Here is a 72,089-nt window from a genome sequence, read left to right as displayed (position 1 = left end):
TCGTGACGTCTTTTAAATCTGATAATGTGGTAATTAAAGCGGCGAGAGCCGTCATCACTGCAGCCATGACTGGCATTCCCACAGTGCACTGAAAAACAGCTAAAGTTTGTGCACCTTCTAACAACACCGTCTAACAACAAACTGTATTAACAGAGTCTTATAGATGCTTTACACTTTAATAGTCAGATTTTTAACCTCCTGTTAACTAATATTTAAATATAAATACAGTATAAATGTATACTTTATGAGGTACACACATCTGGTATACTGTATACATTTGTTTATTTTTATATAAGTTACACCTAAGGTGGCCTGGTGGCTCGGTGGGTAGCACTGTCACCTCACAGCAAGAAGGTCCTGGGTTTGATTCCCAGGTGGAGCAGTCTGGGTCCTTTCTGTGTGGAGTTTGCATGTTCTCCCGGTGTCTGTGTGGGTTTCCTCCTACAGTACAAAGACATGCAGTCAGGTTAACTGACCAGCTGTGCCATCGTACAGCCCCGGACAATGTTCGAAACTTGAAATCTTTTGTGTGTTGGGTGCAATAGCCGTGCCTCTCTCCTGCTCTCTTTCTCTTTCAACCACACCATGATTTATTACCTGAAAAGAACAGAGAACTAATTAGTGGAGTAATTAATTATATAAATTTGCATATTTGCATTTGCAATTAGCGCAGTGGACTGATTAGTCTGAAACGTAGAGTTGGACTCATCACATGCTGGTGTGTAGCCGACCAGAACGTGCGGGATGCCAGCTGAGGCATTTTGGAGGGGGGCAGTGGTAAATGTGCGTGGGAGTTTGAGGTGTGTGTATGCATGCGTGAGTGTATTATGTGTTGCCCTTTGGCATTAGAGTGGAATAGAATAGAATTTTTGCCAGTGAAACTGGGGACAGAGCACAGGGTCAGCCTTTGTATGGCAATCCTGGAGCAGACAGGGTTAAGGGCCTTGTTCAAGGGCCCAACAGTGGCTGCTTTGCAGAGCCTGGATTTAAACCGACAAGCTAGCCCAAAGCTCTACCCACACTGTCTCCAATTTACTACAGTAAGATGATTTTGGCTTTCCCTTCTTGAGGCGGGACTTTTAAAGGTTTTATGTGTGACATGGTGTTAAGAGCTCCTCCTGAGCTGCTGTTCTCTGTGGCCGCTCCTCTGGTGGTTTTGGTGACATCTAGCGGTGGCTGAAGGTACTTCTCCTCCCATTCCAGCCAATAGATCTCTCCCCTGCCTAATTTGACTCACCTGGCCCTAATTACCTTCTCATCAGCCTCCTGGTTATAAGCCCATGCCTTCCTCTCAGTCAGGACCAGATTGTCAGTTGTGGTTTGCTATGCACACTGTCTGGTTTCCCTTGCGCCTGCTATCTGTTCCTGTGTTCCTGACTTCTCTGCCTGGTTCCTGGATCCCTCGCCGGCTCTCTGTTCCTGTGTTCCTGCCTTCTCTGCCTGGTACCTGGATCCCTCGCCGGCTCTCTGTTCCTGTGTTCCTGCCTTCTCTGCCTGGTACCTGGATCCCTCGCCGGCTCTCTGTTCCTGTGTTCCTGACTTCTCTGCCTAGGTACCTGGATCCCTCGCCGACTCTCAGTTCCTGTGTTCCTGCCTTCTCTGCCTGGTTCCTGGATCCCTCACCGGCTCTCTGTTCCTGTGTTCCTGCCTTCCCTGCCTGGTCCCTGGATCTCTCATCCACCTGCCACCTGCGGTTCCTGTCAGCCTCCTACCCCCAAGCATAGCCACTCGTACCCTCGCCTTCACCCTCGTTCCCTGGTTCTCTTTCTGGACTATTATTCTTAATAAATCACTTAAACCCTGCTCCTGTCTCTGTGGTTGTGTTCGCATCGTGGTTCCAATTCCAAACCCCTCTTAACAGTACAATCTGGTCATCACTATGGAACCCGCGAACCCTTCCACAGATGGACAGGGAACCCTGGAGTCCCTGCTGAGCCACCAGGCCACTCAGCTGGTTCAGCACGACCAATTGCTCAGGTCTCTCATTGAGAGCAACCGCCAGCTTGTGCAGCAATTAGGGCAGGTCTCCCGGCAGGTTGAAGCCCTTACCTCCGCCCAACCTATCTCGTCCCTGAACCCCAGCACCGCGCCACACGTACCTGTTTCCGAGTTTGGTTCCCCAGCCCCGTCCCTGGCTGAGGGTCTCACCACCCATCCGGAGCCTTACCATGGTGAGTTGGATAAATGCCGGGGTTTCCTGTACCAGTGCGGCCTGGTCTTTAGCCAGCGACCCACCACCTTCTCCAACGACGCTAGCAAGATAGCCTATGTGATTGGACTCCTCAGGGGAAGAGCCCTAACTTGGGCCGAGGCCGCCCAGTCATCTGTGGGTCCACATGTGGGTTCTTATGAAGATTTCCTCTGTCGGTTTCAGGCGGTGTTCGATCACCCGAATCATGCCGGAGATGCGGCCAGTCGTCTTTTGGGGCTACACCAGGGCTCCCGGTCTGTTGCTGATTATGCCGTTGAGTTCTGGACGCTTGCGGCTGATGCCGGCTGGAATGACGCCGCCCTCCGGGGAGCTTTCCGCCGTGGCCTAGAAGAGCGTCTTAAAGATGAGTTGGCAGCCCGGGATGAGCCTTCTAGTCTTCAGGGTCTCATTGACCTGGCTATTCGTCTGGACGGCCGGCTCCGGGAGCGCCGCCGGGAGCGGTCGTCACGTCCTGCTCTGACCCCGAGGCCAGTTCTTCCTAGATCCTCCCTTCATGAAACGCCTGTTCCTTTTCCAGCTTCCCCCACTGCTGAGGGGGACGAACCCATGCAGCTTGGACGAGCCCGGCTCGCCCCAGAGGAACGTCTAAAAAGATTGCGTTCGGGCGAATGCCTCTATTGTGGCCAAACCGGGCACCTTCTCGCTTCGTGCCCCATACGCCCAAAAGGGGGAGCTCGCCAGTAGGAGTGGGGATTCTGACGAGCTCAAGAACCACAACCCCACCTCTTCGTCCTCGCCTCCAGGTCCCTGCTACCCTATGCTTCCCCGGGAATCCAGTGTCCCTCCTTGCACTCGTCGACTCCGGATCGGAGGACAATCTTATCGATGAAAGTCTTGTTACCCAGAAAGGGTGCGTCTTGGAGGTTCTCGACACCCCTGTAACCGCTTTTGCTCTGGATGGGCGCATGCTCGCTCGTATTACTCACCGTACGGCCCCGGTAACCCTAGTCCTTTCGGGCAATCATCGCGAGTCCATCCGTTTCTCGGTAGTCAAGACTCCCAAGTCCCCTCTGGTTTTGGGATTCCCATGGCTCTCAACACATAATCCTCAACTTGATTGGCAGCAGGGTAAGATCACTGCTTGGAGCGATCTCTGCCACTCCCGGTGTTTACAGTCAGCAGTCCATCCTTCTAGCCCTCGTACCGACCCCCCTCCTTTCATCGATGATGTTGACCTCTCCCAGGTCCCCTCCAAGTATCATGATCTTCGGGAAGTATTTAGTAAGGACCGAGCTCGATCTCTTCCTCCCCACCGGCCCTACGACTGCGCTATCGATCTCCTCTCCGGAGCCACACTTCCCACCAGTCGTCTTTACCACCTGTCTCATCCGGAGCGTGAAGCCATGGAGAATTACATCTCTGAGTGTCTCGAAACTGGTCTCATCCGTCCTTCCTCCTCTCCCCTCGGTGCAGGGTTCTTCTTTGTGGAGAAGAAGGATAAGTCATTGAGGCCTTGCATAGACTATCGGGCGCTGAACCAGATCACGGTCAGGAACAAGTATCCCCTTCCACTTTCATCCTCTGTTTTCGAATCTCTGCAGGGTGCTGTCATTTTTAGTAAACTTGACCTCCGGAACGCCTACCACCTGGTGCGTATTCGGGAAGGTGATGAGTGGAAGACGGCCTTTAACACCCCCCTCGGCCATTTCGAATACTTGGTGATGCCCTTTGGACTGACCAACGCCCCCGCGGTTTTCCAGGCCCTGGTAAATGACGTCCTACGCGATTTCCTGTACCGGTTCGTGTTTGTTTATTTGGACGACATATTGATTTTTTCCCGGTCCCCTGAGGAGCACATCATTCACGTCCGGCGGGTCCTGTCTCGCCTGTTGGAGAACAGGTTATTCATCAAGGCTGAGAAATGCGAGTTCCACACGAATTCCATCGCCTTCCTCGGCTTTGTCATCCAGCCAGGACGAATTAGGGCTGACCCCGAAAAGATCCGTGCCGTTACTGAGTGGCCTGTTCCTTCCTGCCGTAAGGCCTTGCAACGCTTCCTAGGATTCGCAAACTTTTTTAGGAGGTTCATCCGCGACTACAGCAGGGTAGCGGCCCCCCTAACTCGCTTGACCTCCACCAAAGTCCCCTTCTCCTGGCCCCTGGAAGCTCAGGCCGCCTTTGACCGTCTCAAGGTTCTGTTCACCTCTGCTCCCGTTCTTTCTCAACCAGATCCCTCGAAGCAATTCCTTGTGGAGGTTGACGCATCTTCTTGTGGAGTTGGAGCGGTCCTTTCCCAACGCTCTAGCCCGGACAACAAGTTTCATCCCTGTGCATTCTTCTCCAAACGGCTCACCCCCTCGGAGGTCAATTACGATGTGGGTAATCGCGAGCTCCTGGCAGTCAAACTCGCCCTGGAAGAGTGGAGGCACTTGCTGGAGGGAGCAAGACAGCCTTTTGTGGTCTGCACGGATCATAAGAATCTTTCTTATGTCCAGACAGCAAAACGGCTGAACTCCCGCCAAGCCAGATGGGCTCTATTCTTTAGTCGTTTCGACTTTACCCTGACTTACCGCCCAGGCTCCCGCAACACCAAACCTGACGCGCTCTCGCGCCAGTTCATTTCCGAGGACACTCCACCCTCCGACGACTCCATCTTGCCTCCCAATTGCGTCCTAGCCGGTGTCACCTGGGATATCCAGGAAGCTATTAAAGAGGCCCTAGAACAGGAACCCGACCCTGGAGATGGGCCTTCCAACCGCCTGTTTGTCCCGACTGCTGTACGACCGGCTGTCCTCAGATGGGGCCACTGCTCCAATTTCGCCAGCCATCCTGGAGCTAATCGCACTGAGTCCCTCCTTAAGTGCCATTTCTGGTGGCCTTCCCTGGAAGCAGACACCAGGCAGTTTGTGGCTGCCTGCGCCACCTGCGCCCGCAGTAAGTCCTCCCACACACCCCCTGCGGGTCTGCTCCAGCCTCTTTCTGTCCCTGGACGTCCCTGGTCTCACATCGCCCTGGATTTCGTCACTGGCCTTCCGGAGTCTCAGGGAATGACGACCATTTTGACGGTAGTGGACCGTTTCTCCAAGGCGGTTCGGCTGGTAGCCTTACCCAAGCTCCCTTCAGCCCTTGAAATGGCTCAGCTCTTATTTGACCAAGTCTTCAAGATCCACGGTATTCCCCTGGACATTGTATCCGACCGGGGTCCCCAATTCGTGTCCCAGGTCTGGCGTGCTTTTTGTAAAGCCCTGGGAGCCACAGTCAGCCTCTCGTCCGGTTTCCACCCCCAATCCAACGGGCAAGCGGAAAGAGCTAACCAGGAGGTGGAAGCCGCCCTGCGTTGTATGTCGGCCAACAGCCCCTCTCTCTGGAGCACCCACCTCGCCTGGGCCGAATATGCCCATAATACCCTCATCTGCTCTGCCACCGGCCGATCCCCGTTTGAGGCCTCCCTTGGCTACCAGCCACCACTATTCTCTGAACAAGAGGCAGAGGTGGCAGTTCCCTCAGTTGAGCACCACTTACGGCGCTGCAGGAAGATCTGGAGGTCCGTACGAGCTACCCTGCTTAAGTCCCAGACCGTCACCCAGCGTTCGGCCAACCGCCACAGAAGACCCAGTCCGCAGTATCTCCCGGGCCAGTCTGTTTGGTTGTCCTCCAGAAACATACCCCTACACTCTGAGTCCAGGAAGCTGGCGCCTCGTTTTATTGGACCTTATACCATCCAAAGGATCATTAACCCCACTGCTGTCCGGCTCACGTTGCCCAAACATATGCGGATTCATCCTACTTTCCACGTCTCGCAGTTGAAACCGGTCAAACAGTCCAATCTGTGCCCTCCGTCCAAACCCCCTCCACCCGCCCGACTTATTGATGGGCACCCGGCCTACACAGTCCGCCGCCTCCTGGATTCCAGACGCCGCGGCCGGGGCCTCCAATATCTGGTGGACTGGGAAGGCTATGGTCCAGAGGAACGCTCCTGGATTCCCCGCTCTGCCATTTTGGACCCTCACCTTATTCGGGAATTTCACCGGGACAACCCCGACAAGCCTGGTAGGTCGCCTAGAGGCGCCGTTAAAGGGGAGGGTACTGTTAAGAGCTCCTCCTGAGCTGCTGTTCTCTGTGGCCGCTCCTCTGGTGGTTTTGGTGACATCTAGCGGTGGCTGAAGGTACTTCTCCTCCCATTCCAGCCAATAGATCTCTCCCCTGCCTAATTTGACTCACCTGGCCCTAATTACCTTCTCATCAGCCTCCTGGTTATAAGCCCATGCCTTCCTCTCAGTCAGGACCAGATTGTCAGTTGTGGTTTGCTATGCACACTGTCTGGTTTCCCTTGCGCCTGCTATCTGTTCCTGTGTTCCTGACTTCTCTGCCTGGTTCCTGGATCCCTCGCCGGCTCTCTGTTCCTGTGTTCCTGCCTTCTCTGCCTGGTACCTGGATCCCTCGCCGGCTCTCTGTTCCTGTGTTCCTGCCTTCTCTGCCTGGTACCTGGATCCCTCGCCGGCTCTCTGTTCCTGTGTTCCTGACTTCTCTGCCTAGGTACCTGGATCCCTCGCCGACTCTCAGTTCCTGTGTTCCTGCCTTCTCTGCCTGGTTCCTGGATCCCTCACCGGCTCTCTGTTCCTGTGTTCCTGCCTTCCCTGCCTGGTCCCTGGATCTCTCATCCACCTGCCACCTGCGGTTCCTGTCAGCCTCCTACCCCCAAGCATAGCCACTCGTACCCTCGCCTTCACCCTCGTTCCCTGGTTCTCTTTCTGGACTATTATTCTTAATAAATCACTTAAACCCTGCTCCTGTCTCTGTGGTTGTGTTCGCATCGTGGTTCCAATTCCAAACCCCTCTTAACACATGGTGGCACTACATGTAGTGTTAGTGCAGCACAGCTCCAGGTTCCTGGGTTTAATCATAAGCTCTCCTTCCCGTCTGTGTGGAATTTGGCGTGGTATCCGTGTCTGCTGGCTTCCACCCATCTCTGAAAAACATGGCAGTCGGAGATGAATTAGCGTCTCTAAACTGTTCCTGGGTGTGAACGATGAGTGTTAATGAGTGAGTGTGTGATGCCCTGCGATGCTGTAAGGACCTATAGAACGTGTATTACTACCCTGTGCCCAGTGTGATGTGGTTACTGATGACTTATGAAACAATGAATCCTACCGTACGAGTGATTCTTGAAAAACTTGGCATGAAATGCTTGATATTGAAACTGGAAGCACTGGTCTGTGAATTCGAACGAGAAATTTAAACTGGGCTGGTTAATAAGGGTTCAAAGGCTACAAAGTCTTATCAGTAGGTCTATTGGATTGGCTGCCTTTGTAAGCTATGGTGGCACAGCAGGTAAATTGGTGATGGCTGTTGCTGGTTGGTACTCTCTGCTCTTCTGGGAAGGTTTTCCGCTAGATTTTGGAGGTTGCTGACGTGGCATGAGAAGTCCTGGTTTGCAAGTGATATTCCAACTCATCCCAATTGTGTTCAGTGGGTATCTGAGGCTACTGGAGTTCCTCTGTTTCTGTCTCATCAAACCACATGTTAATGGATGTTACGTTGTGCACATTCATGCTGGAAGGGCAAAGTTCCTTCACCAATCTGTTGGCATAATGTTTGAAGCCTATTACTTATTTTAAATAATTAATGGGGTGTGTTGAACACCTAAACTTAATAAATTTTACATTTTTGGCATTTAGCAGACGCTTTTATCCAAAGCGACTTACAGCTCTGTGACAGTATATTATCCAAGCAATTGAGGATTAAGGGCCTTGCTCAAGAGTCCAACAGTGGCAATCTGGCAGTGGTGGGGCTTGAACCAGCGACCCTTTGATTACTAGTCCAGTACCTTAACCACTAGGCTACAACTGTCCAGTTTAATAATTAGAAGTGTTGTTCACATACTTTTGACTGTATAGTGTTGTGACATCTCTGTGCCCATGTAAATGGTTCTGCTTTGGCTCTTTCTTGCCAAAGTTAAAAAATAAAAACAGACCAACCATGTCTGGATAGCTAGATGTGATCAATCAACCACCAATAAACAAGTCTATTATGAATACGAAAACACTGGAACTGAACACTGGAACAAACTCGCTTGATTGTGGACAGTATTGCTATATTTCGCCTTGTTTTTTTAATAGCAGACTTGATTTTCTGGTGGTTCTTGCATTTCATGTGACCGTCCAGACCAGATTCCTCTCAGCATTAGGAGATAGTTAGGGTTTTCTCCCTCACTTTTGCAAGAGACGACTGTTCCATGTACGTTTAATGAGTGCATTCAAACTAGGCCTATTTATATGAATCACCAGCTTGAGTTAATCACCAACAAAGAACTAGAAGACTAATAAACGTGGCCCACACGGCTGGGCTTTATACGATCAACCATCCGAGTCATGATGGACTTTTATATTCTCTATAAGAACCGCTCATCCCAAAAAGCTGGAATCAGCTCGCCGTGTTTACCCAGCATTCCACAGTCCTGTGGTCTCCTGAGACGTGAATCATTGCTTGTGACAACTGACGAGCGATAAAATTAGTAGCCCATTACTTCAGTCATGGTCATTCTGCGGCACAAAACAAAGGCAGGCACTGAGCAGATTCAGAGGGGTGCACTGAACCCCCTCGAGCACCCACTTCACCTTTTTTAACGCCTCCTCTGAAACCCAAGTTTCACCGAGTTTATGAGGATGTACGCGTGTCCTTCCTCCTGATTGTGCGAATGAGGTAAATGAAAGCCTCCCGGTGCCCATTAGCGGGCGAGCCAGATGATCGGTGCAGGATAGAAGTCCCTCGAGAGCACGCCACGTGACCGGCTCCGGCGCGAGACATCAGTGGCAGATGGCACGGGTACCCGCACTGGCAGTTGGCATGGGTGTCACTTTTCTCAGAGAGAGAGGAGGAGAGAAAGAGGGGCGGAGACTGAGAGAGTCAGAACCAGATTAAAGGAATTCATCCAGACTCAGTCAACACATGAAGGACTGTGGTGCTAAAATCAAGAGGGATTGTGGGACATGAGAAGTCAACTTTAGAAAACAGGGCAGGTAAGAAAATCACAGAAATCATTGGACATTAGTTTGGTGCATGAATAGAATTCATGATGTTGCATGTTTATAGAAAATAAATTCACAGCAAAGTGACGCATGAAAAAACTTTATCTGAAATTAGCAGGACTGGAGGAATATTTTATAATTCAGCATTTGTGATGCAACTGTGAGGTGAAACATGAATTATTTTAAATCTTTTATATATTTTACATGTATTTTAAAGTACTTTACACAACAAAGGTCAGTCAATACAACAAACATGCTTACAGTGGAATTCCAAACTGGAAATACAATAAAAGATATCATTTAAAAAAACACATACAAAAAACAGGAACATTTAGGATTAACATACAATTAAAAATAATTGCAGAATAAAACAGAAAATGCAGAAACAATAATGATAGATAAATATAAATAATAATTATGCATCAGTGCTTTTAAGTATAAAATTACAAATCTAAAGACACACAAAAAACAAGAAAGTGCAACAAAAAAGTAAAAAGTTGTACCTTATAAAATGTACTACTACAATAAAAAGATAAATGAATAAAAATAAATAAATAAAATAGTGAATTCATTTATTTGTGTTAAATCGGGGCGTGACCCAGGGTGTTTAAACTTTTTAACTTAGCCTGTATGTACTTCAAAGTAAATGTATTAAGTCTGTATTATTAAGAAAAACTTGAAGTTACAAAACACGTAACCATGATGGATCACAACAGTAATATTAATACTCCAGTACTGACTGTATCAGTACATTGGATGTTCCTTTAAACAATTGCAGACTAGTTAGACAAACACAACAGCAATTAAAAATAGAAAGTAATAGAAACATATATTTATGTTCAGCTGTAAGATACATTTCTTGCAACTGAGGAAAAATAAATAAAAAGCAAAAACAATAAGATAGAAATAATAATAATAATTCAGCAGTTATAAATTGTACTTTATTGGCAGTAAAATGGAAAGAAAATATAAATTAAATACAAAGTAAAACTCAGCGTATAGCCAAGAAATCTTGCCCATTTTTTCTTTTTTGTTAAGGTCCTGCTATGACATGATGTACCAAAAGGGTTCATTTACTTCACAGTCTGAAATCTAGATAGTTAAAGTTTTCATACTGCAACCGTCCACGTCAGATTAATATTAATTATTAAATTCAGATCAACACCAGTAATCCAACATTAAATAGACGTTCAGAACAAAATTCTGGCAGATTTTCTTTTATCATGGTGTTACTGATGCTTGGCTAAGTGTAATTTCAGAACCAAAATAAAGGACAGCATAACGGGCTGCCAGATCTGGGAGACGTTTGTGTACATAAGACTGCTAAATAGAAGTTAAAGCTGGGGAGGAGACTGTCGTAGCTGTAAAGCCTACAATTTATTTAGAATAAAGAGCTAATAAACAGATTCGTAGCCTGATGTTTGCCACAGCAGCCCCCAGAATGTTCAATAAAATGTTTATTTAATAAATTAAGGTTTTTCTGTGATTCATTGTGGTTTTAATTGAAAATAGGGTTGTTTACGAGACATCACTAGAAGAGATTTTGAGGGTTCTAGTAGTGAGAAAATCAAACAAACAAATATGTTTTGAGTCATATGTACTGGTTTTGTTCAAGTGTGTTTTGTCCTATAGGTGCTACAGGAAATTAAATATAATTTAAACTTAAGTAAATAGAATAATTTACACACCTATAAATGACCCAGACTTTGCTTGAGATGTTAATGTTTATCTGCCGTCATTAAACTAGAGTTTCTCAACCTGCAGCCCTTAGATTAGATGTGGCACATAAATCTGCCTACATATTTAGCGCTATACGTCTATTATTCACATATATTCTTGCATTTCTAAGGTCCACTAAGCTATATTTGGCCACTGTTGTTGTCCGATATAACCCAGCTAACAGAAAGATTAAGAATCACTTCTCTAGACTCCAATCCTCCTGCTGAACCAATGAACCCAATATTGAAGATTCTTCAGCTTTGTGTAGAAATCCGGTTTGCTATACGTTGGATTCACTGTGTCCATGTCCGTAGGGAAAATGCTGACAGTGCCGACAGACAAGCCAGAGGTGACCCGTGAGCCAGAGTTTGGTGCGAGCTTTCCACGTTCCAACATCCACCAGGCGAAGAGTCTCATGCAAGACCACAGGACACAAAGACTGGACAAACTGGACCTTCGGGATGAACTATCAGACAAGGATGAAGAGGAGCAAAGTGAAGATCAGGACGAAGAGCAGGACCCGAACAAACGGCGGACGCCACGCAGGCGCCAGTCGGCCGGCACGTCGGATCGGACGAGGGTGAGGCGCCAGGAGGCTAACACTCGAGAGCGCAGTCGTATGCACGGCCTGAACAGCGCGCTCGAGAGCCTGCGCAAGGTCGTACCGTGCTACTCAAGTGCACAGAAGCTATCCAAGATCGAGACGCTGCGTCTGGCCAAGAATTACATCCGGGCCCTGTCTGAGACACTTAGCTCGGGCACACGGCCAGATCTAGTGGCATTCGCGCGTACCCTGTGTAAAGGCCTGTCGCAGCCTACTACCAATTTAGTGGCAGGATGTTTGCAACTCAATGCAGGGCGTTTCCTGACTGACCCCGGGGATGTTACACCCCCCTGTGACACCCCGTACACATACGCCAGCGCGGACTCGAGCAGCCACATGGACGGCGCCAAACACTTCCGCCCGTACTACTCCAACATGTACGACCCCTATTACACCAGCGCCTCCCCGGACAACAGCAGCTCACGGTTCGACGCCCAGCTGAGCCCCTCCGTGAACTATAACGCTGTGTTCATGTTTCAGAAACCAGACGAGCAGGTCGATTGCGGTGCCAGCTGCCGCTATGGTGGAAGATGCTGTGGCACACCGGGACATCCCCCCCTCAGCCGGCCGTACACCATGTCCCCTGACAGTCACTTCCCGTTTGAGCTGCGCATGCGCAACCAGCCCTTCCAAAACCAGGAGGAACTGAACACAGGATACCATCATTAAAGAGCACATAAAAAACAGTAGCTGTTGGAAAAAGTTTGTGCCCCCGACAGGTTCATGCACTGAGCTACCCAACCTGGACATTGATTTTTTTCTGTTAAATCTTCTTGATCCTCTGATTATTCAGAATCCTCAAAATCATTTCCAGCTGAGCTTATTTTTTATTACCCCTGACTAAAACTGAGGCAGAAATAATTTACACTTAAAGATGAAGTAATATATTTATTTATTGCCCGATTTTAATGTATCATTTATTGTCTACTAAATTATCAAAATGTTTTGCCTAATGTATTGCACTGTAATAAATGTAACATGATTAAATGTGAAGAATTAATTTTTACTTTTTAGTATTTATTATTATTATTATTATTATTGACAGTATGTAGGTGCCACAAAACATTGGCCCCGAAGACCTGGGTTTATTCCCTGCCGGTTACTGTCTGTAAGGAGTTTTTCATGTTCTCCCCATGTCCACATGAGTTTCATCCCGTTACTTGTTTTTTTTTCACCCCTAAGAAAACACGTACAATGTAAAGTTGCTGCTCTGATTGGGTATAGATGTAAACGAACGCTTGTAAGTCTGAGTCTGTTGGCATGTGATAAACTGGAGCTCCGCACATGGACTGTTTGTGCCTCGCTGCCAGTGATTCCGGCTGGCATCGCGCCCACCGCGACCATGTACAAACAGTTAAACGGTTTAAATCAATACATTATTATTATTATTATTATTATTATTATTATTATTATTATTATTATTATTTGTTACATAATGGTTTATTTAAACCTGCATTATAATTCAGCCGGAAATTTTTTCACTGTCATTTTTGTCAAATATCATCAGCTGATAAACATTAAATTCCAGATCACATCAGCAATAAATAAAAGTAAATAGAAGTTAATAAAAGGAGGAACTATGCAACACAACTGATTTAAACTGAATTACCGGGTTTAATGTAATTTGTGTTATTTTCTGTGGTGACTCTTGTAGATCAGTAATTTAAGTCCCTGGAGCTAAAACTATACAATTAAATAAATGTTTATGAATATATTCTGATGCGTTTTATTATTATTATTATTATTATTATTATTATTATTATTTCTTGTTGTTTGTTTGTTTGTTTTTAATGTTCTGGGGTGAGAATCTAACAGAGAATGGCAGGCGCGTCCTGACCGAAAAAACCCGCAGCAGTGTTAAAATGTTTATAAAAGAAAATACTTTCAAACTGCATGAATAAATATGACATTAAATGATATAATACATTATTACATTCATACTTTATTCCTCTCCTGTTTAAAATCTAAATTTAAATAAAAAAACAATAATTACCAAGACGTAATTAGGCACAAATCTAATCATTTCCCCGAACTTTCTGATAGTTAGATAAATTCTGATTCTAATTATTTTATATTTATAATTGTATAGGCTACTACTTTACTTTCCCTGTATTTAGTTTTTTGTTCTGACATTATTTTAATAAAAGCTTAATTTAGTTTCCCTGTAAATTAAAAAACACTGCGTTTATTGAAAACGCAATTCAAGGCGTGAAGAACATTAAGCAAATATTGTTTAAATAAAGCCTCAAATCAGTGCACACCTTCCTTAATATGCTAAATACAATTATAATTATAATTCCATTTGTTTTAATGATGCTTTAATTGTGCTTAGAAATTGAAACACACAAAGAAAAGCTGCGATTTACTAAAAGAAACTGAAAGCAAACGATGTCGGGAAATTCAGCACTAACAGTGATGATCCGTTTATTCTAGATCAGAGTTTCACCACCACTGGAACCACTGGAGTGTTTTTACTGACCACAGGCTGGACCTGCAGTCGGGAGGAACTATTCGACATTACTGAGCCGGTCACATATAGGGTACTTTATTTAATATATAATAATAAGAATTAAAAATAGAAGAAATGTTTTCTTTCGGCTGCTCCGGTATTTAGATGCGCATCGTTCTGGTTTGTATAACTAATTTGGCACAGGTTCACATCAGACACCCCATCAAACTCGTTTTTTTTATTTCAAATATTGAGTGAACACAATGCATTTAATTTCATAAAATGCTCCTAAACACGAGCTTAATGGTTTGTCTCTGGAAGCTGGAAAGAAAATCTTCCAGTTTTTTGAGAGACGCAAATTTACAAATTCTACTAACCGAACTCAAGAACTTCATATAAAGATCAACTTATACTTAAATTCTAGTCCACACAGACAGAGACATTAAAAATGTTTTAATGTTTTGACTGGATTTTAGCACGTTTTCAAAAGAAAAAGAAAAAAACAATATTTTAATAATGTGCAGATATCTGAGCCATAATGTTCTGTTTTATCAGCCATATCTAAATGTTTTTAACCTTTACCTCTGTGCTGTGCACTACATTGGAATGAGAATATAAGCTTGTACTCATAATGTAGATTACTATGTAGTTAATATAAAGTCTACTAGGGATTCTACCATACCACTGGGCATCATTCAAATGATCCTATAGGCCACCCAGTGAGGATGGAGGTCCCATTGAGTCTGGTTCCTCTCAAAGTTGCTTTGAGATAATGTCTATTGTAAAAAACTGCTTTACAAACAGATTTGACTTGACATGACATTACTAACAAGTTCCTTTTTCCTCACAGCTTATGTCTGTAATAGTTTATACATATTTTGCATAGGTTGTGCATTAATATGAGCATTAATATGAACTAATGCCTGCTAAGACAGCTTGCTAAAATCAAAAACAGTCCATCCTGAGGAATTCAAAGCTAGTGCATTAACATTTTCTATGTTTAAAACATTGTTTCATCTCATCCTGACTAAAATTTAAGCAGATTCAATAAAACAAGGGGAGAAACAATGCAGGTTTTTGCATGTAGGCTTTTTATAAATATAAACTCATTTGACATTTGTAAGTGTGGATCAGCCGTGAATCTGGTCAATGGGAGGGTCAAGAAAAGCCTTAGACTATACATGCTCTCGCTGCTGGTTGCTGCTGGTTCTGTAATTTGTTGTTTATTAAAACAACCATGCAAATTAAAAAATTTAATTAATTGACAGCAGACGTTGTGGGTTGAAGGCATCCTTTGGTATCCTTTGGCTTTGTCAAACCATAAAAGTTGATCAGACTATCATTTTATCTGTTGCTCAGTGGTCCAGTTTGTTTACTCATTATACCAAGCTTGCACCTATTCTGTATTGTAAGTGCTGTGTATTACCCAGTGACCGCTGAGGATGTTCTCACATTCTCACTGTTTTGGGGGGTGAATGATTATTTAGCTTGCAAATGCTTATTTAAATGTTAAAAAAGTATATATTTATATATATGTTCAGATTTCTGCTGTGCATATCAATAGACTTCAAGGCAGCTACAACATACTATGTTTATTCTCACTCATTTTCCAATTATTTCTCATACAGGGCTTGTTAATGAGCTGATCCTCACATCAGAGCTGAAAAACACAACAAAAAAAGTCTGGCGCATGACTGGACCCACGTCCCACATGACACTGTTGATTCATAAGAACACTACAGCACCATATGCCAGGAGCTGAGCACGCTACAGGCTTAATTCTCAAGTCTGTAAGCTATAAAGGAGTTTGCTATTTGAATGTGTGGAAGTCAGTGAACCTGTGAAGGTTCAGCAGGTAGTCTACGACACCACACCAGGCATGGTGCCAGGCATTTAAACACAGGATACGACCGGGCGCTAGCTGTGCCCTGCCTGCTCAGTAAGTGTACGCATTACAGCAGGTGTGTCTTTGGAGTCCTGACTGAAGAGTGAAGAAGCTTGAGGCCATTCGCATCACACTTCCCCTTTCGCTCCCTTACATCCTCATCAGCACAGAGCTGGGGTGACAGCTACACCCCTAACAGGAGGTAGATATTGTGTGCGTAGAGACAGACATTGTGAGTCTCTGGGGACTCGAGGGCTTGGCATATTGTTTTCCTAATTCATCAGTTGGGCATGGATTTTTTCCAGCTCTTACTCACTTGTTATTCTTTATTTATACTTCTTTTGCAATCGCTTCATCATTCAGTCTGTTGGAACCATTTGACTCCTTCAAATCAAAAGTGAGAATTGAACAATGGTACATATTCCACCCATTGCACAAACACCCTGGACACCGTTTGATAGCAGAACATAACACTTGCATTCTGTCAGCCACCGTAATTTAGAAGAGTCAATAAACCTACTGGCATGTTTTGGTACAAAGACAAAACATGCCATCCAACATAAAAGGTAACTGAAGGACAGCATTGAACTCCAATTCATGGAGCCCAAATCTGTGGATTAACACCACTTGTTGTAGAGCATCACACTCTCATCACACACAGTCCATCACTAAGTCGATACACTAAGGTGCAATTTAGAGCCGTCAGTCCATCCACTGTGACGTTCTTCCAAAGTGGGAGGACACTGGAGAATCCTGGCATGGGCAAAATATTCTACCCAAGGTGGGGATCGAACCTGGGTCCCTAGAAACTTGTGCATCACCAACACCATCTGCTGCACCATCCTACTGCCCATTCGCTCATTAGATGAGGTAACAAAACATATGGTCCTCTTCAGTGTGTGAGAGAAAACCCCATCGTGGGTATATATATATATATAATATACTATAGGACGGAATATACTGGTCATGGCCAATACTCGATTCTGAGGATCATGTTCCATATAAACATCTATTCTTGAGTACAAGAGGGTAAAACTCTCAACAGGTGGTCATTCAGTCCAGGGCAACACACACATTTAATTCTGGTTTTTAATTATCATTTTAATACAAATTATTGTTTTAAATATCTGTAATTACGTAATTAAGGTTTCGTTCTTGTTGTTTTTCAGCTGCACTGCTGTAACACATATTTTCCTCTGGGATCAATAAAGTGACCGACTGACCTAAGACTGCTGTGTCTGATACACTCATACCAGCACAACACACACTAACACACCACCATGTCAGTGTCACTGAAGAACAGGGTGAAAGCAGGTTAAAAAAAAGTATGCAGAAAAACAGATGGACTACAGTCAGTAATTGTAGAACTACAAAGTGCTTCTGTATGGTAAGTGGAGCTGATAAAATGGAGAGTGAGTGTTGAAACAAGGAGGTGGTTTTATTGTTATGGTTGATCAGTGTATATCTAAACAAAAATAAAAACAATACTAGACCATTTTAAGTGGTTGTTTTGTATCAAACTCAATGTCTAGCAACTGGACAAGATAATGAATAAGTTTGACCCAGTGTTGGTTGATACTGTATTAGATGCCATGCGGGTTAAACGCCCCTCTGTGTGAAACAGGACCAGAATCCCTCAGAGGCTTCAGCTAAAATAAATAGGCTGTTAATATCAATCAGCGTGATTAAAAGTGAAAAATGCTCTGCCCACATAACAGTGATTTACTGCTTTAAATCTGCTTTGGCAGCATCAGTGAAGGATGGCATGGGAAAAATGGGCATTGTCACATCATCAGCGCTTCCCAAAATTTCCACAGGCCACAGATGGCATGAGCCGGGAAAATCTCCCCATTAAACTCCTAATAATGATTTCTCCTGTGGAATGGGGGTAAACGTGGGAGCAAGGCGGGGGGGGGGGGGGGGGGGGGGGGGGGGATTTGGTCTTTTAATTAGATGGCTTTAAGGAGCTGAGGAAGTGTGGGAGCGGCGCGTGGTAGGAGGGAAGCGTGCAGGTGACAGCCATGAGATGACACCACACTCGCAGCCAGAGAATCATTTGCATGGCACAGCGAGGTCAGGCTGGCATCGGGCCTAAGAGCCGCTGAGAGACCTCTAGAGTCGGCTCCAGGGTTTGCATGCCATATGGGATCTGGAAGTTTTAGACCTGAAACACACAGAACGTGCAAACGAGATGTTTTAGAAGTGTGAACTTAAAATCGAGATTAAACCAACGTGGTCTTGCAAGTCTTAGCATGAGCCAATTTGTAAGATGTGTTTGAAATGTTACCAATGAGCGCCAGCTAAACAAAATCTTTTATGGACGTCAGGACCTGGTAGATCTTGGCATGACTTCAATTTTAATCTGTTATTCATATAAACATCTTCAAGGAATCTTATACAGCCATAATAGTGACAGTTTACACTGGTAGGGGAGATGAATAGAAAGTCTTGGGATTTTAACATAAATATTAAAATACAACTCATTTTCAATAAATCAAAAATGTAAATATGTATTTTATATTTCATTTCTATTTATTTATGCATTTTCTTCCCATTCTCTCCCAATTTAGCGTAGTCAATCTGTCTTCCGCTGCTGTGGACCCCTGATTGCATTCGAGGAGGATATATTTTCTTCTCACGCCTCCTCCAACCCCTGCGCAGTCCTAGTGCGCAGTCCTACCCCTTCACTTCTATATGCCAACCAGGGTCCTTGCACACCCACCCACTTTGTCCATTCATCCCACCCAGCAGACACGGTGGCCAGTTATTGTTTGCTGCAGGCACTGCCATTTATGCCCGCTAGTTGGTGCCCAGCTGAGTTTAGAACCGAGGAGTTCAGATTCTCGCCACTGGTTATATTTAATTTCTATAATAATTTATATTTAATATCTTGGGTTTATTCTGGGTTTTCTAAACACCTGTACAAACCTATTGGGTCAGAACTATATATACAACACACATAATATTTGGTTACACTCACACTAGCTGGTAATTTTGATCAATCAACAGATTTTCCTCTGGGATCAATAAAGTGACCGACTGACCATTCGCACCAAGCTGTTCTTTGCTTTCTCCATTCTGATTTTCAGAGAAATAAGACCATTTAAGTGGTTATGTTGTTATGTAACTCAATGTTCAGGAATTGGACAAAATAATTAATAATTTTATTTATCAACAAGCTTCTGGCAAATTTGTCCAAGACTATAACACTTTATCCACCATATTTAACAGTTGGTACAGTGTTGTTGGGTTTAAATGCCTCACCTGTTTTCTGGTCACTTTCATCAAATAACTAACCACTTCTTTTAATTTTCATGTTTTTAATTTTTCTGTAGAAGATTTTTCTTTCTGTATGTGATCAGGAACAAACATAATTCAAGAAGTCCTAGATCCTAAAACTTGTAAAGTTTTCAGTTTCCTGATTGCATGTGAATCTGTCCTGTTTCTGTCTAATTTTAAGAAATTGTTCTATATTTGTTGTTCTCTCTCATAATTTAGCTCATTTTTAATGAACTGTCTTATGCTGCTCTCTTTGTTTATATCTTAATTATTCTTGATGTTCTATTTTGATTTTGTACTATGATTTGTATGGTGTATGTACGTATTTGTTTTGATTATTTGTCTTATGTAAAGCGTCTTTGAGTATCTTGAAAAGCGCTATATAAATAAAATGTATTATTATTATTATTATTAAGATTTAAGGTCACATTTTGGGTGCAGGGGTTTTTCCTTGCATGGCAACCTCTAACATGGTAGTGTAAAGCTTGCTCAACTGTGGACTCACTCACTCACTTTCTTAACCACTTATCCAGTTAAGGTTGTGGTTAGGGTTATCCAGCTTTTCAATGGGTGCAAGACACACAGTAACACCTTGGACAGGGCACCAGTCAATCGCAGGGCAGACACACATACATACACACACACACACACCCATTCACCTATAGGGCAATTCAGTGTCTTCAATATACTTGACTGCATATCTTTGTACTGTGGGAGGAAACCCACGCAGACATAGTGAGAACATGCAAACTCCACACAGAAAGGACCCGGACCACCTCCCTGGGGATCAAACCCAGGACCTCCTTGCTGTGAGGCGACAGTGCTACTCACCGACCCCCCGTGCCGCCCCATGACATTTTAATGCCTCTTTAATACAAACAAATAAATTTCCTCTAAGCATAATACCGTAATATGACAATTTGGGATTTCTGTTTAAAGTATTGTGTCATGTACTTTGTACTGATGGACACTTGTGTGTACAGATCATTTTGATCATAATTTATAATAATTAGTGAATTAAGTTTTGTAAACATTCATTCAGAGAAAAAGATGAGTTTTGTCCTCAAGTGTGGAAGTAACATTTAGGAATTTTAATTACTTCAGGCGCACACACACACACACACACACACACACAGTTTTCACTCTGAAGGTCAGACTGGAGATGCACTTCAGCGTACTTGACCTGAACCCGCTGGCAGATGGGAGTGTGTGTTTATTCTAATAGTTGCAGATCTGCGCGTGGCTGCAGCAAATGCAACAAAGTCAAAGTCATTTAGTGTCTACAATGAAGGTACGAAATCTGAATTACCATCTGTGCTAATCCTGCGTCTATGTACAGCATGCTATCACAATTTGTTTACGTGGACCAGCTGGAACAGAAGATGTAAAATGTTGTATGTAGCATCTAATCTGCACCACAGTTGGAAATGTTTGTTTGTTTCTTTTTTTTTTTACCTGTTTCTTTCTTTTGTTTAATTAAATCAGCTTGACAGGATTTCTAGAGGAAAATTTTAATTAAATGTAATTAAAATGCAAAGTAAAAGCTTATATATTAATACCATTAATTAATCAATAACAGATCATATAAAATGTTACACACATAGACTGAATTAAATAAAAACTAGAATGAAAGCGTCATTAGAACACATTTGGCTCTTAAAGTTGCCAAGACATTGATTAAACTTTTTATAAGAAATACAGCGCTACCTTGAAACTCAACGTCAGCTGGTTCTGGGACTGGCGTCGAGTTTCAAGCTATTTTTTCCCATAAAGATGTTTGGGAAACCTGTTAACGCGTTCCATGGTCCCATGGAACTGCATATATTTTAGGCTCATGTAAAATAATGAGGTTGTTTTTGACACTTATACACAAAATAACACAAATCTAATATAAACACTGAAATAAAAAGCTGATTCTTACAATTTCTCAGAAGCTCGAGCTGTAACACAAGTTTAGAAGTGAAACAGGGAGAAAAATCCAGATGAACACAGATACATGCGGATGCTTTCAGACTGGATCTGACGCTTATTCCACATAAATGTTGTTTTACCGCTCAAGCTGAGCGCAGAACAAAGTGACTGTTCATTGTTAATTTGAAATTACATAAATTTCATACATTGTTAAAAATTTCTCGACGAAGGGCGTTGAGTTTCAAAGATTTTGAGTTTAGGGGACGTTGAGTTACAAGGTACTACTGTACAATGAATTAAAGCTAGTCGGTTTTGTCTGGATACTCATGATATACAGTTTTTTTCAACCATCATCATGGTAATTGTTTTAAGTAAAACTGAGCTTGTTCCTAACCCTAATGATCTTCCTTTCTCAAAGAAGTGAAGTCTTGGGTTATGTGGGCCTTGGTAATTGTACACTCCACTTATAACTGGCTAACAAATAACTGTTAGCTACATTAGCATTGAGTAGTTAAAGCGTAAACCCAACACACAGGACTCAGGTATTTCATTTCAAACTTCAAACGTTCTGCTCTCCATCAGCAAAGCATTTCTCATTATAAACAGCTATTAATATTCCAGACAGCATCTCTCCTGTCCTGTCCCACTCCGTCCCTTCATCGTTCAATCCCATGATGCTCCTCTCTTCTTCCCGTCCTCTGGGAACGGGCGAGGGGAGAAAGCTGTCTTCACGCGGAGGAGAGAAAACTTGGTCAGGATCCAAAAAAGCGTCAGGCGGGACACGCATGGCCTGCTGGAGGCAGCGACTCAGGCGCTAATGGGCCCCACAGTCGCCAGCGCCACCTGGGGATCCGTGAGAGGGGGAGGGAACGACGGAATGAGGAAACGGCACAACAAACTAAAAATGCTTTCACTCGTACTCAGGTTGAGGAAGGTAAAGCTGTGACGTGAATGAAAGGCAGAATTAAACGGAGCTTGTTTAGATGATTGGACTTCATGCAGCGTCTCTATTTACAGGATCTCACACGAGTACACAAACAAATCTACAAACCGTCCTGAATTTTTGCCTTACTGATCATCCGCCTCACTGCGTATGGCATTATTAGTGAATATTGAGGCTTCTTTTACAACACTTTATAGCTTGTCTGTGTACATTTGTTCCTATTAAATAAAAAAGTAAAACATATATGAGGTCAGGCACTGATGCTGGACCAGACAGCTTGGCAAAGACATTCAAAAGGATGTTGTACTCTCTACCAAGGGTGCCAATAATTCTGGAGCTGACTTTATCTTAAAGGCTTAATTGTAAAATAACTCAACCTTATGTAACACCTTAGGGATGCATTGGGATGATGACGTAGAGGCAGTTTTGTTCACCCAAACATATACCAACCTCACCAACGCTCATGTGGAAATGAAAAGCAGCACAGATTGAAGTGTGGGGGTTCACATACTTTTAGTTCTGTGTTGTCTCCAGCTTGCATTGTGAGACCAGTCAGAAATAAATGAGATGGATGATATAAATACACACACCTGAATGAGGACTAATTAAATACCAATGATAAAAATAATGATACAAAAGCTTAATCTAAAATTTAACACATTTTATGAATGTGACACGTTTTGATTTTAGAATATACAGTATATGTCAAAAGTATGTGGACCATAAGCTTATTCATGGTCATTTTATTAAAAAAAATGCTTTTACATCAGACATTCCAAAATCTTTGGCATTATTTACAAGACTTTATAGCTTGTCTGTGTACATTTGTGCCTATTTAATAGCTAAATAAAAACATACATGAGGTCAGGCACTGATGTTTGACCAGACAGCTTGGCAGACTCTTTACCAAGGGTACCAATAATTCTGGAGCTGACTTTAACTTAAAGGCTTAATTGTAAAAGAACTCAACCTCATGTAACACCTTAGGGATGATTACATAGAGCCAGCCCTGGTCATACCAGCACAGAGTGAAGGTCTCATATTATTTCTCATGATATACTGTATGTGTAGGGGTTCACATACTTTTAGTTCTGTGTTGTCTCTAGCTTGCATTGTGAAACCAGTCAGAAATAAATGAGATAAATGATATAAATACACACACCTGAATGATTCATTTTCAGTTCTAGCAGTCGGGATTGAAGAACCCAGAGGTGTGAATATTTCATCAGGCGTGGAAGCGCTTGTGTTTATTTAAAGAGGATAATGATATATTTATTAGAGCAAAGAAAAAACATGGAGTTTTATTAAAAGCTTGTCGAGAAGAAGGAATCCCGACCGAGGGTTATAGAGCTAGCGAGAGAGCTAGCGAGAGAGAGAGAGAGCTATAGCGAGAGAGAGAGCGAGTGGTAAACAGCGAGGGCAGGTGTCGACGATGCAAATGAAACGGATGACAGATGGCGAGCTTCTCTGTCGCTCACTGTGTGGATAATGGATGAAGGTAATCAAATTCCTCTGCGCCGTCGTGACTTTCTGCACAACTTTGTCATCAGTGGTGCCATAAAACACCACACAACTCCACAAACACACACACACACACACACACACACACACACAATTCATTTATCTATCTATTTCTAACTGCATTCCAAATATGTGTCGGTTTTTTTTAGTAGTAAAAATCTGAAGCTCTTACAGGCTGCACATTTCCTCTGCTGTGTCTCCCGGCACGGATGAACGATTTTTGCAGACCATGCAGTTTGCGTGACAACGCGTTGATCACTGAGGAGAAAAATAAACTGCTTCTTCTTAGCATGGAGTGATGGAACATATTTCATCAGTCGTAGTGACGGACAAACAAATATCAATGCAGCAAAATCAGGGTCACACTGGATTCCCAACCTTTGTTGCACCATTGATCGGTTTCATATAAGATATAATTTCACGGACCGGCGGGAGGATTTAAAATTAAATGATATGACGAGCATAATAAAAAACACAAAGTGCATAACGATACTACTTACCAATTATGGAAAATCTGTTTTTGTCATCACTACAAACAACACATTTGTATCACTTAATTTGTGTATTCTTAAATATTCTTTATTTTAATAAATTATAAAGGAAATTTGGCCTTAATCTCACCTCATGTTTATACCACAGTGAACAGGAACCATTGCGTAACTGCTTAGCTGGTATCAAGTGACTGAAATCGGTCCATGTCGAAGGCATCAGGAGGAACAGACGGATTTTATTAAAAGAGAATCCTTTTTTTCAAAATAAAACATCTTTAAGAGTGTGATTGTCAATAAAATAGAAAAAAATGTATTCTGTGGCCCAGTATTAAATGACCCACAGAGTGGTACTGGTCCATGGCCCTATAAAGGACCAAAACCAATAGAACCACATTTGTGCCCCTAAAGAAGATTTTAGTTTTTGGAACTATTTTTGGTTCTACAAGAAGCTCTTGGCTCTCTCAGCATCTGTTCTCTTAACAAGATCACATCTGGCTTTGAGACTTCACACAGTAATACTAAACCCCCCCAAAAAATGGCATATTCTTGGATTCTTGGGCTCTCCTGCATGCATGGTATGTTGAAGCTTCTACACTGATTTCTAATGATGTTCAAGTCTGAAAAACTACTTGTTTTTTGTGTTTCTTGGAGTAAATAGGACTTACATAGGCCTACAGATTTCATTTGAACTATTAACAAAATACAGTGGTACGTTGAAACTCAACATCAGCTGGTTCTGGGAGTAGCACTGAGTTTAAAAGGAGTTGAGTTTCAAGGTATTTTTTCCCATGAACCTGTTAATGCGTCCATGGTCCTGAGGAACAGTATATATTTTAGGTTAATGTAAAATAATGTTGTCTTTTTGACACTTATACACTGAAAATAACACAAATATAATATTAAAAACACTGAAATACAATTAAAAACAATAAAAATACAATAACACATTTACTTCTTTCTTGTATTTATTCCTTTGTCGTTCTTTTAATTCATTAAGTCACATTAAGTTTTTTTTTTACATTTTTGTTTCATTTTCATGTTTTACCACAGATTTATCCTGGTCAGGGTTGCTGTAGGTCTTGTTTCCCAGGGATTAGTGGGCGCAATGCTGTAATACACCTCTAAGCAAGGCGCTTTTTGATCGCAGGGCCTTGGCCATCAGACCACTCATGTCATCACCAATCATAACTGTTCATGTAGACGCCCAACTTCTAACCCTGGATCCCAGTGGTAGTGGGCTAGTGTGGCCGAGTGCTCGGTTGAGACAATTATGACCATGTTTCTGTAAAAAAAAAAATTGTGGCCCAATACTAGACAGTAATACCTCGTCTCCTTTGTGCCTCAAAAACTTGCAAAAAAGGGGCCGATTTAAGCACCCGAGGGATGATAGAAACATCTTAAAATCACTGCCGCAATGTCCTTGGGAAGGCGAATGAATTTTCAGCGGAATAATTAACTTAATTAACAAATCTGCATGCATATTCATCAGGGCCATCCACGCCTGATGAAGGCGGCGGTGTAATAGCCTCCTCATTTACATTCTCTCCTCCATTGTCATCTCTGTGCTGAAAGTAGGCCTTCATGTATGCGCATATATCACACAGTGCCGTTATGCCAGGCTGGGGAATTGATCGCCCTTTCTTCCTCAGCTCACGATCAGTATAAGATGCTCCGGTGTGCCCTTCCATGGGGGGGCAGGGTGACTGACTGTGCCCCTTCTGCCCACCCCCCACCTCTTGAGTGGGCATTTCCTGGCATGGTTCCCACGTCATAAACTCTCCCGGGCTGTGGGTGTCTCTGCAGGGCAATCTTAAAATGCAGTAAGGTGTGACGGCGCCGACTGGCAGCTTGGCAGCCGTGCCCGAGGATACCGATGCTCCGTCATCCGTGCCCGGACACCCACCCAGCACCGCTATCATAATTTCTGTACATTAAAGTGCGCATGTGTGTGTTCCTGCATACGTGAATTAGTTCTTGTGTAAATGGGATTGCTTTTTTAATGGGAACGCTTCCTTAAATGTGCTTCCTCATACAGCATGCCGACTATAAGATGCAGCAGTGTTATTACAGGCTCTACAGTGGGCACCAAATATGACTTTTTGTATTGTTATTATTATTTATTATAAATCTTAACCCTCAAAGCTGTGCAACATCTACTTGAAGACTACAGAATGTTAAGGAAAGCTGTCATGGACTTTCCTTCATTATGACCTGACCTAAACTCCACCAAGGATTTATGGGGGCATCACAAGATGCTCTTTGGAATATTGTGAAATCATGCTTGGATAGGATGGACTATCAGATTTTGCAAAAAACTGTGGAGTTTATCCAAAGTGACTTACAGTACTACCTAAGCAATTTAGGGCTAAGGACCTTGTTCAAGGGCCCAACAGAGACAACCTGGCAGTGGTGGGGCTTGAACCAGTGACCTTTTGATTACTAGTCCAGTCCAGTACTAGTTCCAGGCCTTGCTCAAGGGTCCAGTAGCATAATTCTGGCAGTGGTGGGGTTTAAACTGATTACAGTAAACTGATTACTGGTCCAGTATCCTAACCACTAGGCTACAGCTGCCCTGGACCCTGGAACATGTCTGGAATTTTTGTCAAATTAATATCATTAATTTTTCTATCTAATCTCATTTAGTCAAAGGAGTATTTTTAAGGTGAGGCAGAGGCAGGTGATGTCAGATCTGTAGGTCTGGCTCACAGTCAACATTCAGATTCATCCTGAAGGTGTTCAGTGGGACTAAGGTCAGGGTTCTGTACAGGTCTCCATCATTCCTTTACATCAAATTTACCAAACCTTTACTTTATGGAACTCACTTTGTGCACAAGTCATTTATTAATCAATTTTATAAATCTGTATATTGTGATGGGTGTGGCCAAAACAGCTAGATTGTAAACAGCTAAAGATGTGTATATTCATACACATATGTATGTATGTCAATGTACTGTATATATAGATATGGCTATATTGGCCCAATTCAATTCAATTTGCAATACCTGTCACTTTATCACTTTACTATTTAATCTATATTTAATCTGTACCATATACTGTACACTTGAAACTGCACCTTCCTGCGCTTTTAATTCCATTCGTTTATTTGCACTCAATCCATCCTCATCATTAATAACTATCTAATATCTATCTATCTAAAGTCGAAATTGGAGGGGTGTTCACATACTTTGTTATACAGCAAAGATGATTTTACACAATACAAGAGCAATTCAGTGTAAGCACAAAGGAATGATTGGCAGATTGACAGAAGAACATATATACAGACAGACGGAGTGACAGAAAGCCATCCTGCAGTCATAATGAAGACGGGATTAAGAGTGAAATGGTTTGAAGAGCAGATGTGTATCTGACTCAATTAAATCTACACCTGGCATTTTCAATTCCTTTAATAAACTCCAGCGTTCGACTTCGCATCTAACAGCACCCGATCATAATTCTGCCATGCTTCAGATGCTAATTAAATGAAATAAATAACAACAACTTCTCACAGTCGCTCCCGAGATCACTTATTCTTCTTCCCCCGACATCATGAATACGTTGTTAAGAAACGCAAACAGGTCCCTGGAGGTCAGGAGCTTCTCTGGTGACTGGGGGCATTTCTGTATGGCTGCCAACTCTTCTGTTAAAATAAATTCTTAGGTTGTAGGATGTGAGAATAAGCACTAATTATTTCACTATCTAACACTGAAAGAATAACAGAACAGATGTTACGTTTATTATACAATTCACAACTTTTATACCAGCCGTGTTATAAAATGCCACCAGATTTACAAGGGGATAAAAAAGTGTCGCGACTGAATGAAAACGAAGCAACGTAAAACTTTTAATGACTGCAGGCGAATATAAAACAACCACATTATTATTTATGTAGGAAGATAGATATTATTATTGCTTTCTAATTAAAAAAAATACAAAAATAACAATAATAAAGTTTGTAATATACAAGAAGAAGAATAAAAAAATCACAAGAATAGTTGGATGTATTTCATGGAAGCTTTGAGATCATTATTTGTGTAGCTGTTTCCTTTTATAGTGGCCCTTTAACTTTCTAATTCCTTGTTGTTTATGATCGACATTTCTGCACCCATATAAAGAAGGCTAATTTGATTACCCCCAATAAAAAGTACATGAAACATTTCTCTTTTCCCCCAAAGTTGTAAAGAAAACCCAAAAATGTCACCTTATTCTGAGAGAAAACAAGATCCAAGATCCACTATAAAGACAAAGCTGCCATTATTTACAATATCCTGGAACTTGGGTGACTGCAGCCAAGCAAGCTTTACAACATCATGAGGCTGCCTGCCTACAAGAAGCCCTGAAGTCTGAAATGACTGCTTCTTTACACCAGCCTCCGGTGGATGAAGTATCACCACACTAGTTGTCACAGCTAATGCAGAATAAAACAGACCAAACATGTTCAGTTAGCCTGATAGAATATAAATGGTCTCCAGATCGTCCACCTTGTAGAGTAATTAAGATTCATATTACAGAGCAACCTGGCATGATGCCTCCTATTAAAATGACATGAAATCCACCAGGTGCTTCATCATTTATTTTCCATCAGAAGGTCATAGTTTCATATTGCCCTGACTGATTTTAATACACCAATAAAATGTTACAGGCTGTAATCAGTGAAGTGGAAGAGCTAAGGAGTGGTTCGGTCCAGCTGTGTAATAGGGATCAGTGGGTGGCGTGAAGGCCGAGTTGCGTTTACTCCCACTAAGGTTTTTTCCCACTAGAAGGTGGACGATCTGTTCCAAGTAGTACCAAGATGTAAATGAATATGTTAATGTGCAATTATGTTGCTCTGTGTTGGGTCCAGTTTTTATCCAGGATGTATTACTGTTTTGCACGCAGAGTTTCAGGTGGATGACCAAGATAAAATAGATAGCAAACATGAATTACTGTACTGAAAAGCTAGACAATACATGCATAACAGTGAATTTAGGTGTCATTAATCTGAGGCTGTAAACGAGCGTGCACCAAATAATTCACATGAATAAAAGCTTTGGCTAATTGAACACGTGATGACTGATGAGTACCTGCATAATACAAGAAAATTGAAAGTGAATAAAGACAGAAGTAACCCAGAAGAACGGAGGACAGCGAGTTTGAAGGCCAGAGAAGGCTGATGAGATGCAGTCGAGTAGAAAACAACAGCTGGCTCGCTCCCGGCTACAAACCTGAGGAACACGTTTACCGGGGAGCTACGGAGACGGAGAAGGAGGATGTCTTTCAACCAAGTCGGAAACAGATGTGCTGTGTCGGTTTACTGCCTCTCCACCCTCCTACGCTGATTTTATTCTGTATATAGGTATGATCAGGTTCTAGATGAGGACTAACAAAAGCAGTGCAAAATCTGCTGAACAGAGGTGCTGACCCTGATCATAACATTTTGGAGAACATTGCTACAGTACTGCCCTTAACAAAGGCACTCACTGTTTTGTACAGGTCACTCTACATATAGAGCAAGGTCAAAGCAATGGCACAGCTCACAGTTGGATTCCAATTCATCCCAATGGTGTTGACACCATAAATGCAAGCTTTTCAGCTATTATTACTATCATGAGTCAGTATTAACAGCATTATGTTTATAAATTAAGCTTCTAAAACAGAGGGACCTTCCCCAAAATGTTGATACATTATCCACCACACTTGACATCTGGTGATATGGCTGTTTGAATTTGCCAAACCCTGATGTGTGGTCATATCAATGATGATGGAGTCCAACAGCGGTGCGTTTTCTACCACATTATCTGATGCTTGGCAGAGCACATTGTGATCTTAGGCTTGTGTGCAGCTGTATAGCCATGCTAACCAAATTTATAAAGCTCCAGACAAACCTAATACTAAGTGTTACAGCCAAAGACAGACAGCTTTAACCACAGTGGTTTCCTTTTTACATTTGTGCGTCTTGAAGGCTGAGCTATTTTTGCTGCTAGGCATTTTCACTTTTACAAAAAAAAGCACTTGCATGGCAGCTCTGCAAAGTACGAGTTAGCTATACACACAGTGCGATCCATTATAACACCAGTGTTTAAGATTACTGCATCTACCTGCAGCCAATGGGTGCTAGGACTGCCTGAAGAAAACCATGTGGATATGTGAAGAACATGCTAAACCTATTACAAACAATGAAGATGAATCAAATATAGGTCTTCAGGAACACTTTACCAGCTGTGCCATTATGCCACCCAATTCCCTGCATTAAAACGAGTAATTAAATTTGATAACCTGGTTTATTAAACAACAAAGCAAAGCAAACTTTTTTGACAAGGTTGTGATGCATGTTGGTTAACTTTGCTCCTCAGATATATAAAACTACACTTTACAAAATGCTTAAAGTTGCCTTTATATATTGTTTTATTAGGGTTTTAACATTATGTTTTACGCAGTTTGGTTTCCTTCATGACAGAAACGGTAGTTACTCATTACACATTATCTTCAATTCACCTCACTTGCAAGTCTTTGGACTGTGGGAGGAAACCGGAGCTCCCGGAGGAAAGCCACACAGAGATGGGGAGAACATGCAAACTTCACACAGAAGGGACCTGGACCAGCACACCGGGGATCGAAACCAGGACCTTCTTGCTGTGAGGTGACAGTGCTACCCTCTGAGCCACCGTGCCGCCCTGGCTTTATATACTTGTTATAAAAAATGTAACATATACACAATATGAAGGGAGTTCAGAACGGTAATACTTCTAACACCACTGTGAATTCAATATACAGTTTATTTGAAACTTGACTTTTCTCAAAATATTTAAAGACAACACGTGAATGGATTTGTGTTTTTAGATCAGTAAGGTTTATTATTTTTTATAATTGAGCATTTTGACAATGAAAATGATGCACATGAAGCTAGCTCAACATAGCCACCCTGTTTTCTACACTTTGTGATCACGTGACAGAAATCTGGTCAAGTAAAGTCAATACAACATGGGACACAGAATTGACCATAAATACATATAGATCCATTTAGTTTCAGACCCCTGCTGCCATCTACTGTACTACAGGAATACTACAGCCATTCTAATGGTTTTCCAGTTTTCCAGACTTTTCCTTTGAGACTCTCTGGGTTGCTTTTGCTTCTAGACATTGAAGTTCATAAATACTGTGGCATTTATACCTGCTGTCTTCAAAAGCAAACACTTTTGTACAAAATATAGTATATTTAATTCATGCACTATGAATGGTTTGGTTATACACTATCTAGCACGGATGACACAGTTTGGGAAGCATGAGTACAACAAAAATAAATAAAAATCACCAGATAATGTCTGGTAAATGTAAAGTGTTTTGTAATGAAAACAATGTAGTTATAATAAATTTAATCCTTTGTTTGTTTATTAGGATTTTAATGTCATGTTTTACACTTTGGTTACATTCATGGCAGGAACAATAGTCACTCATTACACAAGATTCATCAGTTCACAAGGTTAAATCGAACACAGTCTTAGACAATTTTGTATCTCCAATTCACCTCACCACACTTGCATGTCTTTGGACTGTAGGAGGAAACCGGAGCACCCGGAGGAAACTCACGTGGACAACATGCAAACTCCACACAGAAAGGACCCGAACTGCCCCACCTGGAGATCGAACCAAGGACCTTCTTGCTGTGAGGCGACAGTGCTACCCACTTAGCCACCGTGCCCCCCCGTAAGCCTTTGTAAGATTCGAGTTCAATTTTTATCTTGTCAGACCAAGAAACTTCACCCCATAGGTTGCCAGAGTCATTAACAAGCCTTTATTTGGCTTCAAGCTTCTTCAGTTTACATTTACATTTTCGGCATTTAGCAGACGCTTTTATCCAAAGCAACTTACAGTGCTGTAAGCAATTAAGCAATTGAGGGTTAAGGGCCTTGCTCAAGGGCCCAACAGTGGCAACCTGGCAGTGTGAGGCTTGAACCGGTGACCTTTCGATTACTAGTCCAGTACCTTAACCGCTAGGCTACAACTGCCCTTCAGTTATAAAACTAAGCTCACTGTGGTCTTGGGAATAAGGTATATATGGTTCTCAGATATATGGTTCTATATTCTTGTCATGATTCTATGCCTTGCTACAGTCTGATGGTGGTTCATTAAGGGTTTTTCCACCACAATTTTCAAACCATGTCTAATCCATCCCTATCATGACAGGCTGCCTGCAATCATTATATAATTCGAGCAAATAAGACACACCTAATAGTAAGGAAGGTGTGAGTAGCAAAGAATGGTAAAACTTATGGTCAACACGGGATTCGGACCCACAGGGCAGACAAAAATGAACTTGAGTGAATGCTTGTGGTAGTTTGTGTTTACATTAATCGCTATATGCGTCACCCACTGAACTCTAACTATTGTTAATGACAGATTTGACTTTCCTGCCTAAAATCTTGTACAAACACACTCGTTCCAGGCAGAAAAATCCGACCACGCTGACCGCAAATTCGCCTCGGTGCTTAATGCACAAACCTAATAGGAAACTCTCTAAATCCAAGTGAACGTGAACGAACCCCAAATCCCGTCGCCAACACTGCTCACGTTCGAAATGAGTGTTCAGATTCGTTTCAGTTTTATACAAAAAGCTTCTTAAAGGTTTCTGTTTCGTTTTTTTGATATTTCAAAAATTCCCGACATCATGCCGACACAGTCAAAGAGACTCAAAGCTAATAAACTCATGTAAACTAATATAGTGCTGAATGCAGGGGTTTTGAATGGTCGTTGATGTGGGCGGTGTTCCATGGGAAATGTAGTTAAATGTAGCTTTGACCTTTAAAATTTCTTCTGAGAGGAATTGGAACAGAATTAATCCCCATTACCCACTTAGATTAGTGGGTAAAAACGGCAATTACAACTGTATTCAAAAGCAAATCCACACAATTTAAGATGTACGAAAAGTCAAGGGGTCTGAATACCTAATACACAGTATATTCTGAATGACCTGTATATGTATATTTAAGTTTAATCTGTATATGCAGAAGCCTGGTAGATATGTGTGTAGATGTGGATGTGTCCTTTTACCCATTACTCATATGGAATAAAGGAAGTTCAATAGGTTTTTATTTTTTATTTTAGCTATATACAAGTACATACTGAAACTAAGGTAGAACCAATGTTCATTTCAGTACTTTCATATTTGATGTTTTTTTTTTTTTAACTTGGGATTTGTGAACCACTCATGGTATTATCTATTAGACACCAAGCTTTACATTTAGAAATATAAATTAAATGCATTTCTTCACTATATTCCCTATTTGTATTTTAATTTCAGTATCACAGGGGTGCGTTTTTTAAGCACTGAAAGCATTTACATGATAACTGCAAATAACATACATAAAAGCTAAAGGTACTGTACAAAAAATCCCCCCCCATGCAATAATTCAAATAAAATTCACTGTTTGAGTCACAAGTTGTATCAAGTTTTAAGAATCTCTCAGTGTTTTAAGCTCGGTATCATTCTGTTGATATGCTATGCTGGCACGACGTTGGTAAAAACTGGGGTGGCTGGGTTCAGAAGGTTCCTCCTGTTGGCTAGAGCTCCTGAGTCTTGGAGAGCAGAACAGAAAACTGGAGAGAATTCTTCGGAACCTTTCTCGAAGCAGAAACAGCAGTGGATTGACACAGCAGTGCGAATAGGCAAGTATACGGCAGACAAGGAATGCCCGATTGTGCTGTCTTTCCACATCACAATTCTTCTGATCAAGCTGACCCATTATGATCATAAGGATGTGATAGGGCCCCCAGCATATGACGAAAGCAACAACGATAGCCAAAATAACAAGTACGGACCAGTACTTCCGCCGTCCTGAGGTTGACATGAGTGTGTGCAGGATCATGCTGTAGCACAGGATGATTATTATTACCGGGATAACAAAGAGCAATGAGAGCTGCGTGTAGTATCCGGGTTTGTCGTCTTGACTGGGCATGGTGTTGCAGGTTGTAAAGTTACCCTGAAATAGAACCCTGGAGGCCAAGGCGTCTTTCATACAGCCTCCAATACTGATAATCCATGTCCCAACGATGGCTGCTCTGGCACAGTTTTGCCTCCGTCTTCGGGTGAGCCATTGGCTGCGCACCACTATGACAAAAAAACGATCAACCGTCATGGCTGTCAGGAGAATAAGACTTCCATAAATTCCTACAAAATATGCCCCGGTTAGGATCTGACATGCAAACTCGCCAAAAATCCATTGGTGTAGATAATCCACAGCCCAGAATGGGAGGGTCAGTGTAAACAGCACATCAAATCCAGCCAAGCAGAGTAGAAACAGCATGGTTACTCGCCTGATATTCTCAAACCGGATGAGACCAAAGAGCAGAGTGGCATTTCCCAAAAAGCTGAGGCAAAAGATGATGATAAGACTTGCTCCTGTGGTTGTGCTGAAGTCCTCCACATGACACTGCCTGATTAGGTCTTCTCCAGTATAATAATAATAATAATAGTATGTCACATTCTCAGTATTATTGACCTCCATTCTCTTAGCTGTAAAGGTCTTACATCTACACGGACGGCTCTTATAATAAATTCTGAAAGTCTTCCAGATAATTTTCCTTTTTGAGAAGAACTTCCTTTTTTTCTTTTGCTTTGCTTGACTGGTTTAAAGTAAGTAGGGTTTTCACTGACTTAAAAAGAAACAAGTTGCAAAACTTGCAGAAGTGTGAACTCTGAAGTGTGATCATGTTCTCCACCTACTTGTGTAGATGTTAACCTCAGGTCCTGCCAGAATTGCAAGATGAAAATATTCTCTCTCTCTCTTTTAATTAATAACTAGTCACTGCAACACTTTTTCTGCAAAAAAACAAATGCAGAAAAAGACTTTATACAATTAGACATTTTTCTTGCATCATTTTGGAGTAATTTAACTCACTTTAATTAGCAGAAGTGCTTTAAATCTTTTTGGGCTGTGCTAAGATTGCAGGCACGCACTGTTAGTTTCAGGTCTTGCATCTCAAAGTTTGACCACAACCTAAATTCTGTTTGTTTTTTTAACCGTTTAGATTTTGTATTATTGTTTTGTTGCTTCAGTTGTACCTCAACTTCACCTGAAAAAACAACAATATAAGAATATTGTTTTCATTAATTTTTGAAAAACCTTTAAGCCTCTATGGTTTCTCTTGGGTATTATGAGTGATTACATGCAGATTCATGAGTCAATAAAGCAGTTTTATCCATTTAGAATCAAATGTACAACATAATAAAGTGTTTAGAGGGTCTGAATACTTTCTGAATCTGTTGTATTTTTATCATTCAGTTACAGACATTATTGACATGATTTTGCTTTGGTAATTTGAATTACTGTTTAGTTCAGTTCTGAAAAAAAATTTTTCTTTAAGAATGGTAAAAAATATTCACAGTTAGAAGATATACTTTATTTGTCACATATACATACACAGGTGTACAGTACAATGAAATTCTTTCTTCGCATATCCCAGCTTGTTTGGAAGCTGGGGTCAGAGCGCAGGGTCAGCCACCTTACGGCGCCCCTGGAGCAGACAGGGTTAAGGGTCTTGCTCAAGGACCCAACAGTGGCTGCATAGCAGAGCCTGGATTTGAACCCCCAATCCTTACCTTAATAACGACAAGTCACCCCCCCCCCCCCCCCCCCCCCCCCCCCCCACACACACACAACATGACACACCACTTAGTTTTCTTTTATATTATACATATAAATGCATCTTCTTGTTGTGCACTATCTCTGTTCTATCCACTTTCTCAGTTGTGGGTTGCTGATGTTTTTGGGCCTTTCATTTATTACTTTGTTTTCATTATTTTGGCCACTTACAGTGTATCACAAAAGTGAGTACACCCCTCACATTTCTGCAGATATTTAAGTATATCTTTTCATGGGACAACACTGACAAAATGACACTTTGACACAATGAAAAGTAGTCTGTGTGCAGCTTATATAACAGTGTAAATTTATTCTTCCCTCAAAATAACTCAATATACAGCCATTAATGTCTAAACCACCGGCAACAAAAGTGAGTACACCCCTAAGAGACTACACCCCTAAATGTCCAAATTGAGCACTGCTTGTCATTTTCCCTCCAAAATGTCATGTGATTTGTTAGTGTTACTAGGTCTCAGGTGTGCATAGGGAGCAGGTGTGTTCAATTTAGTAGTACAGCTCTCACACTCTCTCATACTGGTCACTGAAAGTTCCAACATGGCACCTCATGGCAAAGAACTCTCTAAGGATCTTAAAAGACGAATTGTTGCGCTACATGAAGATGGCCAAGGCTACAAGAAGATTGCCAACACCCTAAAACTGAACTGCAGCACAGTGGCCAAGATCATCCAGCGTTTTAAAAGAGCAGGGTCCACTCAGAACAGACCTCGCATTGGTCGTCCAAAGAAGCTGAGTGCACGTGCTCAGCGTCACATCCAACTGCTGTCTTTGAAAGATAGGCGCAGGAGTGCTGTCAGCATTGCTGCAGAGATTGAAAAGGTAGGGGGTCAGCCTGTCAGTGCTCAGACCATACGCCGCACACTACATCAAATTGGTCTGCATGGCTGTCACCCCAGAAGGAAGCCTCTTCTGAAGTCTCTACACAAGAAAGCCCGCAAACAGTTGCTGAAGACATGTCAACAAAGGACATGGATTACTGGAACCATGTCCTATGGTCTGATGAGACCAAGATTAATTTGTTTGGTTCAGATGGTCTCAAGCATGTGTGGCGGCAATCAGGTGAGGAGTACAAAGATAAGTGTGTCATGCCTACAGTCAAGCATGGTGGTGGGAATGCCATGGTCTGGGGCTGCATGAGTGCAGCAGGTGTTGGGGAGTTACATTTCATTGAGGGACACATGAACTCCAATATGCACTGTGAAATACTGAAGCAGAGCATGATCCCCTCCCTCTGGAAACTGGGTCGCAGGGCAGTGTTCCAGCATGATAATGACCCCAAACACACCTCTAACACGACCACTGCTTTATTGAAGAGGCTGAGGGTAAAGGTGATGGACTGGCCAAGCATGTCTCCAGACCTAAACCCAATAGAACATCTTTGGGGCATCCTCAAGCGGAAGGTGGAGGAGCGCAAAGTCTAGAATATCCGCCAGCTCCGTGATGTCGTCATGGAGGAGTGGAAAAGCATTCCAGTGGCAACCTGTGAAGCTCTGGTAAACTCCATGCCCAGGAGAGTTAAGGCAGTTCTGGGAAATAATGGTGGCCACACAAAATATTGACACTTCAGGAACTTTCACTAAGGGGTGTACTCACTTTTGTTGCCGGTGGTTTAGACATTAATGGCTGTATATTGAGTTATTTTGAGGGAAGAATAAATTTACACTGTTATATAAGCTGCACACAGACTACTTTTCATTGTGTCAAAGTGTCATTTTGTCAGTGTTGTCCCATGAAAAGATATACTTAAATATCTGCAGAAATGTGAGGGGTGTACTCACTTTTGTGATACACTGTATTTAAGATTGTTACCCTTTTCAGTAAGTGGCCCACTCACACACACACACACACACACACACACACACACACACACACAAACACATGATAATTATAAGGCAGGTTATTTAAATGTATTTATTATAAACCATTTTGTAGTTCTTTATTAAGCCACTTTTATATATTACATAAAACTGAACCAACCACATATGTACAAATTCAAATTCATGTAAATCATAACAATATAAGAAAAAGGGGAACTCTAGATTTTTAAAGAAAACATTAAACATTAAAGAAAAACAGCATAAAAACATGTAAAATATACAAAGTCATACAGCTGAACATAATTTAAAAGCTACACTAAAATGATCTGTTTTTAGATTTAATTTTAATATTGTTACTGATCTGTCTGATCACGGATCACTGGATATGAGAACAATAGTTAAAAGCACTTTAGGTATAGAAGAATATAATATAAATAGGTAGAAAAGGACTAATATCACAGTAATAACTATAAAACATTTTCTTATTTACAAACAGTTTAGATGTGATGCAAGTAAGGTGTATGAACTAAATCAAGCATTTAAAAAGCAGACTGGTAGTTAGTACATGGAGATTTCCTCCCCGTTTGAATAAATAAAACGACTGTGGCGATGCTGAGATTGTTCCTCATGCCCACAGAGATTCTTTAGCATCTTTTTCAGGTGACTTCTGAACTTAATGCCCACAAAGACATAAAATACTGGGTTTAAACAGCAGTGAGAGAATGCTATCAGGCGAGAGATGTTATGGATGTAGCCTACAGTCTTACTGACCTCACAGATATTAAATGGTGAGACTTGCCAAGTTATTAAAGAGTCGAGAAAGATGGTTACATTGTATGGCATCCAACCGATGAAGAAAACGATCACGATACAGAGGATCAGCTTGACTGTCTTGGGTCTGGTGTGGGACATGGGTCTGAGCAGGCGCCCAAGGATGCAAGTGTAGCAAAATGCAATAGTGATGAAGGCCACCAAGAAGAAAATATTTTGCTGGAAAATTCCAAACAACTTCCAGAAGTGATTTTCTCCCTGATAATCACAAAATGCTTCATTGTCACTGGAGAACACAAGTTTTTTAAAAATAAAATTAGGGGTTGCAGCACAGATACTGAAGAACCAGATGACTACAGACATCACAATGCAATAGTCTGGCTTTTTGTTCAAGGCGACAGACAGAGGATACATTACAGCCATGTAGCGATGCACCGTCATCACTGTTAAGAAGATGAGGCTGCTGTAGTAGCCCAGGTAGAACACGAAGCTGACCAATTTGCAACCTATGTTACCAAACGTCCAGCCCCAGACGTGGTAGGATGCCCAAAAAGGTAAGCCAGCAGTAAACAGCAGGTCAGAGATGGCCACATTTACAAGAAACGCATTGGTCAGGGAACTCAGATTCTCATATCTGTTCAGGATCCATAGCACCAACACATTACCCACACAACTTAAAATGATGACTATTGTGAAAAAGATTGGAGTGACCACAGATTCAAATCGCCTCACTTCAGTATCGTTGCAGGCATCATCTGAATAATCAAATGTGTAATTTGGATATTCGTCTGTGTAGTTTCCATAGCTCAAGTCATTAGACATTGTCAAGCTAAAAGAAAAAAGTAGTATTAATGTCATAATGTTATATGTATTGTTATACTACACACACACACACACACACACACACACACACACACACACACATGTATATGTAGCCATATTACAACGTGACAATGCAAACCCAAAAAGAATAATCTGTCTATAAACCCAAAATAAAGTTAATTTAATTAATTTAAACAGTTTAATTAAAGGGACTCCCCTCACTTTCTAAATGTTTATAAATTACCTTATATTACTGCCACAATGTGATTAATTTGTTATGTTTGAAAACTTTTTTATTTACAACTTTGTATTTTAAATACATATTCCTTTATGCCAGTGAATACATTCTTTTTCATGTCTCATATTAATAACGTACAACGTCAAATTATCTGTGTAAATCTGAAGTGGCTTTCTGCACTATAAGTAAATATAAATTAACAAAATGACAAAAGCAAAAGTGGGTGAACAGTTTTCCCATCACTTTGTATAGTCTACACAGTATAAAACTATGTTGTAACTTATTCATCTAATGTTCATACCTTAATTCAGAGCTCTGATGTCTGCTGTCTCAAAAGCGCTTGATCTGCAGGGATATGAAATCAATTAGGACTCCTTATACCACTTGTATTTCTGTATGAAAGGCATAGTTCCTATTATTTAATAAAAAACCATCCGTTTTCTCAAAGGTAAGCCTGGAAACGTTTCGGTTCTTTGTTTTCTAAAAACACACGCACACAAAAAATAGTTTTTAAGTGCTTAATCATTTTGTACAATATATTTCTAGGAACAGTAGATGTGCAGAGTGCCTGAAAAAACCATTGAGTCCAAAATCACATTTACGTGTTCTTAAAAACGTCAAAACAGTGCTTTTTTGCACTGTTGCTCAGAAATGTGCAGTATTATACTGTATGTAGTCAGCCATTTAGTACCTTAAAATGAGGGGTCATGGTTCCAAAATCATACTCTTCTGCCTTGCCATTTATGATGTGTTAGTTCACCTGTGCTTCGTGGAGCATTAATTTGCTCCAGGTGAAAGTGTTTCTATTTATCATCTTTTGCCTACGTGCTATCTCTTGGAACTCAATCTGACACTCTTTATCTGGGAACTCAGATGGTGTCACAGCCCTTTCCGGAGAGGGCACCAAGTTTGGATCCACGCTGAGCACAGGTTGCATCAGTTGGTGGGATGCTGCTTGTTAATTGACGTCTCCAGCTTGTACCTAGGGTTCCTCTTTTTTCGAGAACATGGTTTTTGCTCATAATTTGAGTAGCTCTTTTTTCTATAAATTAAAAATTGGAACGTCTTTTTTTGTCAGAAACATTTTGAAACAAATGTAGTCTTTAGTTGGCACCTTCCTTTAGTTTAAACTCTCTGCTAATATTATGTTGAAGGTGTTTTGTGATTGTACTGCTTTTGTGTATTAGTAAAGCTTTTTTTTCTTTTTTTAAATATAGTTATTATTTTCATATTTAAATATAATACTGTATACTGTAATGCTGTATACAAACGCAATGCTCCCATATATACTGTACAATACTTTTGGTGCAATTAAATAATCTGTCTCAGCTTTTGTGACAGCTCACATCACATCACAGCTGAAGCAAAGTAAAGGTGGTTATTGAGTTCCTAACAATTTAATCATGTTTTAGTACATGTTCAATAAAATAGTTGCATGGTTATTGAGGCATTTGTCAAATATTTAATATTTAAACCCTATTTATTGTATTCTATAGTTGCTATTCATTTATTTCTGTGTAGCCCACAAGCTTCTTAAAAGACATTTACATTTTCTGTATTTAGCAGACGCCTTTATCCAAAGCGACTTACATTACAGACACAGTTTACAGTCTGAGCAATTGAGGGTTAAGGGCCTTGCTCAAGGGCCCAAGAGCAGCAACCTGGCAGTGGTGGGGCTTGGACCAGCGACCTTCTGATTACTAGTCCAGTACCTTAACCACTAGGCTATGGCTATGTTTTTTCACTTTTCTATTCCACGTGATATACATCCCCTAATTCACAACATATAAACTCTAACCTATTGTAAGAAACTGTAAAAGCTCGGAAATGTACTGGATATCCTCTATTGTCCCTTCTGTCGTAAAACAAACTAATAAAAGTAGTGCACTATGTAGTGCACATGCTGTGATTTTGGACGTGGCGATGTGCGCGTTCTCAATCATGTTGTTTACTTTTCAACACTGTCCGGTGCAACCAATCCTTGCAACCATCAGCGTGTCATGTTTCTCAATTCTGATTGGTTGGACTATGTGTCAATGAAGTGTAATCTCCGCCCCCTGGAACTCCAGCAGGTTAGTGTGTAAATAAATCGATAGGAAGGATCGTCTTTCCTCTTTTAAGTACAGTATCTCGTTACAGTATAAGTTTTATACTCGTGTAACTTTTACTTATTTATTAAAGGTTTTAATGTAATGTCTGACACGTATACCAGTCCAGTGTTACCAGTGTTTTAACATTTTGTTTGTACTGAGGTGTCCCATGAGAAGCAGGTGCTTTGGATACATCTCAGTTCTGTAACCTTCGTCTCCTTGTTTAAGTTCCATTATTTATTGTTTTTAATTTCCAAACATTTCACTTCTAGTTTGCGAGGTAAAGGAAAGAGGAAAAGAAACCAGGACACGAACATGCTACCTGAACAAGCTGTGTTACTACAGTAACTCAGGTAAAGTGCGTTTATTTATTCATTTAGTTGATTGTTTTTGCATGTCAGTCGATGCATTTCTATCAATAAGCAGAAATAAATCTGGATACATTAAAACTAAAGTTATTTTTATAAAAAAAAAACTATTTTATTAAATTCATCACTTAAATCACAAGACTGTTTTGGGAGGAGCGGGTCGGTGACGTAGCAGCAGCGGTTTTCCCCTTCAAAGTGAGAAAAAGTTTGTGAACCCCCTTTCTTAAAGTTTCATTATTTTCATTATTAATTACTTCACTTTAGTTCCTGTAAGTTTTAGCAATGCACACCTTTAGTTTAGTTTTTTTTTTTAAGTATTCTTTCAGTTTCACTTTGGTTCCAGTAAGCTTTTATTTATTTATTTATTAGGATTTTAACGTCATGTTTTACACACTTTGGTTACATTCAAGACAGAACACAAGATTCACATGTTCAATTTAATCTCAAACACAGTCATGGACAATTTCGTATCTCCAATTCACCTCACTTGCACGTCTTTGGACTGTGGGAGGAAACCGGAGCTCCTGGAGGAAACCCACAGACATGGGGAGAACATGCAAACTCCGCACAGAAGGACCCGGACTACTTTACCTGGGGATCGAACGCAGGACCTTCTTGCTGTGAGGTGCTACCCACCATGCCGCCCCTTTCTAAGTTTCATTATTTTTGTTTTTAATTACTTCACTTTAGTTCCTATAAACTTTAGGAATGCACACGTTTTTGTTTAAGGAAAGGACTAGTTTTAGTTTTTTTAAGCTGTTTTTTTTTCTATGATCTTAATTGTGCAATGAAATGTCACTTGTTTATTCCTCTTAAAATGTATCATGACGTCATTAGTTCAGTTAGTATAGAATGATAAGCAAATACATAAACTTCAAGTAACATGGCAGCAGTTTTTTTCTTAGAATTTGCTAACACATGTGGATAACCTGTATTTTTGTTTTGAATTCAGTAGTTTCTTCAGTGGTAAGGTATTGGACTATTTGTTGGAAGGTCGCTGGTTCAGGCCACACCATCACCTTGGACAAACGCCACTACTGAATGCTGTAAATGAAAATAACATAGAAAACCTGGAGAACACAATACCACAGAATTGAGATTCATGCGATTTTTTGACTAAAGCAAAACAAGACATTTTAAAAGCTGTGGTGTCAGATCGCGACCCGACCCTGCTGTTGTGTTTCTTTTAATGTGTTAGTAAATTTTGACCTATATCTGTGCCGTTACATTTACTTCTTCTTTTCCTCTCAGGATCCTTCAATTAAGCAGACTGTATGATAACAGTGTAACCAGGCTTTGTTCTCCGGCTTCACCATGGCTTCAGTAACAGTGGGGGAAAGTCAGCTCCAGCGGATAATCAGAGACCTGCATGGTATATTCACACACATCATGCATTCAGTCATAACATACGGCTCATGACATTATGGGAATCTAAATGTTTGTGGGTGTGATGCATATCCCAAGCTTAGATAAATATGAAGGAAGGGCATCTGTCATAAAAAATGCCAGATCAAATATGCAAACATCCCCTGATCCGCTGTGGCGACCTCTAAATATGGGCGCAGCTGAAAGGAATCTGTTCCAAGTGCTGCCAAAAGTGAAGCACAGACATGATTGGATGAAAATGATCCTCACTGTTCAATGTTACAAATCAATGTTCTTGCACAGATGCAGTTTCTGAGCTGATTAAGGAGCACCAGGACAGTGGGGAACCCATAACAGACGACTGCGACAGCCTTCACAAGTTCTCCTACAAACTGGAATATTTACTGCAGGTAAGTGGGTGTTTAGTAGGACACGTGGTAGCAGAATTGCTAAATCCTCCTACTGTTTGGGAACCTAAACATCCACCTGTCCAGCTACACTGCCTGACCAAATGGTTCACTGTATACTCCTGAACATCACATTGAAATGCCACTCCTCTTCTCTGTTTTGTGGTAGAGCCGGGATCCTCTGCTCCTTAGTCTAATGGCAGTGTGCTTTATACTTACAGCAGATTCCTTAATGTTTCCACTTTATACTTAAACAAATGTATACTCGACAGCTCTAGCAGGGCAGAATGACTGAATGACTTGTTAAACAGATTTAATCCTATGACTGTGCTATATCCAAAGTCACTAAGCTGGAGAGATTTTGGCTGTGTGCTGTGTAGCTTGTTGCTAAAACAGCTACATTTACTAAAGGAGGGCTTTTCTTACATTGAATATCTACATTGATGCTCATTGGTTTTCTTTGCAAGTCAAAAGTTTTTAAGCACATGTTGGTTTAATAATAATAATAATAATAATAATACATTTTATTTATATAGCGCTTTTCAAGATACTCAAAGACGCTTTACATAAGACAAATAATCAAAACAAATACGTACATACACCATACAAATCATAGTACAAAATCAAAATAGTACATCAACATCAAGAATAATTAAGATAAAAACAAAGAGAGCAGCATAAGACAGTTCATTAAAAATTAGCTAAATTATGAGAGAGAACAACAAATATAGAACAATTTCTTAAAATTAGACAGAAACAGGACAGATTTACATGCAATCAGGAAACTGAAAACTTTACAAGTTTTAGGATCTAGGACTTCACATTTCTGTCGTGATCTAAGTATAAAAACTATTAAAAAGAATAGCAAAAATAAAAGCATTTATTTCGTGTTGTTACAAGTTAAATGCCATATTGAATAGATGAGTTTTGAGAAGTGACTTGAATTTGGACAGGTCAGGACAATCTCGTAGGTGTTTGGGGAGAGCATTCCATAAAGATGGAGCAGCTATGGAAAAGGCCCTGTCACCCCAGGTCCGGTGCTTGGTCCTAGAGGGTATGGACAGTAGGTTAGCCTCAGAAGAGCGAAGGCTACGGGAGGGAATGTGCTGATGGAGCAGGTCGGTGAGGTAGGATGGGGCCTGATTATGGAGAGCTTTGTGAGTGAATAGAAGAATTTTGAATTGAATGCGTTGAGCAACGGGAAGCCAATGAAGTTTTTGTAGAACAGGTGTAATATGATCACGGGAGCGAGTATGAGTAAGGAGGCGAGCAGCTGAATTCTGGATATACTGAAGTTTTTTTAGGATTTTGTTAGATGTACCATAAAGGATGCTATTGCAATAATCAATTCTGGATGTAATAAAAGCATGAATCAAGGTTTCGGCGGCAGAAAAGGAGAGTGATGGACGTAGACGTGCTATGTTTTTTAGATGAAAGAAAGCAGTTTTGGTGATGTGATTTACATGGCGGTCAAAAGAGAGGTTGCTATCAAAAATTACACCAAGATTTCGGATGTTAGAAGACGGAGACAAAGTGTCATTATCAATGGTAATTTGAAAATTTTTTGTGGTTTTTGCCAGGGTTGTAGGACCTACGATGATCATATCTGATTTTTCACAGTTTAATTTGAGGAAATTAGCTTTCATCCACAATTTCATTTCAGTGATGCAATTTGTCAGAGTGGAGTGAAGTTCAGTATTAATGGATTTGGAGGAGATGTAAAGCTGAATATCATCAGCATAGCAGTGGAAATGTAAACCATGCCGACGTATGATGTCACCAAGGGGGAGCATATAAAGAATAAACAAAAGGGGACCTAACACTGAGCCTTGGGGAACGCCTTGGGACAGTGGAGCAATGGCAGAACTACAATTGTTGATATTAACAAACTGTTGTCTGTTTATGAGATATGACCTTAACCACAAAAGGGCAGTACCAGTGATGTTGACAGAGGATTCAAGGCGGGACAGAAGAATGGAGTGATTAATGGTGTCAAAAGCTGCAGTAAGATCAAGGAGGACGAGAATATTAATTTGTCCAGAGTCTGAGGAAAGAAGAAGGTCATTTGTGACTTTGAGGAGGGCTGACTCAGTGCTGTGCTGGGGGCGGAAACCAGACTGAAATGATTCAAATAGATTATTGGAATTTAGGTGATCTTTGAGCTGTGAGGCAACAACACGTTCCAGTATTTTCGACAGAAATGGAAGATTGGAAATGGGCCGAAAGTTACTCATAATGTTAGAGTCAAGTCCAGGTTTTTTAAGTATGGGAGTAACAGCAGCCAATTTGAGTGATTGAGGGACTGAGCCAGAACTAAGAGAGGAATTGATTATCTCTGTGATAAGTGATGAGATAACTGGAAAACAACCCTTAACAAGTTTTGATGGAGCAGGATCCAAAACACAAGTGGAGCTTCGCATCCCTGTTAAGATCTCAGATAGGTCCAAAAGAGACACAGGTGAGAACTGAGACAGAGGCTGGGTAATAAATTGAGATGAGATAGGCGGAGAAACAGAGATGACAGGGGAAACTGTCAGAAAATTGTGGATATTCTCAACTTTTGTTTGAAAAAATGAGAGGTAAGAGTTACACTTGTCAACTGTAAAGGAATTGGTAGTATTGTCAACTGGTTTGAGAAGTTTATTTATTGTGGAAAAGAGAGTCTTAGGATTTGTTGATCCAGCATGTATGAGTTCGGAATAGTAAGTGGATCGGGCTGCCGTAAGAGCGTCTTTGTAATGTTGAAGATAATCAGAATAAATCTGATAATGTACTGTTAGACCGGTTTTCTTATAAAGTCTTTCAAGCTGGCGTTTACGGGATTTCATTTGGTGAAGCTCAATTGTGTACCATGGTGCGGAATGACTAAATGAAACAAATTTGGTTCTCAAAGGAGCCAGCTCATCAAGACATGAGGCGAGTATGTCATTATAGTAATCGACAAGGTCAGATGAATTACTAGACAGTACAGGACAGACAGACATCTTTTTAACAAGAGAATCTGAGAAAGCAGAGGGAGAGATATATTGAAGATTCCTGAAGGATATTTTACGTTTAGCTCTAGTGATGGGCCTAGTGACCTCAATGTCCATGTTGTCCAAATGTCTCTCTCAGTTCGACCAGAAAGAGAAGACAACGTTCCTGGGCAGCCGGAAGGACTACTGGGATTATTTCTGCGAGTGCCTGGCCAAAATAAAAGGCGCTAATGATGGTATCCGCTTCGTCAAGTCTATTTCTGAGGTAACGTAGAGCTTGTGCACAACACAGCAGTACAAACATCATGTTCAGACTTTAGTGTCAAATTTATGTCACTGCTTTTATTTATTTATTTATTTCATTTTTATCAACCACCTATTTTTGGTCAGGGTTGTGGCAGGAACACCCTGGGCAGGCCGGCAATTAATCGCAGGGTTTCGACCGTCTCCCTTCTTCCAAACGTAGCCTATTGTGCTGGCGTAATAGGTCGCTGTGCCACCTGAGCGCCCCTTATTTATTCATATTATTAGATATTTCACTGATTATTCCATTTGAGCACAGAATAAAAGTTTGTGCACCCCTGTATTAAATGATTCCTTTTCCCTGAGTGCCTGTTCATACTAAAGACTCATGAGGCTGACGAGTCTGATGGCCGCAGTAGTTTAACTTTAGTGCACACTAAAACATTTATTGAAATGTCTGTCCTTCCTTTTCTTAACTTGACTGCGTATTTGTGAAACAGGAACTAGCAGAAGTGAAGTGTAAATATATACTGTAGCTGTTAGAATGGCTACAGAGGAAATCAAGTGTAGTGTAGTCTTTGTAAACTTATACAAGTGTGTGTTTGTTTGTTTTTTATTTGATTTTTAATTTTGCTTTTTGGGGGGTGGATTTCCCCCTTTTTTCCTCAATCTAGTCATTTCCAATTTCTTATTTCATTTCCTTTGCCACTTTACCACCCCATCATTGGCAGAGAAGAGCCACAGACTTGCACCCAGCTTCTCTGAAACACATGCAACCGCCAGCCATCCTAACCAGCCATTTTGGCAACAGCAGATGCACGGTCTGACACGTAGCACTGCTGAGATTCAAACTTGACCTCTCTGCGGCACTGGGCCAGCTTATCGGACCGCTGCACCCCCTGTGGTTCATTTTTTAGATGAAAAAATGTAGGTCTAGTTGTTGTTTTGGTCAGAAATTAAAACTAGGTTTAAAAGTTAATACACAATGTGCTTAGATTATTTGAGGAAGTGTGTTGCCCTTCCTGAAGCAACCCTCATCATTGTTATCCAGACTTGGGACAGACACTGAGAGCGCACTGACAAGTGCGTCTTCCAGACACAGCCAAACATGTCTGTGTAGACGGAAAAAAGCACCGGATCTCAGCAGTGGTGGGCTAGCGTAATAGATCTCTGCATCGTCCGAGCTCCCACACAATATAACAGTTAGACTGAATCCTCTACGTGTGTGTGTGTGTGTGTGTGTGTGTGTGTGTGTGTGTGTGTGTGTGTGTGTGTGTGTGTTATCCATCAGCTGTAGCATGGCATCTGCTGTCCGTATGTTCCGTTATTTGACCACTTGGTGTAATCTAACCATCTGCTGAACTAGATTATGACTGCACATACACACTCTCACACACACTCTCTCTTTCTGTGTTGCGTATATTTGTCTAACTCAACTTGATGAAAGGTTTAAGCCAAAGCAGTGCATCTAGTTTGATTGAAATGTGCAGTGATGACCATGGTGATGTTTGTATCATCCATTGATGTGCGTTTGTTTCATGGGTCGCAGCTGAAGACGTCACTGGGAAAGGGGCGAGCCTTCATCCGCTACTGCCTGGTGCACCAGAGACTGGCAGACACACTTCAGCAGTGTCTGATGAACCAGAGAGTCACATGGTAGGAAATAATAAAGCACTCCTACAGCCCTAGAACAAATTAGAAAAGTTTGAGAGTTGTGCAGATTTCATGGGTAAAATCAGAGTTTATTTTAATGCAAAACATTTGTCATAAAGTTGAGCAAACAGAGGAATCTGTGGTCTGATGACATGAATATTGAAGTCTTTGGGTATAACAGCAAGCAAAAACAGCCACTGCACGTCAGCTGGCTAATACAATCCCTACTGTGAAACATGGTGGTGGCAGCATTGATCTGTGAAAGTGCTTCTCAGTAGCAGGGATGGGGAGACTGCTAAGAATTGGTGGAAGATTGAATGCAGCCAAACATAAGAACATTATTAAAGAAAACCTCCTCCAGATTGCATGCAAACTTTTACTGGGGTGACGGTTCTGAATGTCTTTGAGTGTTCCAGCCAAAAACCCAGACTTAAACCATCTTAAAAACCTGTCGAGAGACATGAAGATGAGAGTTCTCAGACTACCATGAACACCTTGTCCTGGAGTCTTGTGACTGAGCAGATAAACAGGCTCTGTAATTAAACCAAAACCACCGGAGGCGTGTCCACACTTTAATATGTATTACCGAACTGAACTGAAAGTGTAGATTAAGAAAACAGAGACATTTAAACAGGGAACTGAGCCGTTGCAAGAGTCAGAGACAGAGAACGAGGAAGCTCTGTAGAATTCAGGCTGCACTTTAAAAACTCACATGTACCAAGACAAGTCAGGCACAAACATGTATAAGCTTAGTTTATTTTGGACCTGTAAGGTCTCACGCCCGGCTTATTCAGTTCTGTAAAATTAGCTCATGTGGTAACTGAGTGTAGTTAAAATTCTGAATTTAAACGTAAGCATGTTATTCTTGCACAGTAATAGATTGAAATAGATTAGTATTAAACATGTCTCATTCATGTGAACATTTGAAATGGTTGGTTATTATTTTAACTAGTCCTACTAGACAAATAGTTTAGAATAGTTTTCTTCACTTTTATTTAAGATTTTAGTCTCTAGCCAATTTCAGACAGCAAACTGTTTTAGGCCACATCCAAAATCACATACTTCACGAGGTTGTGTGAGTACTGCACACTTGCGTACTTAAAGAGCGCATTGCTTTACCGGTCGAGGCAGTGATCTAGTACGTACTGTTTAAGTATGTGATTTCGGACGCAGCCTTATTTTAACAGAGTTTAATTATTTAATTTCTTTCATTTAACTTAAATTTATTTATTTTTAATTTATTTTAAATATATTTTACGTAATTATTTTTTTAATCTTTATTTATTACTATATACAGCAGATAATAATATTAATAATATTTAAGATTTACAGGTGTTACTTAAAAGAGTATGTATTGGATAATATATGTTTTATAATCCTGTAACTTGACTGTTTTAAATGCCAGTTTGTCTTTGGTCTGTTTTGTGGTTCATGTTTTTTTTATTATTTTTTTTTTTTATTTAGTCATATCGGTTCCAGTTTTACTTCTGTGTAACGTTTCAGAGAAAATCTCTCTTCCTCTCTTGACTTTTTTATGAACCTCCTGTTGGTGGTTTTTCCTCCATAATGTTTTTCACTACAAATGTAAACACTGTAAAACCTGATTGAATGCTTTTGTTAGCATTTCAGTATTTAGTACTTTTACTTCTTTTGTGCAGTGACTGGTACTACGCTCGCAGTCCTTTTCTAAAGTCCCAGTTCAATGTTGACATCATCAATCATCTGTATGAGCTGAACGGAGTCCAGTTTGATGTGGCGTCCAGAGGATATGATCTAGATTCAGAGTGGCCCACTTTCGCCAGGTAACGTGCAACCAAACAACTAACACCTGTAATGCCAAGTTCACACTACACGACTTTCCCAGTCGTCAGGTCGCTGTACAGTTCACACTACACGACTGAATCTCTTGCACTCGGGAGTCTTTCAGTCAGTGTATATTTCACACTACACGACTGATCGGCGATCGGGGGTTTCACACTACACGATCCATCACCAACTGGAATCGCAGGTGAGCTTCTCTACCTTTAGTCACGAGAACAAACACGAGAAGTGACCAATGGTTTAATGATACCACGTCCAAAAATGCACGTCAACAAGTAGCGAGTGATCAAAGTTTGTGAGCTGATGTGCAGCGTAAAATCAAAGAGGAAAATAAATGAATCTGAGTGGATTTGGCAACACAAACAGTATAGATGGTTCTGTAGTAAGTTGGAGGTTAATTAATAATTTTGTAATGCAGCGTGGGTGTTATGTTTTGTAGAGGACCAAATCAGAAATACTGTAAAACGTGTGTGTGCCGGTGTATCCTGATATAAACTATATCCTCTCCTGCATTTCCCCTCACGCTGTATCCTGTGTTCTCATTGGCTGTTCGACATGTCACTCATTTCCAGTCGTACATCTGAGATCAGATATCTGGCGTGCTAGAAAACTCGATCCAGTCGCCGAGCGGGCGGCGAGCCGGTTGGGTCGAGTTGTTGGATAGTTCACACTTAGCGACTGAGAGCCGAGTTTTGATCGCCGAGCGAACGCTGAGTTGCTCCCGACCCGGAAAATCAATCGCCAGCAGTCGCCGAGCGAAATCTGGCCAAAAATCGTGTAGTGTGAACTAGGCATAATATGTCCTTTTCAGGGACTAAATTATACTTCTTTGCTAGAAATTGTAGTTATTTAATAGCTTTATTGGGGCTTTAACAGTGTTGTTGGGTTGGAATGCCTCATCTTTTGTCCTCTAAACTTACCTATTGTCATTGTGGCAAAAATAAAACCACAATCCTTGTTCTTTCTGACCTAGGGTTGCACATTTGGCCGCATGACCTCGAACTGGCATGGACGCTACGTTTGTCCAAAATCTAACAGCATGATTTCACATAGCAATATTCCAAAGAGCATCTCATGATGGTAATGAGAACTTGTGTTTTCCAGTCTCCCAGTGGCCCAGAGTACTGAATATGGGGTTAGGTCAGGTGACTGTAGAGGTGCCCATGGTTTTTAAGCAGCTAAGGCCCCCACTGCACATATCTTACGAATGTTAGGGACTTTACCTGCACACGTTCTAACTAGGTTACTGAGCAAGACTCTACATAACCATGGATGTGGTTTATCCACGATGTGTAAGTGTGAAGTTGTTTTACCCTGTTGCACCAGTTTTTGACCCCTTCCTGTTTATGATGCTTTATGTAAAGAAATTCATTATATTTGTTGATAACCATGAGAGGAAGTGATGCTTTGCAAGTCCCAAAGTTTTACTCAGGTTCTCGGTATATCCAGGTAGATCACTGGCTTGCTACTGTAAATGTTATTTTCCTGCAAATTTGGTGTTTTTTATTTATTCAATGATTTATTTATTTATTTATTAGGATATTTTAGGACTGTTAAATGCTTTCATTTATAAGGTAAAGAAGTCCTGAGTTTAGAAGGAATACATGGACCAAAGGGCTGCATAATTAATCGTATTTTTTGGTACCAGTGAATGAATTTTCATGATAAAACCTCTAAAAGGGTCGGATGTCTAAATACAGACATGATTGGCTCAGACTGAGGAGGGTAATGGCCAAGGCCCTGTTCAGGGTATGTTACTGCATTGTGCCCAGTGATTCCTTGGAAACTGGACCCACCGTGACCCTGACCAGGACAAAGCTGTGGTAAAATATGAAACTAAAATGGAATGAAATTTACATTTAGTATTTGTTTTTTGTTTTGTTTATGCAGAAGGACTTTGGGTTCAGTAGTTTCAGCCTCCCATGTGTGGAAACCACCAAGCCGCTGCTCAAGTGTCAACAGTCTCGTCAGCAACTTCTCACAGGTTTGCCTTCACTCTCTCATTTTTTAATTCATGTGTGAAGGCTTCTCAGAAGAGCGGCTGTTGTTAAATCTGAAAGATCACATAGAGGTCACAATGTAAATGCCATTTGTTTTTAAAATGGGACGTCCAACAAGCTCATGGTCAGGTGTCCACATACTTTTGGCAATACAGTGTATGCAAGTCTGTTTGTGATTGGAAGTGTGTCCTAAATCCTGCTGTCTCTTCACAGCAAGCCCAGGAGTTTCATCAAGGCCCTGACCTGGGTACGAGTTTGACAGGCGACTCAGGAGAACAAGAACTTGCCCTTAGCGATGCAGAAGGTCTGCGTATCGAGCTCGATCAGTCCGAGTTATCGCAACGTCGTCTCCAAGAGAAGGTTCACCTGCTTCAGAAGGAGGTCGGTGATCTCCAGGAGAAGCTACTCGCTGCTGAAAGTGACAGAAACCTAAAGAAGAATGACGGATTAACCGACTTGTCAGAGAAACCGAATGACAAGAAGACGTCTGACGGGACATCGAGCAAGAAGGGCGAGCAGGTCGAGAAAGACCTGAAAATCGAAGAGCTGCTCAGCAAACTGAAGTTGACGGAGGTGGAGAAACTCGAGGCCAAGCGAGAGAGCGAGGATCGGTCCAGACAGGCTGAGAAACTGGCTCAGCAGCTTAAGACCAAGGAAGAAAAGCTGAAGGAGACAGAGGAGATGCTCGCCCAACGAAAAAAAGAGGATGGAAACAATGAGCTCCTGAAGGTTGATGAGCTCCAAGCAACCGTTAATCGCCTCCAAGAGGAACTGTCACTGAAGCAAGAGGAGATGCAGAACCTACGTACACAGCTGAAGGACCTGCGAAGCTCATTTGAAGCGAGAGGTCACCAATTGGAGGACATCAAGAAGAAGGTGCTGGAGGAGCGTCAGGAGCTGCAACAGAAAAGCAAGAGCTTAAAGGAGTCCCTCGATTGTCAGATCTTATCTCTTCAGGAGCAGCTGAAGAGGAAGGAGATGGAGCTTTCAGTCAGCACTCAGAAAATCCAGCAGCTGGAAAGCCAAAGCAAGAAACTGGATGAGTACAAGGCCCAGTGCACCAGCCTGATGGAGAACAATGCAAAATTGGTCCATACGTTAAAGAAGTCTGAGGACAGCACCAGGGAGCTGGTGGAGACCAGGGCAGCTCTTGAGAAAGAAGTGGCCACTTTGAGGGCTTCTGAGAAGCAGCTCATATCAAAGCTGGATTCATCTCCATTGACGGTGGAGGAAAAGAAGAAGCTACTTGAGGAGAACCAAACTGTTAAAGGAAACCTTCAGAAAGCAAAGCAAGAGAGTGAGTTGAATGAAGAGCAGACAAAAAGTCTGGAAAAGCAAAATAAAGATCTTCAGGCGTGTACGATTGAGAAACAGGGAGGGTCAGAAGACCACAAGAAAGACTCCAACCTAGACCAGCACTTTAAACCTGAAGAAGCATCTTCTCATATGGCTTTGGTTGTGGCTCAGCTAGAGCTAAACATGAAGGAAGTCTCCAGGCTCCAGGAAGAAGTCATCGAGCTCCGAGCCCAGCTTCAGGTGACCTCAGAAGAAAAGATGAAGCTCCAGGCTCTTCAGGAGGTAACAGAGGCCTCTCTGGAGAACTTTTGCGCTCAGACAGAGCAACTTAAATCCCAGGTAGAGGAGCTGAACCGGCGGCATGTAGAGGAGCTCTTACGCTGCAGAGAGAGCGAGGAAGCACTCGAAAAGGAGTTAAAACATGAGGCTCAGGTCCAAGCTAACCTACAGGCTCAGGCGGCCTCCATGAAGGAGGAACTTCAAGCTCTGAGGAGCCAGAACAGCACCCTCTTACTGGAGACTGAAGAATTCAAGGAGGCCCTCGACAGAGCAAACACTGAGACCGCACAGCTAGGCGTCCAAGTTTGCGTGCTGAGTGGGCAAAACGAGGAGGCCAGTTTGCACGGCGAGGAGCTCCTGACCAGGCTGAAAGAGCTGGAGGAGATGCATAAGGAGGAGCAGAACCTCAGGGACTCTGTACAGGCTCTGACCAAAGAAAATGCTCAGCTTACAGAAGAGCTGAAACAGAAAGAAGGTCTTTCCAAAATCACGCAGGAGCTAAAGCAGAGGCTGAACGAAGCAAGGGAGGAGAGCATGAGTTTGAGAAGGAGCCACCAGAAGGAGGTCAACGCACTTCGGCTTCAGCTGGACGAATCGACCACAAACCTGCAGAACCAGATCAAGGTTATATTATCTATAGACGTCTGTAGTAGCAAGTTTGGGGGGAAAAAGAAATATATAAATGAGTCGTTTCTGTTGTTTTTAGGCTTTGAACGAAGAGCTTCTGGATGTGAGGTCTCAGATGAAAGCAGGGCAGGAGAAAGCGTCCCCCCTGGAGACCAGACTGGCAGAGCTTGAGGCATGTTCCTCATCTTTTGTTGTCTCATTTGTGCCTTTGTTTAGCCTGTTCACTTAACCTGCTGTCTGATTGTAGTTCATATCAAACTGACCTGACCATCGTCATGATTTTAAGATTTTACTAATGTACAGCAGATTCAAAAAGTTTTTAGACCCTTTGTGTCTAGATGTGTCTAGAATTGAAGTGTCCACAAACCTGGGTCTACAAATAGTGCATGCTTAGTGCCAGTGCCAAGCCCAAATAAAAAGGAGGCTGGCATCAGGAAGGGCATCCGATGTAAAAACTATGCCGAATCGTACATGTGGATGATTGATCCACTGTGGCGACGCCTTACTAACAGGAGCAGTCACAAGGAAATGCTTGATACTTACCATTACAGCAGGCTGGGCTATTTAAAACAGCACACACACTGATTTTATTTATCACTCGACATGATTCAACAGCTAACCGCAAAGGTTATCTGGTTAAACAAGCCATCAAAATATCTACCAGGCTTGAAGTAGTAAACGTGGCACAAACATAGACCAGTAAAATGAATATAAACGGTGTGTGTGTGTGTGTGTGTGTGTGTGTGTGTGTGTGTGTGTGTGTGTGTGTGTGTGTGTATGTGTATGTGTAATTGGCCTAGTGTTAAGAAATACAATCCTACTGCTGTTGATGTTTTTGCATTTTCCCCCAATTTTCCCCCCAATCTAGTCGTATCCAATTACCCAATTGCATTACGCTTCCTCGCTACTGATGCTGACCTTCACTCTGACTGAGGAGAGCCGTGACTAACACACGCCCCCTCCGACACGTGCACGAGGCGAGTTCATATGTGGATCAGCTTTGTGTACGGAGAGACACACCCTGATCACATTATCCGATCAACCAGCGCAGGTCGTAATTGCATCAGTTATGAGGAATCCCTTCCGGCAGCCTCCCTACGGACGAGCCATCCGTTGTTCGTGTAGGCGCCCAGCATGCTGGTACCAGAGCTGAGATTCGAACCGAATTCAAACAGGTCTATGTTAAAAGTGGTCATTTTTAATCTGTTGCTAATTCTGTCCTCGTGATGGAGTAGATCATTTTATAATTAAATTAGAGAAGTGATTATGATTATTATTTTATAATATTTAGCCAAATTCTTAGTTTTTGTATGATACATTTATCCATTATGATACTGATTATTTATGAAAAGAATTTTCCATCATTTGTGTATTTTACGTCCAAGCCCTAAGATAATTACTGACCTAACTTTACAAATGGTATTTTATTCATGTGTTGGTGTGAACCGTGTTTGTTTCAGGCCATCAACATCAGTCTCAGCAAAGAAGTTGAAGAGAAAAATGCCTGCGTTTTGAAATCGGACGCGTTGCTTCAGCAGAAAGAGGAAGAGCTCAACCAAATTCGAGGAAACTTCACGAGGTGAGTACATTTACGCTTTTTCCCATGCACTATATGGTCAAAAGTATTGGGACAGCCCTTGTAACTATAATAAAATAATTGGTTAGTAGATCGACTCATGGATCTGTGTTTGTTCCAGGGCTCAGGAGAAACTTGCTAGCAGTCAGAAAGCCTGCCAGGACCTCGGTGAGAACCTGCGAAAAAAAGTCCAGGAGCAGGAGATGTTTGCTTTGAAGGCATCTGCAGAGGTAGAGGATCTCTGCCGCACAAAGAAGAACCTGGAAGAACGGCTCATTGAGCTTATTCGGTACCCGAATGTATTTAAGAAGCACTTTCCTCCTATTTGCCTCATGCTGGTTTTCTGTCTCTAATATTTTTTTAAATTGTTTATTTATATATTTATTTATTTTGGAAATGGAAATATGGTCAATCTAGTGTATGCATCTCATTAACTGGTTTTCAGTGCCATTACATTAGTCGTGCTACAGTATGGATGTACAGTATAATGCGGTGTGTATGTGTCGCCCCCTGCAGGGAGAAGGATGTATTGTGGAAGAAATCCGATGCTCTGGAGTTTGAACAGAAGCTGAGAGCAGAGGAGTCGGACAGAGAGCTTCCCTACTGCTTCGAATGCCACGCACAGTTCAGCTGGTGGCTACGCAGACATAACTGCCGGTTAGTGAGCCGTGCATAGTTGACCCCGCCCCCCCCCAATCCCCCATAATTTACTAGCTAGCATAATTTTCGCCTGTTATGTGTCTGTAAGAACTTCGTACAGCTTTATTTGTAATTGTGATTCAAAATGTTGTGTATCTCTGTCTCAGGCTGTGCGGTCGACCTTTCTGCTACTCCTGCTGCACTCATGTAGTGAGCAGCCAGCAGGGCGGCACTAAGGAGCGCTGCTGTAAGGAGTGCTTTACACGCCACAGTACGGCAGAGCGCCACTCTCAGGGGGAGCTGGGAAGCCCGTCTCAGCCGTCACACAGCCCGCTGGCGTCCACTCCCACCAGAACCAGCATGCCGAGTGTTACAGGTATGAACATTTCTATAAACGCCACAATAATTCTTTAGTTCATTCTCATTAACTGCTTTATTCTGGTCAGGGGTGCAAAAGGGGCTGGCACCACCCAAAACTTAGTCTGCTGGACAGAAATACACACTGGGCAATGCACCAACATATCCCTCACACCTTGGTAGTTGTACTTCTTCTTTTTCTACTGCCTCTGTGGCTGTTCTTGTTAGGGGTCGTCCTTATTGAAGCCTGTCCTGAACATTCTTCTCCATGCATGTTCTCCCTCACCGCATCCATAAACCCCTCCTTGGGCGGCACAGTGGCTCAGCCCCACAGCAAGAAGGTCCTGGGTTTGAGTCCTAGCTGCAGAGGTTCAGGTCTTTTCTGTGTGGAGTTTGCATGTTCTCCTATGTCTGTGTGGGTTTCCTCCAGGAGCTCCGGTTTCCTCCCACAGTCCAAAGACGTGCAAGTGAGTAAATTGGAGATACAAAATTGTCCATGACTGTGTTCGATATTAAAAACTTGAGCTGATGAATCTTGTGTGACCAGTAACTACCGTTTCTGTCTTGAATGTAACCGAAGTGTGTAAAACATGACGTTAAATTATAATAAATAAATAAGGCACACTGCTGCCCACAAGTGATAATGGTAGACCAACCAGGAGCAGCGTATCTGATTTGCTTGTGTGAGTGTGCAGTAACGGCTCTTTTACTCACTAACAAGCACTTTCAGTTCCAAGTTCACACTTTCTCTGCACAGGGAATAGCAACAACAAACTTGGCGCAGCGGTTCGTTTAACACCCAAATTGCACTTGTTACAACCTTTATTTACCATTAAACCCAGTTTAAACGCTAGTCTTTTCGCATCCGTGGGTCCGTGGGAAATAGCACCGAGTCCATTAATAAAACGGAGCAGAAACAGAGGGGTGATATTTGTAATCCGAGAACAGATACAGACTGAGGGAGGGAAACACAATGATAATGCGAATACAGCCTCAAGCTGTATTGAGCTCTGTATAACTGAGGCCGCATGAGCAGGTGAGCCAAAACATTAGGACCAGCCATGTAATATGTAGTGAAAACATATCTGACTGAGACCTGAACCTTAAAGGACATCTAAAGAAGGTCTGTGGTACCTGGTACCTCAAAACCAGCAGGTCGTTTCATTAGTACATCGAAAGGCGGACCGTCCTGCAGTGCATCCTAAATATTATCTGCAATTGAGGCTTTGTTGAGCAGCATCACTGCCCAGCCACACAGACTGAATGTGCACAAATTCCTACAGACATATTCCACATCAGCGACTGATAATGTCTCAGGATAATGTCACACGGTACTCAGAGGGAAATCCACTTAACCAGTTAGCCCAGAGTTCTGGCACTAATTGATTTAAACCCTGTAACGAGGTGTAATCTGACATGCTGCCTTGACCACACAGTGGCACTGCGGTCCCCCAGGCTGGACGACGCGGCGTTCGACGTCATCACAGACGAGGAGGTGAACTGGCTTCACGAGAGCGACTCGCTGCCGTACACCACCGCCCTGTCACCTGGAAGTATGCAGCACGGGACACACGACATGTGAGTCTCACACACACACACACAAACGCACCTCACACTCCAGGTCAAGCAGTTCATCTGTTTTTACAAACACACTGTGTCACCATCTGTGAATATTTAAGAAATATTAAGGAAACTAGTTTTTGTGCTCGCTTTATCAGTCCAGAAAAGTCCCCAGAGCTGTTTTAAGGTACAGTGGTATTTTGAAACTCGACGCCAATTGAGTTTCAAGGTATTTTTCTCCATAAGGATGTATGGGAAACCTGTTAATGCGTTCCATGGTCAGATGGAAATTGCATATTTCACAGGAAAAGGCTCATATCACGGTCCGTGATGCGATTCTCATGGTCTTGAATTAGCTATGGCTTACTTATAAAGCTTCCCCAGTGGTAGCTTAGCAATGAAGGTACTGCATTAGTTAACAGAAGGTCACAGGTTCAAGCCCCACACTACTGCCTGGTTGCCACTGTTGGGCCCTTGAGAAAGACCCTTAACCCTTAATTGCTTGAATTGTGTATGGCTATGTTTAGTCGCGTTAAATACAGATGTGTTTAATGTTGATCAGGAGCAGCAGTACGAGCGGCGGTGACCTTACCGCAGACGAGTCCGAGGATCTGCCAACCTCAGCGCAGGACGCAGAGATCTGCCTGCTCAAGTCTGGAGAGCTCACGTACGTGCAACCTGCAGCTCCACACACACACACACACACACACACTCACTACCTTATCATGTGCATTTTTATAAACTGTGTGAGAGGAGAGGAGATGTCTCTACATGTCTCATAAATGTCTTGTCTTTTACTAAAAGACTGTAATTGGTCATGTGACCTTTGTGGGTTTAATAATAAGGACATTTAGTGGGTCTTTAGGTTATTTTGGCTTTTTGGGTGTGTCCCCCTGGGCTGCGTGTCCCCTCTATGATAATCATGATGTGATCTCCATGTGCTCTTTTCAGGCAGTCTGTACCATTCAGCATGGATGAGGTCTGTAGGTTTGGTGAGAAAGCCAAAGAACTTTTCATAAAGTCAGGCTGTTACAGTCAGATCCCCGTCACCGTGAGTACGGCCGGGTCCACCATCTGCTGGATGTTCTCCTCTGCCCCAAAGAGCATCTCATTCAGCGTGGTGTATCAGGAGAGCGTTGATACGCCACTCGAACAGGCTAAGGTAATACACATAAACACACATAATGGCAGGTCTCGAACCCGGATAAACAGCAGGGTTGTATCAGGAAGGGCATCTGGCATGAAAAAAAATGATTCGCTGTGATAAACCCCTTAGGAAATTTAAGGTAGTGAGCTGCCTTAATGAGCTGCATTGCTGTTTACTGCCTACCTGATCAGCTGCCTCAGTAGAGAGGATTCTAATAAGACATTGAACTTATGAGGCAGATTATTTAGACGCTCTGCTTAGACACGATTACGTCACCGCAGTTTTAGCTAACTGAGCTAACACAGTTAGCCTCAGGCCATTCAAACCAATAGGCTGAGGCGGCACAACCCGCTAGCACGCCAGCTAACGTCTCCCTCCGTGTACCGGAAACGGTTAAACTGTCCCTGACGAGCCTGAATTTACAAAAACGACACTTGTGCACCTTTATACAAATTAAATATCAGTGAGAATTTAGTTACATTTGAAAAGAACTCCGTTGGTTGCTCTGCATTCGTCCATCATATTTGTATTGTTTGTGAGAAAAGTTGTGCCGCACTGAATGCTGGGATTGCCTTCGGTGATAAGGAAGCGTCGGACGCTCCCTCGTTATTCAGTCAGATTATCACTCAGAATTAAGGCGCCTCAGTAGGAGCATTTTAAGTCATCTAAGAATTTAGACACGCCCTCTTCTCAGGAGTGTCGGATGATGTAAAATGCGTCTATGTAGAAAGAGGTTTTCAGAGAGACCTTATAACAGCCCACGCCTGTATTATAGCTTTTTATACAGTGCTAAAGTTCATGCTTATATAGAATTTAAGTCCGCATTGTTAGCCAGTTGCTAAACAGCTTTACTTTACCAGTAATAAATGTTGCCAAATGTTGTTCCATAATAACGGAGGTCCTAAATATAGCAAAATACCAACAGATTTCATTCAGTATAACCCAACATGATTATAAATCATTCAATAATAATATTAATAATGTAGTGACAGGGTTTACAATCAGTCCTGAGGCTGAAGGAAAAGATCGAGATGTCGAGTTAGCATAACTACCCAAAAACTTTTTTAAAGCATTGACATAAAAAGTATGTATGTTCACTTGTTAAGTGTGGAATTGTGGGAAGTTTGTCAGATCGCACTCGCACATTAGCGCTCTTCATACGAGATCTGTGTTAATCAGTAGCGGATTGTCTTGCTCACCCACACCACCTCATTCTGTCCTGATTGCAGGTACTGATTGCCTTAACGAGATGCCTCTCTCATAAGCAGCTGATCCAGGGCGAGGTGAAAGCACGCAATCCAGGGGTCTACTTGCTCATTTTCGACAACTCCTTCTCCAGGTCTGTGTTCACTGTGTTTGATATTACTGGCACTGTAGTTCTGTAACAGTTCTCCCATAGTGCTCGAGTCCGGAGGGCAGTAATAGCTCAGTGGTGAAAGTACTGGACTAGTAATTAGAAGGTTGGCAGTTCAAGACCCACCACCACCAAGTTGCCACTGTTGGGCCCCTAAGCAAGCCCCTTAACCCTCAACTGTTCAAAAATCGTGTTTAGTCATAATTGTAAGTCGCTTTGAATAAAAGCGTCTGCTAAATGCCACAAATGTTAATCTAAATGTAAATCTTATTTTGGTGTTTCGTGTTGCAGATTCATCTCTAAGAGAGTGCAGTTCAAACTCAGTGTGGAGCAGCCGGGGTCTGCTGAGGGCAGCGAGTCTTCGTAAAGCGGTTACACACAAAAACACTTCATCTGTTCGGGGTGGGTTATAATGGAACTCTTTATCGATCCTGGTTTGGTCTCAGGATTGTTTTATTTTAATGCAAAAGGGAAATTAATAGCTGCGTTTTTAGCACACTACCAACAGGGATAAGGATTTGTAGCTCCTGTAGCTCCTGTAGCTTCTCGTCTGGTTTACAGAGTAAAAGCACAGTAAGATTTTAAATCATGACCTATATAAACTGTTTGATCAAGCACATAATTAGATCAAGCCGACAGAAAATTCAGTTCATGTAAACAGGAAAAGTCAAATGGATGTGAAAGGAAGCTGCTTTTGGTAACGGTTGCTTTGCTTTGAGGTGTTGTTTATTTAACAATTTATTAACACAGCTGATTATTATTAGCAGCTACACCAGACTTTCACCCTGCTGTAGTTTTAAAATTACTTTCACTAACGATTCCAAAATGACAAAGCTTTAACATTTCTGATTTGCTCTGATATGACCACTGCTCATCTACAATCGGAAAAATGGAACGACCTTATACACTGTTGAGTCACATGATTACGATCACTTCCTACTTCTGACGGCTGCAGCGTGTAGCTCATGAAGGAAGTCATGTTTCGTGAGCTGACTTGGTGGGTATATAAGGTGTGGAGGAGGGCACATGCTGATCGTCTTCCCTGGGGTGAATGGGATCTTCCAGCAAGACGATGCGACGTGTCACACGGCTAGAAATATCCCACATTGGTTGGAAGAGGATGACTGAGACTTCCAAGTACTACCCTGGCCCCCCTAATTCCCCAGACTTGAACCCAATTGAGCATCTGTGGGAGCACCTCGGGATGCACTGCAGTCGGATACCTGTGAGAACCTACCAGGACCTTATTGTTTCACTCCCAGCCTGTCAAGCTGCTGTCTATGCTGCAGATGCTGCTTACTCTGGATATCAGCTGGTGGTCATAATAATGTGACTCGACAGTGTAGTTTAATGTTTACTTATACTGTATATATGAGCGAATATTTTTGCACTTTGATGGTAGATTATGGAAACGGGAATTTTGTATTTGAGGTCATTAATACTAATCAGTCTTGCACAATATAACCATCAATACAAACTAATAATGTTGTAGTTGTGAAAAAATATGCATTTTGTAACATTTCGGGCTGTGTTTATACTTTAAACAGAAGCACTTAGTAACAGTCAGTAACAAACTACAAATTTTTTTATTTGAATACTCAGCTGACAGAACCGGTCATCATTAGTAAAGATTTTATCATTTAAAAAGCAGGAATAGTGGAACAGTAGAACTAGACTGGCACAAAGTGCACTTTACATGATGCTAAGCTTTATTATTCTAATTTTTTGCTGGGAATTTACGACTATAAAACAGATAAAACTAATAAAGTCACTATTTTCTGAATTGCTAACACACACATTCAGCCAGTGTGACTGTGTACTGGATATAGTTTTTAAAAACATTATTCTTTTTTACGTGTAGAACATTAGAAATGCATTTAAAAGATTTCCAGTAGTTTTAATACTGTAGATACTTATTTACTAATTATTTTACTAAATATAATAACGTTGTGGTGTGTTAAGTAAAAATCTATGCAGAATGTCTAAGAGTCTGAGGGTCAGAAATAAAAAAATTGTCCCAGAAAGCACAAATCTTATCTAATGACAGCAGTTGTGCATGCTGAGAAGCTTTTCTTAAGCACATGACCATTATTATGCAGATGAAATCTGGAATGGTACCACATGCCCTCTGCAGTGCAGGTCTGTAACTCTGACGTGAGAAGAAATTTTACAAGTAACGTCTCAGCTGTTCAGATAAAAACGTCTGATCCGTAACTCAGCGGGCCAAACCAAGCAGAACCCAGAGCCGTGTATTATTGTCGTTTGTGTATTTTTTAGATGTTCTTTGTTACAGATTATGAATTATTCTGACTGGAATAAAAGCACATTTTAATCAAACAGTTTTCTAGTGGGTTTGGTGGTTTATGTGACACTAGCTTGCCTCTAAAGCTATAAGGCTATAGGTGATACGTTCTGAACGTCCATCTCATTCATGGTTGCTAAAGGTAACAAAAGCAATTTTACTAAAAAGTAAACAAATAATTTTTTTCATCCAACCACATTAACTGATTAAAAGCAAAATGCATAATCATAAAAAATGAAATACTAAAATTCAAGAGATCAAGAGAGGCTTTATTGTCATTTCAGCTCTATACAAGTACAGATTGAAGCTAAACGACATTCCTCCAGGACCGGGGTGCAACATTTAGCGTAGTCACAGCTTGCTAGTTGCCATATTTTCCCTCATAATGCCAGTTCAACTTTGAGCGCAGTGGCAAGCGGTAAAAGCCGAGCATCAAAGCGGTAAATCTGCGACGCTTAAGGTGGCACAGTGCATGGTGAGTGGTACCTTCTCACTCCATATGCAGCAAAGCTTATTTGCTTCATATCATGCGACTGCGGCACTAACATGATTCAGTAACCTGAGCTGTATGATCTAAAGCTGCCGTTCGGTCTCTGAGCTCGGCTCTTGTTTTCCGCCGGCGTTTAGGTCTCGGTTGCCTGTGGTTACGGACGCAGCAGGACTGCGGCTAGCGGCGGCCGTCGACTCCCTTCCCCAAGGTTAATGAGGTAGTTTTTAAGCAGCACACGTCCATCCGCCAGGCCTGGGCTTCAGCCGGCTCTGGTTAACACTCGCGCAGAAACACGTACCGGGTCAAGAGAGAGAGAGAGGCGTGTTTGATGGGGGAGGTGCTGTTAGAGAAATGTGTGCTGAATATTAACTGAGAGTGACAGCAGTAAATAACTCGACTCTTTGTAAATAACGGCGTTCTTTATAAACCCCTCACAGTGTCCTGCTAAATAAATAAATAAAAACACTGTGCTCAGGATTTCCTAATAATATATATATAAATTTGCATGTTTAACAGTACAAATCTGTTGCCCAACATGTATAAATCAGAAGATATTTGTAAATAAGATGTTTTTTTTAATTAATTTTTATGTTTTATCACTGCTTTATAATGGTTAGGATCACCGTGGGTCAGCGTTTCCCGAAATTACTGGCCATAATGCAGTTACACACCCCAAACAGGACGCCAATCCCGCGTGGAGCCTCTGCCACATTCTCAGACATGGTCAATCATAGCCGATACCACCACTGGGAATTTATGCTGGAGACCCAGACGGCATCCAAAAAGGGTGTATATTCCCTGACACACACTCCCTCCGATGTGCGCAGTCCACTAATCCCTTCTTCTTCTCCCATACTTTGGTGTATTTGTGTGTGAGGTCATGTTCGTGTACGGAGAGCCACGCCCTGATCTCTGCGCTCCTCCACTTTCTGTCAACCAAGGTCCTCACACATCATTGATAACCATACTTCTTGGTCCGGTCTTTTCCACCCAGCAGACTAGAGGCCAGTTTCATCTGCTGCAGGCATTAATTAATTGTGCCTGCTAGAGGGCGCCCAGCCGACCGGTAGTGGAGCCGAGATTCGATTTTGAGAAGTGTTCGCTTACTCTGATGACAAATGCGACAGCCAGTCAAGAAACCAAAGCTGAGAAGATGCTGGATCTAGAAAACAATCATCTAAATCACAAAATCAACCTTAAAATCCACTTTTAAGGAACCAAGGCTTTTTGAGAGGCCCTTCGGTGCCAGACCATATTATTCCTGTATTATTTAGTCTACATCAAGTGCCTGATTAATTTCACATTAACTACAAAGTCCGCACAAATCAGCACATCTTTACCTCCTTATATAAAGTTACAGACTAAACAAAGCGTGTGTATGTACCGGGGCCAGGTTCAGCTCTTTCACTGCTTCCAGTGTGACGTAACTGCTAAATGAACGACTGGTCATCAGTTTTATTCTAAATCTGCTCTCCCGCTCAGATCATCCCGACTGATCCATCACGCAGCTTCACCTGCTCATTCACAGCCACTTCAGCGCTCACTCGGGCTTTTGGATTCGTTTCCACAGCCCTCATCAGCCCGACGAGAGAGCTGTGGAAGCTGTAAACGATGCCATCCATTCTGAATAAAGCCCGGCTGAACGGCGTCATCAATCTCATCTGGAAGAGGTTTGTGCCCCCCTCCGTGCCAGACAGCAGCACCGGAGGAGAGAGAGGAGGGTTTCAAACGCCTGCATTTGTCACAAGCAAGTTTCGCTGGCTTGATTGAGGTGGTGCGTTAAGCAGCCTGACTGGAACCAGTATTCTTAAAATTAGATTACCAATGGGACCAGAAAAATTCAAATGAGGCTCCTGCTTAAAAAAACAAAAAAAACAAGGCTTCTCAACATGTTCTACCACACGTAGTGCACTATTGAATCACTAGCTTGTGGCTTAAGGTACTACACAGAGGTCACAACTTTACTATGACTATGGGCAGTAATCTACATTTACGTTTGCATAATATACACCTTTGTTTGTTTGTTTCTTTACTATACCTGACAGGCATGAAGCCATGTTTTCTTTACTATGAATGATAGGCGTGAATCATCCCTCTTTTACTAGGACTGAGAACAAGATCCATCCCTCGTTTACTAGGACTGATAGGCATGAATCTTCCCTCTTTTACTAGGTCTGATAGACATGAATAATCCCTCTTTTACTAGGTCTGATAGACATGAATCTTCCCTCTTTTACTAGGTCTGATAGACATGAATCATCCCTCTTTTACTAGGACTGAGAACAAGATCCATACTTCTTTTACTAGGACTATTGGGCTTTTAGAAAGCAATGTCCAACAAAGCAGCAAAGTGGTACACAGTAAGAAGGGCCTGGGTTTGATTCCCTGTCCTTGTGTCTGTTTGGGTTTCTTTTAGGTGCTTTGATTACCTCCCACAAGTCCAAAGACATGCAGTCAGGCCATTAGAGCCTAAGTGTGTGTGTGTGTGTGTGTGTGTGTCTGCCTTGTAATGGACTGGCAGTATGTCCGGGGTGTTTCCTGCCTTTCGCCCAATGAACCAGACCCACTGCAACCCTGACCACTGACCAGGATAAAACAGTTGTAAAACAGACAATGAATAAATAAACGTTTAACAAGCTAATGGTCTGATGGACATATTTTTAACGTATAAGCAGTGAAGTTTAATCTGGATTTTTGAGATTGGTGTGTCAGCTTGTGTCATGCTCGCTCTGATCCCTCTCGGAGGCGCTGAGATACAGATGACACGACAACGCAGCCGGGAATCAACCCACGGGATGAATGACAAAGAGACAAACAAAATAAAAGAATGAATTAGACCAGACGGTTTCTGTCCCGCTCTTAGCGAACCATTCATCAGACAGAATCCAAACCACTGATCTGTGTACGGTCCTCTATAACCGCAGGCGTGTTCGTATATGTACAGCGTTCGTGTTGTGCTGGATTTTGCAGGTGCACAGTCCTTTATACCTCACATTAGAAAAGCTTTGTTCATTCATTAAATCCTTTCTGCTTGTGCTGCACATCTCATTTAGCTTTCCAACTGATAGCTGTGTTATAGCTGCTGTTTCCATGGCAACCGGCTGCAGCCTTCCGTACGGGAGCGTCGGGAGAGGTCGATACGGCGGCGCTCGTCTGGCAGAAAAACACGCCGACACGAAGATTTCTGAAAGATTATTTTTAAAAAGGGTGAAAACATGTCGTAGCTCTCAGATGATGGTTCAGAATCACTGAATCAAACTGGCGTCTAAATACCAACGACACGACGGCACTGATTCAAAACTAAATGTGTTTTAATGTTACTCTTATTTATAAATGACATTTTTAATGCTGAATTTCTTTTATTTTGCACGTTTTTGGAAGGTGTCGCCTTTTAACTGCAGGCGTGGTCTTGTGCGCCTCTCAGTCAGTTAGTGTAACGGCTACGCCAATCAATTTTAGTTCCAGTGAAGGAGGTGTTAGTGTGGCTACCACGCCCATCAGCCTTCATGAATAAGGCGTGGCCTTGTGCGCCTCTCAGTCTGTTAGTGTAACAGCTACGCCTATCGGTCTTCATGAAGGAGGTGTGGCCTTGTGCGCCAATCAATTTTAGTTCCAGTGAAGGAGGTGTTTGTTAGTGTGGCTACCACGCCCATCAGCCTTTATAAATAAGGCGTGGCCTTGTGCGCCTCTCAGTCAGTTAGTGGAACAGCTATGCTCATCGGTCTTCATGAAGGAGGCGTGGCCTTGTGTGCCTGTGAGTCAGTTTTAGTTCTTGTAAAAAAATAAGGGGTCAGTAAAGTGTGGCTACCACGCCCGTCAGCCATCATGAAGGAGGTGTGGCTTTGTGTGTCTGTCAGTTTAATTTCCAGTGAAGGTGTCAGTAGTGTGACTGCCAGGCCCATCAGCTGTCATGAAGGAGGTGTGGCCTTGTGTGCCTGTCAGTCAGTTTTAGTTCTTGTAAAAAAAAGGGTCGGTAAAGTCTATCAGCCACACCCAGTCAGTTTAATTTACAGTGAAGCAGGTGTCAGTAAAGTGTGACTGCCATGCCCATCAGCCACGCCCATCAGCCTTTGTGAATGGGGTGTGGTTTTGTGTGCCCGTCAGTCAGTTTCAGTAAGAGGTGTCAGTAAAGTTTGACTGCCATGCCCATCAGCCATCATGAAGGAGGTGTGGCCTTGTGTGCCTGTCAGTTTGCATTGCATTGCCCCCCCCCCCCCACACACACACACACTGACGTACTTATTTTACACAGAGAGCGAAAGCGTGAACACACACACTTCTGATGGCTAATTCTGACCATTTGATGAATTCCTAAATGAGTTCTGACTGCGTGTCGACCCTTGGCCCCTTTTCTTGTTCTCCTCTTGTTCTGGTTGGCATCAGACAAAACACGCCGCTCCAAACACGATGCCACAACCGGCAAACGAGATTTGTTTTGCTCTAATAAGGCCAGACAGAGGTGGAGTTACCCAGCAGTCGTACACGAGGACGAGACGTTCCTTCAGACGAATCAACTCTGCTTATCTGTTTTTTGTGTGTGTTGGAATAAGGGGCTGTGAGATGGTGATACGCAGTGGCCGGCGCTGTGATGGACGCCGGGTTTCCATGGATACTCAGTCTATTCTGAAAATCCTGATAATGTATGTCATTGACTTTGATTATAGAGCAGAAGCACGTCTAGGAAGACGTCCGTACGGTTCGTAAAGAGCAGAGCTACTGAACAGACCTAAATACAGCTGATTCAGTCCTGAAGAATCAGGTCACATGTTAATGTTAACATTAATGTTAATGTTAATATAATTCAGTACCGCTAACGTTAACCTTTATACATGACCCCTCTGAACTACATTAAACCCGTGTTCAGTGCAGCAGAGTGTGATGTATGATTCTGTCCAGCCATGATCTCAACTGACACTATCATCTGAGGGAAGGAAAGGCTATGTCCTCAGACTTTCTAAAATCCACCCATTTAACACTGATTTTTAGTGGCTGTGTTCGAAATCTTATGCTATGTTTGACATAGGGTCTGTTCGAATACTTAGTGAGCTGCCTTGCTGCCTACAACGTACCTAGGCAGCTGCATAAGGCAGGTTATTCAGATGCACTACTTAGACAGTGGTTAGGGTGATTACTAAGCTAACACAGCCTAAAATATTGTAAGCAGATAAGAAACAACAGTTAGCACAGAATGGAGGTTCCAAAGTCCAACACCAAATGTGATGTGACTAGAGCAGTATAAAGAAGGGCCACAGTTTTCTCCTTGTTCTTCTTCAGCTGTTCCACTGCCAAAAAATTCTCCAATCCAGTCAACTGTAATCTTTGTTTTCATTTATCATCTGACCTTATTTTTCCACGACATGTTACTGCATTGCGCCCAGTAATTCCATGAATTCCTCACAACCCTTACTACGTAGAATAAAGTGGTGGTAAAACATGAGAATACTATACGGCTCTATACTATGGTGATCCAGCTCCCCTCGATCAGATCTGGAGTTGTGCAAATGCCAGCAGATTCACCATTGGGAACTGGAAATGACTAGATTGGGGGATAAAGGTGGAAAATCCAGATTAAAAGACACCTGACCATGAGCTTGTTGGGCATTCAGTTCCAAAATAATGGGCATTATTAATGGCCCCCTCATCCTTGCAACTATAACTACTTGCGATCTATTGTACATTCCAGTTCATCCCAGATGTGTTTAATAGGGTTTATTTCTAGGCTCATCAACCATGTTCCTCCACACCTCACTTTGTTCTTCACCATCTCTAGAAGGCTTTGTTGGATCATAAAATACAGTTGGTTTCTCTCTTAATAAGCTACAATCCAGACTTGAATTGTTGTTGGAATCTCCATGAAGTCCTCCAGATGTGAACTTGTAATGAAAATACACATCTGCAGAAGAATGAAAGAGAAGAATGGCTTTATTTGTCATATATACATGTACTTCTTGTTTGAAAGCTGAGGTCAGAGCGCAGGGTCAGCCATTGTACTGCGCATCTAAAGCAGACAGGGTTAAGGGCCTTGCTCAAGGGCCCAACAGGGGCTGCATAACAGAGCTTGCACTCGAACAGACAAGCTCTACTCACTAGGCTACCAGTGTCCTGGAGTCTGGTGTGATAACTGCACTAAAATCAGGCATGGCTACATATTCACTGACATCCTGTGTTAAATCAATTCCATGAGCACAATAACATTTCAAAATCTAACAGCTGTTCAGTCGTCCATAGTTTTATTTCTTGTTTACGTGAGAGGAAGAAAAGAAGGAAGAAAAACCTCAGTAAAATATTCACCCTGTACAGAATTCACATCATGAAGCCTGAACACCTTTCTGCTTCCCCTGAACACACCGGTGCATCCTGACATCCTGAAGAAAGCCTCGTCACATCACGCCGCAGTATAACTCCAGCAGCCGGGCTCGGTGCGTTCTCCCCCGAGTGTGTCGGCACGAGTCGTATTTAATGGAATTTATCTCTGACAGTAACCCTCGGTCGACTCACCCTCCGCCTGACAGTAAATTAGAGGAACAGGTGCGCTGCTCCGCCTGCTCCAAATGGAGTTAAAATATCTAATTGAAAGATTACAGCAGAGATTAACACTGCTAATTACTGCCCTTAAACCCTCAGAGGAACCCAGTTCTGCTAACGCACGCCGGGCGGCAGGAGTCGCTCAGAGCGTTGTTAGTTTTGTCCATAAACTTCTCATCGTGCTCAGTGTAAAAAAGAACAAATGACTCTGAACTGGATGATTCTTGGATGAGTTCTGCAGGTTGGCGTCCCAGGATCTGGCCTCAAACCTTCACGCCCATATCCTCCCACCTCCTGAAAACATGCAACGTCATTGGCTAGTGTATTGACCTGCGATGGACTGGCACCCTGTCCAGGGTTTATACCTGCCATGCAGCACAAGTCACTGTAACCCTGACCGGGATGAACCACTCACTCACTCACTCACTCACTTTCTTAACCGCTTATCCAGTCAGGGTCACGAGGGGGTGCTGCAGCCTATCCCAGCTTTTCAATGGGCGCAAGGCACACAATAACACCCTGGACAGGGCGCCATTCCATCGCAGGGCAGACACACACGCACATTCACCTATAGGGCAATTCAGTGTCTCCAATTAACCTGACTGCATGTTTTTGGACTGTGGGAGCAAACCGGAGCTTCCAGGAGGAATCCCACACAGACACGGGGAGAACATGCAAACTCCACACAGAAAGGACCTGGACCTGGACAACACATTTTTGTATGAGTGCAGCATGGTGGCAAGTCAGCAAGCAGTGTCTGAAAAAACCTTGGTTTCTACCCCTTTGGCATTGTGCATGTGGTACTCCATTCTTTAAAAGTGCACAAGCAGTGGATTAGCTTCTTTAAATGACCTACAGATGGGTCAGAAAGACTGATTGGACTGCACTTCAGCAGAGGTGCATTTGGGCCTTTCGGACTGTAACCAGATGACACCGTTCCCACCGCAGCCGTGACCGGACTAAGTTAGTAAAAAGAGTAAATAAGTGATTCTCGTGTGAAACGTGTTGGTTTTGCCTTTGATCCTGAGTGGGTTGAGGAGCTCATTAGTGTGGAGATCAGAGGATGTAATCATTTATTCATACACCGTCTCTGTGATCAGCTCCCTCGCTCGCTCTGCCTCTTCATTCTTCTTCTGCTCCCGCTGTATGTTGCTGTTCGTAACATTTATCATTTCTCTACCAGATGGACTGTCAAAATGTCAGAAGCAGCGAGAGAGAGAGAGAGAGAGAGAGAGAGAGAGAGAGAGAATGTGAGAGAGATCTTTGCCACTCTTTGCCACTTTAGTTTAATTAAATCTCAATTGGCACAGCAATTGAAAGAACCTTTAATTCTACAAATGGCAAATGCCAAGTACCACTGAACCTGAATGATTATATTCACTTTCCCGGCTCTATTTCTGGTTTTATTCTGGGAAACAGCACACAGCCAAAGTCAAAATTGTATTATTATAACACTTTATTATCGGCTTTGTGTGTTTCTGCCACAACATTTGCTAACAGGTGTCATGAATCAATTATATTCTATGCTTCCAAAAAAACTCAAGGAAAACTCAGCCTCACTGAACAGGTCTAGAATGAACTGGAATTTTAACTGAGGCTTTCTTGACCAACATCAGTGTCCAGCCATACAAATGCTCTTTTGACTCAATAGGCACAAATTCCCACAGCCTTGTGAAAAGCCTTCTCAGAAGAGCAGCTGTTGTTATAGCTGAACAGATCACATAGAGGTCACTCTGTTTTAATACCATTTGA

The 72,089-nt window shown here is 42.1% G+C and overlaps 4 protein-coding genes across 5 annotated transcripts; 2 read left to right on the top strand and 2 right to left on the bottom strand.

The window, feature by feature from the left end:
• Window positions 1-9,121: 9,121 nt before the first annotated feature.
• neurod6b (neuronal differentiation 6b) lies at window positions 9,122-12,458 on the top strand. The gene is made up of 2 exons (XM_062987881.1): window positions 9,122-9,171; window positions 11,214-12,458. Exon 2 carries the CDS (start codon window positions 11,219-11,221, stop codon window positions 12,170-12,172), a length of 954 nt encoding a protein of 317 aa, XP_062843951.1. The 5' UTR covers window positions 9,122-9,171; window positions 11,214-11,218; the 3' UTR covers window positions 12,173-12,458.
• A 20,949-nt stretch (window positions 12,459-33,407) lies between these two features.
• xcr1b.2 (chemokine (C motif) receptor 1b, duplicate 2) lies at window positions 33,408-34,460 on the bottom strand. Its single transcript, XM_062987276.1, has one exon. It carries the CDS (start codon window positions 34,458-34,460, stop codon window positions 33,408-33,410), a length of 1,053 nt encoding a protein of 350 aa, XP_062843346.1.
• Window positions 34,461-37,845: 3,385 nt separating this feature from the next.
• LOC134302241 (chemokine XC receptor 1-like) lies at window positions 37,846-39,025 on the bottom strand. Its single transcript, XM_062987275.1, has one exon. It carries the CDS (start codon window positions 39,023-39,025, stop codon window positions 37,991-37,993), a length of 1,035 nt encoding a protein of 344 aa, XP_062843345.1. The 3' UTR covers window positions 37,846-37,990.
• A 2,411-nt stretch (window positions 39,026-41,436) lies between these two features.
• On the top strand, window positions 41,437-63,357 carry fyco1b (FYVE and coiled-coil domain autophagy adaptor 1b). Of its 2 annotated transcripts, XM_062987342.1 has the most exons (19): window positions 41,437-41,533; window positions 41,626-41,706; window positions 42,973-43,093; window positions 43,390-43,496; window positions 46,608-46,733; window positions 48,261-48,367; window positions 50,023-50,166; window positions 52,076-52,169; window positions 52,399-54,384; window positions 54,467-54,559; window positions 55,848-55,966; window positions 56,085-56,252; window positions 56,480-56,620; window positions 56,770-56,978; window positions 58,396-58,537; window positions 59,082-59,186; window positions 59,471-59,681; window positions 60,896-61,005; window positions 61,312-63,357. In XM_062987342.1, the coding sequence occupies exons 3-19, from the start codon at window positions 43,036-43,038 to the stop codon at window positions 61,385-61,387; spliced, it is 3,996 nt and encodes a 1,331-aa protein (XP_062843412.1). In that variant the 5' UTR covers window positions 41,437-41,533; window positions 41,626-41,706; window positions 42,973-43,035; the 3' UTR covers window positions 61,388-63,357. The 2 variants fall into 2 exon arrangements, with proteins under 2 accessions (XP_062843412.1, XP_062843413.1); XM_062987343.1 differs by lacking the exons at window positions 41,437-41,533; window positions 60,896-61,005; window positions 61,312-63,357 and having other exon boundaries at window positions 41,554-41,706; window positions 59,475-59,628.
• The last annotated feature ends 8,732 nt before the right edge of the window (window positions 63,358-72,089 follow it).

This window comes from Trichomycterus rosablanca, chromosome 25 (genome assembly GCF_030014385.1).
Source record: "Trichomycterus rosablanca isolate fTriRos1 chromosome 25, fTriRos1.hap1, whole genome shotgun sequence".
In the NCBI taxonomy this organism is placed as follows: Eukaryota; Metazoa; Chordata; class Actinopteri; order Siluriformes; family Trichomycteridae; genus Trichomycterus; species Trichomycterus rosablanca.
Note: the sequence above shows the minus strand (reverse complement) of the source record. Positions and strands in the feature narration are given on the sequence as shown.

What these genes read in the sequence shown, in the direction of transcription:
- fyco1b (XM_062987342.1), top strand. Translation starts at nt 43,036, where the DNA reads ATGGCTTCAGTAACAGTGGGGGAAAGTCAGCTCCAGCGGATAATCAGA. An exon ending in CTACGCAGACATAACTGCCG is followed by an intron (nt 56,621 to 56,769) that starts GTTAGTGAGCCG and finishes TCTCTGTCTCAG; the next exon opens with GCTGTGCGGTCGACCTTTCT. An exon ending in CTCAAGTCTGGAGAGCTCAC is followed by an intron (nt 59,187 to 59,470) that starts GTACGTGCAACC and finishes TGCTCTTTTCAG; the next exon opens with GCAGTCTGTACCATTCAGCA.
- LOC134302241 (XM_062987275.1), bottom strand. Translation starts at nt 39,025, where the DNA reads ATGTCTAATGACTTGAGCTATGGAAACTACACAGACGAATATCCAAAT.
- neurod6b (XM_062987881.1), top strand. Translation starts at nt 11,219, where the DNA reads ATGCTGACAGTGCCGACAGACAAGCCAGAGGTGACCCGTGAGCCAGAG.
- xcr1b.2 (XM_062987276.1), bottom strand. Translation starts at nt 34,460, where the DNA reads ATGGAGGTCAATAATACTGAGAATGTGACATACTATTATTATTATTAT.